At 34.2% G+C, this 72089-nt stretch overlaps 2 pseudogenes; one reads left to right on the top strand and one right to left on the bottom strand.

Moving 5' to 3' along the window:
- Window positions 1–14095: 14095 nt before the first annotated feature.
- Window positions 14096–21415, bottom strand: LOC148205918 (uncharacterized; annotated as a pseudogene).
- Window positions 21416–58868: 37453 nt separating this feature from the next.
- On the top strand, window positions 58869–62206 carry LOC148205917 (uncharacterized; annotated as a pseudogene).
- The last annotated feature ends 9883 nt before the right edge of the window (window positions 62207–72089 follow it).

Raw genomic sequence — 72089 nt, 5'->3', positions numbered from 1 at the left:
AAGGGAATCCACTATAATTGATTGAGTTTACAGAAATACAGAGACAACCCTCTCAATGCACTCCTCTCACCACCCAAAATCAATATAGCAATACAAGAGATGAATAATCTCTCTCTTACAACAATCGAGAACAATCACAACTCTCAACCCCTAGCAAACCCGCACAGGTACACAATCATAGATTGTTTATGATGAACCTGATCTCTAAGACACATTCCTCTAGTGTAGATTGAATCAGAACAACTTTTAGCACAATTCTGGAATAATTCTTAATGGGTGATCAACCAATGAAGCTTTGTTCTCCAAGAATGCTTCTTGAAAGCACCTGTAATCACAACTCAATGAAAATATTAGTATTTGAAAATGATAAAGTTTTCTTGTTTTGAAACTGGTCTCAAGACACATATATATAGGATTTTTCAAATCCTATCACATTATAATCGATTAGGATATTTATGTAATATGTTAAATTTTTTCTTCTATTTTAACAAATTATCCTAAGCATGTAATCGATTTTCTAAACTTTTAAGCCAATTATTGATTAATTTGACAATTATAACAAATCAGGCAATAAATGCAAAGGATTAAACTATATTATCTTATTTAATCGATTAGGAAACTTATGTAATCGCTTATTCCAATACTTAAGCATTTCTCTATCCAATTTCCATTCTTAACATATTATCTTGCTTATGAAACAGATTATGGCTTACTTTCTATTTTAATCAGTTATATACCAGGTATAATTGATTACCATAGAGCAGTTTGCCCCTGTTAAACATATCAAGCGCAAACAAAATTAATATAAAACATTTGTTATGCCATTTGTTGTGCAAAAAACCATTAAACCATTTTATTGTTTATCAGAAAAAACAAAGATATAAGGAAGTTAAAGTTCGCCCTATCAACATTCACCAATCACCATGCAAAAATAAACCAAGCCCTCTCTTGTTTTTTTCAAAACCCTTCCTTCCTAAAATCTTAGTACTCGTTTCTCCTTTCATCTTTTCTCTTCATATGCTTCCTACTACACTTATTCACCCATCAGACCCTAAACGAGAACATACTCTTTGATATCCATTTAAACCCCTAGAAAAACATGTACAACCCGTCATGTGCATGCATAATTGTCAAAGAGAATAAGACAAAGGAAGATGATTACACATATCTCAACAACGTGTAGCAATTTTCTTAAACTCAATTGTGTCTAAAAGCCCAAATACCAACTCATAATATGGAGGCACAAATCAATAGCAGACATTGACACTAAAATTTATTCAAGTTACTCCCATTACCTTGGTTTATCTATAAGATTGTTAGAGTTCCTTTGACTCCCAAAAGATAATGGGTTGTTTTTATTCCTTCGTGACAACAATGAAACTGGCCAACTTAGTGCCCCTCTCCCCATGATACACACCGTTACAGCGGTTGAAAATAGGATCATGGTTGCCCCTATATCATCGCACAACCTTTACTTATAAACAACGTTAGGTTATCCTAAAAACAGTTTATAGATATATTCACTTTATCCTCTAGTTTGGATCTGAAAAACTCCTCCCCAATATTCTGTTATAAACTCTTCTCATCCAAAACCTCCCTTTTATCTTTTATTTACATGTTTTTTTCTCCGCTTCCCTACGTACCCTGCATGCAAAGACGAAGAGATTAAATCTCAAATATTGGCCATGGTTGTGCTAGATCAACGTTGTGAATAGATCGCGACTTTAAGGTTATGCAAGTTTTGGGGTTTTTGCTTTTCACGATTATGGTTCTCTTTGAGCAAGCAGTAAATAGTGGAACCTTCTATGGATAGAGGAGACTCGGCGTAGCTTAGTTAGAGTAAACAAGTATAAAAATATTTGTGCAATTATTATTTAATTTTGTCTAAATGCTTATCTTCTTAAAACCTACAACTTCATTTTATTTCTACATACACGTGACTTTTGCATTGAACAATTCTCATTTATCTAAGGAAGTTCTTATAAACACTGAAATGTATATTCATAATAACATGTAAAAAGGAAACTATCTTTCACAATAATTTACAAGGTTAAGCGTTTAAATACTTATTTGACAAAACTAATACTCAACGAACATGCTATATTAGAAGGGTTGAGAAAAGATTTTTCCATTAACATTATTCAACCCACCCCCTTTCTAATGTTTTTCAGGTACTTCATAACCAAATCTTGGTTTGTTAAGACAAAATCGTCTATACATCCAAACACTCTCATGTTTTGAAGTTTAATCAAATAACATTAAACGAAATAAGAATTTAAAAATACCATAGGTAGAAACATAAGCATTAGGTCCGAAATTCCAAGCAACACAAAAGCTTTAGGAAAACACCTAGGATTGTAGAACACACAGAAATACCTAAGTTAAGTACCCAGACACAATGTTAAATGACTAATGAGTCAAAGCGTATAATATAGTTATGTTAAACGCATAAGCTATATTATACCCAAGGGGTATTTAGTTGATCTCTTGGGAAAATAGAAAAAAGTGTCAAGACTATGTCTTTGACAAAAACACTTTAAGAAGCTCAAACCTAAAATGTAAAAGAAAACACAAACTGTTAAACGTTCTTGCTCTAAAAAAATAAAAACCACAAAGAGCGATTACATCAGCTAGATGATACCATGAGCTAAAACTGTTACTTCGTCTAACCATGAAGATTCTTATTCACCTCAGGAATACAAACACTACAGTGTACGTTGTTAATAGCACGTAAAAGGACACTATCATTTATAATTATATACAAGGTCAAGCGTTTAAGTACTTATTTGAAAAATCTAATACTCAACAAATGTGTTATATCAGAAGGATTATGAAAAGAATCTTTCCATTAACATTATTCAACTCCCACTTCTAGTATTTTTCAGGTACTTTATGGTTGTCGTTTACACCAGTAATCACCTGCTACTGTCAGCTTGACTTAGTTTCACCCACTTCTGGTTATGAAGTATTCTTCACCACCTTGGGTATCCCTAGACAATCCAGGTATCCCCTGATACGCTACTTAGTTGTGTTTAACCCACTCCTAATTGTCCCAATCAACCCAGTAACCACCTTTTACTATGACCTCGACTGAATTTCACCCACTCTTGGTTATGCAGTATTCTTCACCCTTCCTGGTATCCCTGGACAATCCTAGTATCTCCTGATATGTTGTCTAGTTGAGTTTAACCCACCCTTAATTATCCCTATAAACCTAGTAACCACCTGTTACTGTGACCTCAACTAAGTTTCACCCACTTCTGGTTGTGCAGTATAAGTCACTATTCTTGGTATCCATAGTCAACGAATAACACCTATTACCCTAACTAATTAAGTTTCACCTACTTCTAGTTTCCACTAGACACTACGTAGGCATCCTTAACTCTCCTGAGTTAATCAACAAGTGTTTGAATTCTCTTCAGAATATACAATCAATATGATTGCTTACAAGTCAATAAATGATTACTTTAGTAGGGGGATATATGTTCAATACAATACAATCTACAAACTCTCTAACTATTTTTCCCTTTTCTCTCTCCTTACAAAAGCAAGCTTAAACATCAATAAACCTTGAGAGTGTTTCTTCTTTCATTTAGGTGTTTCTCTCTATCTCTTTTTTTCTCTTCTTCCCGTAGTGAGTATGTATAAAAATGAAGCTTAAGAGAAAATTTTCATTTGAACACTTCTCTTCTTCTCTTCTCTTATTTAAGAGGATTTGACTTTGATAATTCAGATAGAGATCTTGATTCTCCTTAGGGAATGATTTTTCTTTTTGTTCCTTAATTTCCATCATCCTTGTCTTCTTCTTCTTCACTCCTTTATTTATACACTTTTTGCAATATAGCCAATAGACGATGTTTTTCCTTCAGATTTGGTGATAGTGTAGCTATTGGACAAAGCTTGTCCTTATGATTTGACTTTTCGTAGCTTTTATTATAGATGGCAGTCATAGGTTGACGTCTTCTTGTCAAAGCTGACTTGTTCTTCATAACTTTATCAAAAGTAGATTAGAGTATTCATGTGGCATGACTTTTGATGAATGGAACATTCTGCTTATATCTTCTTCTTCTCTCTAACGTTCATTTCTGACTTTCCTTTGAATAGAACAGACAAATGCTTAAAGTAGATAACTTGCATAATGTAAAATGGATGTCTGCATAGTAGATATGTTCTTTCTTATTTACGTTGCTTCTTTTAAATGTTGAGCATTTAATGACATTTAATGGTTGTTTAGAATAGTCATGATTTTTGTGTTTTCTACGGTTTGGTTAGGATTTGACCTTTTAAGTTTCCTAATGAGAATGCTAGATGTTTCACGAGAGTTTAATTCCTTGAATGAAAGTGTGTTTGACATGTGGTACAGAGATGGAGAGAAAAGATGATGATGGCGACTCGTGACGAATCACGTTGTAAAGGATGACACCAGTGTGTCGAAGCAATCGATTAAATAGGAAGGAGACAATTGAATCATTTCATAGCTAAGCCCTTCAAAGTAGTGACGAATGCATTGAACATGACAACATTGTCAGATAATTACAAAATAACCTAAGTTATTAGATGACAACATGCCGATATCGGTCGATGGTGAAGGCCTTGCACTGCTTAGGAAGAGGGCTGTTAGTGATGCTGTCTATGAAGGGATATGAGTTCCTCCTACTGTGAAGAAGTGGTGTGTCTTAGGAGTAGGTTTGTACTCACTATTTTCATCATTTCCACGGACAAAAGCATTGAGGGGTGGAGTTTCCTGTAGCGAGTTTGCATTATCAAGGGTCTTCTTCCCCTTTCCTTTGTTAGTCATCACCTCAACATCAACTCTCCTTTTCAACCTTGCATTTTCCTCTCTAATAGGCATATATCTCATCATCACACTAGTACAAATTTTCCTTTTAAACTCGTACTATATACCCCATTTTAAACCTAACCGCTGCCTATCACAAGACGGTGGCAGTTTCGTAATAAACCGGACCTTATAGGCCTCGTTTGTATGTGAAACCGGTGCAGAACACAAATATGACCTCGGTTGCATGCAGAACCGAAGCCAAAATCGTGTCTAAAAAGCTGACAAATTTCTGAGCAGGTGATGCTACCTCGGTTTTGTATAGAACCGAGGCATAAAGCCTTCATTTTAAGCATCAGTCAGCACGGACCCGGTGTCCAAACACTCTTACGCTTCGATGCTTTCCTAACCGAAGCATATATTCTTCGCGTTGTGCTTCAAATTCCAGAGTTTACTCATTTCTTCTCGCTGCTTCTTATTTCTCTTCACGTCGTCGTTGTTCTCCCAAGGGCTGCCTCCACCAACGTCGCTGCTTCGCTTCGTCTGTCGCCGCTTCGCTTCGTCCGTCGCCGCTTCGCTTCTTTCGTCGTCGCTGCCGTCCATTGCTTCTTTGGTTCTTCTTCTTCGCGTTGCTGCCGTCCATTTCTTCTTCGCTGTTCTTCAGTTTAGATCCGAAAAGGGTTCGGCCCTTATTTCTTGTTTAGATCTGAAAAGGGGTGTTCATCCTTCTTCCCTGTTTAGATCTGCGCACAATGCGGCGAGATTGTCTTCTCACGGAGAGACCCAACTTTGGGGCAACACCACTAGCGGTCTCGCGCAAGCCAAAGACGGAGGCGCGGCGAAGGTGCGGCGAAGGCGCAAGGGCGCAGTGGTCGTTCCTTTTCTTGCGGCGGGGCGTGGGAGGGAGGCTTCCTTCCTCTTCTCTGTTCCGATTCGTCTAGGGTTCCGATTCGTCTAGGTTTTTTATTTCAATTTTTGGATTTTTGATTGAAGTTTCTGCTTGTTCCCTGTTGAATTTTTGGATTTTTGGTTTTCTACTTATGTTTCGGGAGAAGAAGGAATATCCGGGGGCGGAAGGGGTCGTGGGGTGAGTGGCGGCAGAGCTGAGACCTCCAGGAACAGAGGAACAGAGGCTGGTGGAGAATCCTTCTTGTTTCACTGAAAGCGTGGAATTGCATTGTTGTGTTAGTAGCTCTGAAAGTGGGAAGGTGAAATGATGTTGGTGGCAATGGAAGATGGTGTCTGCTTATTCATAAGAACATACATCAAGAACATCCTAAAGGTTAAAAAAATTAAAAAACAAACAAGTTACTGCCTCGGTTACGTAAAAACCGAGACATAAATCTTGTTCTTTTTAACTCAGTTCACAACCGAGGCATAAAACCTACCCCTTTTTACCTCGCCGGTATATGCTTCGGTTGTAGAACCGGTGCCTATAAGCAAAAGTAACCGGTGCAATATCCTACTAGTGTCATTTCTTTTCTTAAACTCATCGAATCTTTGTTGCATCTTCACCTCAACTTCTTCTGGATAGCTGCTATGTTAATTAAGGAAGGTCTTGCTTATCTCTCTTCACTTGTGGTGGACATCATATTGCTTTCTTCACTAAATACTAACACTCTTCACAAAATACTAATTGGTCCACGGTGACATCAATTTTTCTCAGAGCCAAAAATGTACCCTGGAAAGAATCTCAGATGCAACTAGAGCCATGTTTGCATGAAGGTTAATATATTCAGTTTCTTTTACCTAATCTAAAGAATCTCATCCTTTTACACGTAGTTTATGTTCGACACTAGCCCTGTTCTTTTGAGTGGATTTGAGGGAGTGGATTTGAGGGGATTTGAGAGGATTTGAAGATAATTTTTTTTATAGTTTATTTGAGTGGATTTGGAGGTAAATGAGAGTGAATTTGGAAATAAATTCTTTTAATTTGTCACGTCGATACAATTCTATACTAATTCTCACAAATTTTATTTCCAAATTCACTCTCATTTACCTCCAAATTGACTCAAATAAACGACAAAAAAATTTATCTTCAAATCCTCTCAAATCCCCTCAAATCCACTCCCTCAAATCCACTCAAAAGAACAGGGGGTTAATAAATGCGTGTAGACACAACCAAACAAATTTTATCTTAGCCTAAGCGAAACAAATTTAGTATTAAAGAGCAGATAACATTAAAAAAAATAAAATAAAATAAATAATAACATTCAAATTTGATCATAACTTATAAAGTATATCACTCAGTAATATTTTTATATTTAAAAATTCGTAAGTTATTCTAAATTTATATGATTTTTATTTTGTTAAAATTTAATGTTAATTATATAAAATATAGTTTATTATGAAAATAATTATTAAAATATGTACACTTTTTTATTAAAGATTTGATACATTTATTTTATTTATTTAAAATTAAAATAAATAATTTTAAAAAAAATTATTTAATATAAATTTATAATAAGAACGGAGTTCTTAAATTTAAAAAGAAATTATAATTTATTTTATTTTAAATTTTAATATATTTTAGTTTCTAAATGTAAAAGTTTATTATCAACTTAAGGCGTTGTTCACTTGAATGGATTTGAGGAGAGTAATTGAGGGGATTTGAGAGGATGTAAAGATACATTTTTTTGTTGTTTATTTGAGTGAATTTAGAGGTAAATGAGAGTGGATTTGGAAGTAAATTTTTTTAATTTGTCACGTCAATCAAATCGTACACTAATTCTCACAAACTTTACTTCCAAATTCATTTCCACTTACCTCTAAATTCACTCAAATAAACAACAAAAAAATTTATCTGCAAATCCCCTCAATTAGTCTCTCCCAAATCCATTCAAGTGAACAAGGAGGCCTAAATGTCTTAAAATAAATTTGACACATAAAAGAATTTAAAATAATAAAAAAAGATTATATATTTTTTTTAAAATTTAGAAAATAAATCATATAAAATTTAGAAATAAAAATAAACTGTCAGGACCATTAAATTCAGCTTGTAGTGGAAGCCAGGTGTAGGTATAAGGGTTTAGAAAATTCAAAAAGTGGAAGACATGTGTGTGTAGTTGGTTGGCCGATCGGTTTTTAACGGTAGTATATAAGCAAAATTTTCAAACGTTGAGCCAATTTTGCATGCACCTCTTTTCTCCAAAATACTGAGTTTCTCCTCCTTCTCTCTACAATCTCCTTCTTCTCTCTATAAATCCTCACTTTCTTCTTCTGCTGATCATCATCTAGGCTGTGTTTGAATTCTTCCTTGGTGGCAAGAGTTTTTTTCCATCAATCTAGCTGCTGTGTGAAGTGGGTAAGTAATTTCTCTCGTTCGATAGAGTTTTTGTAATTTTTGATACATGCAAGAACTGTTTAGCTTGCATGTGTTCTTCATCTATCTCTCTCTGAACCTGTTTCTGTTTTAATCCTCTAGTTGGTTCCTTTTCACCGAATGAAATTGTAGTGAGTTACTTTAGAAGTGATTGCTAGTTAGTCAAAGTGGTGGAGGCTTAGGAAGTTCCTAGTTTATTCAAGGTAAGGGAAGCTAGTGATTTAATTATATTTTTTCTGTGTTTGAAATTGATGTGTGAACGTTTGCATGCATGAATGATGGTATGTTTGATTGAATTGTATTCAAATTTTGTGTTTGGCCAAGACATGTGAACTGGGTTGGAGTTTCCTGTTGTAGAACGTTCGGTCATTTTCTGGTTTGAGAAAGAGAGTATGTGAAAATGTGATTGGTGAGCAGTGTATAAAAGGTTCAGTGGCATAGGTTTAAAATAACTTAGAAATTAAGTTTGGAGGTTTGGAAATTAAGAAAGATATCTTGTTTGGTTTAAGATGTGTTATTCAAAGCTTTGATTTGTTGACCGTTCGGCTGTGTTACGTACTCAATCATTAATTAGGTTCGGTCTATTAGTAGTATTATCTATTTATGACCGTTCGATCTAATCGCAGTGTTCTAATATTAAACTAGTGTTCGGTCTGGATAGAGTATCCAATAATCTCTAAGTACTCAGTCTAGTATAATTTTCGGTATAAGTTTTTAAGAGTTTCAGAGTAAGTTACGAGTGTGTGGTTTAAACTCTTTGGGTGGAGCTAAGTGCCTAGTGGTTGGTTTCTATGGTGGTCGGTCAATAATAGCGTTCGGTCAGTTTCTTCTGTTTTGTCTCTTATGAACCGTTCAGTTCTCTCGGTTGGGTAATTGTGAGGGAGTTTGGTCTCCAACGTTCACATGTTCTCTTTATTCTGTGAATGGAAATATAAATGATGAATGATAGATTATGGTAAATATGAGAATGTTGAACTTTTGAATACTGTGGAAGAGAATTCCAAGGTGGAATGTCTCGTGTATGGTTATTGATTTGTAAAGTATGAATATGGATATGCTAAGCTGGCGTTCATCCTGAAATTCTATGAGTATCATTCCCACATAGAGAGAGGTATAACATTTGTGAGAATAACAGGAGGTCCTACCACCTCAGGGTGCCGAGGTAGGTATTATGGGATTAACCTTAGGTAGTAGCTTGATTGGTGTCAGCTATTACACTACCACAAGTGCAAGGACGACTGTAGCTACATATTCATACAATCTGGATGGTCAAGTTATAGTGTTCGGTTTATATACATATATGAATGGTGGTGTTCGATCTGTCTGTGATTAATTGTATTCAGTGTTTGTATGATGTACCGTTCGGTTTCATACGTATTGAACTTGCATGAATTGTATTTATGTGTCTATAATTAAATTACATTAGCTTACCCTACTTTCTTGTTTTGTCTGGTTTTGTCCGTCCGGTTATCTTTTCTTTTGCAATGATCATCTTGTGGATGTGAGCAGAAGGCAATGAGTGTTCGGTGGAGCAAGTGTTGGAAGGTAAGGATCCTATTGCTTAAGTTAGGACCGCTCGGTCCTCTGTTGTGTATAGTTTTAGATTGGACCGTTCAGTCAATAGGTTTAGCCTATCTTTTGTAAACCGATCGGTTTATACAGGCTGTTGTATCACCGTTCGGTTTATGTCTATATTGTTGTATCAGACTTTTGTTACTTTGTAAAGTTTTTAGTTTTATGGTTATTTTGGATAATTGTAATGTTAATTACTTTACTAACTCATGATGAAGTGATCTATATTATTATTATATGTGATTAATCTATGATATAGTATTCTGCTATATTTTGAGATGTCACATAAACCATATAAATATTAGAAATATATATAAATAAATTTAAATTTCACGGTTATAAACTATATTTACTGAAATAATTTATATTTAATTAATTTAATAAATCAAGTAATTAAATATACATTCAAAATATTAAATTTAAATCATACTGAATGATACTGAATGATAGAAATTGAATCCTAAGTTTTCTGGCCCAAATATGCTTAAGAGGGAGGATGTGAAAAGCAAAGGGCTAAAATTTTATGCCGACAGAGTAATTAATATAGGTTACATAAAGCTGCATGAGCCTTGCTCATCATGCTTGGTCCAAATTTTGAATTATTGGATTCACATCTACTCTCAGTTTGTCATTGACGTACAGCACCAAATAAATCGTTCAGACATGATTTGATTATATTTACAGAATGATAAGATGGTAAACATTGTCAGCATTCTAATAAAGTGGTAAAAAAATAAAAAGTTAAAATAAAACAAAAATAAATAAATAAGAGATGGTAATGAAACCTCTATAATCAGTTTAATTTGAATTTTGAATTAAAAATTCAGAACATCGCTAAAGTGTTTATGTTATTTTAGAATTTTAGATTTTTTTATCATAATTTGTATAATTTATTTATAGATATAACGTAGAGTTAAAACTATAAAAATATCAATAATTATAAAAAAATACAATATATCTCCTCATTTGATTGTTTTTTCGATTTTTAAACATTTAACAATTTTAAATTACAACAAAATACCATCCGAACTAAATTATAAAACATTGATTTAATTTGATTCTAATTTATATTAAGCCAAATTTTGATTGTGTCTACTTTTATACTTAATTTGATTACTTTTATGATAAAAACTTATATTAAGCCAAATTTTTTTTCTTTCAACACGAAATTTTTTATAACTTTCACAATGTATAAAAGATCGTTAAACTACATTTATAAATAATATTAGTATTTTACTTAAATTACTTAAGTAATTTTGTTTGAAAGGATCTATTTTTTTATTGACACTACAATATGCAATTTTAGAGGTTATTTTTTTCGTTTCCGACGGTTTTAACCCCCGGAAAGTATATTATCCAGGGTTAGGAAAACTCCTGGAAAAGCGGTGGAAAACCACTGGAAGAAGCTGCATCACTATTAGTGGGGGTTTTGTCAAAACTGTCGGTATTGCGGGGGTTTTTCCAAAATCGTCGGTATTAGCGGGAGTTTTTCAAAACTATCGGTATTAGCGGGGATTTTGCCAAAACCGCTAGAAATGTGTACAGATTTTTTCCTTTTTTAACTTTTGATTGTAATAAAATGGAGTCATAATAAAACTAGTTTTATTAATCATATAGACAATTAAATAATATTAACTAAAACTGAATAATATTATATACAAAATAAACTACATTATTTAACATATTAATATCATATATTAAAAAAGAAAGATATTCAATTCTAAATTAAAATACTAAAAATATGACTAAGATGTTCATAAATAAACCAAAATTAAATAATATGAAACCAAAATTAAATATTATGAAACCAAAATTAAATGTAAACATTAAATATAAACCAAAATATTATTATATAAACTGTAAATATTAGAAATACAATTAATGTTTCCTAAAAATTAAAATAAACATGTTATGAATAATAATCATCACTTCTTCATTGTCTTCATCATTTGGTACTTCTTCTTTATTTCATCAGTTGATAAACTTTATTTTTCATATACCTACAATATAAAATAATAATTAGCTAATAATATATTAAAACAATTATAAGACAAATTTAAGAATTATTGATGTTTGAAAAATGTTAAAATGTGATATAATAGAAACTACACAGCCAACTTAGAAAACTTGTCAAATAACACTTTCAATATTAACCCAAATTTATAAAAAAAAAAATGAGAATCCAAGGTTTCAATTTATAAAAATAAGAGACAATTGCATTACATTTGTAAGGAGCTAATTATGAGAATGTTAAGTCCATTGAATTATTCATATAAAGCTTGCCAAATAAACCAAAGGAATATATTATGTTTATTTCATTTTCTTCTCTTCTTAACCTTCCAGATAATTGAGCAAACAAATGTTGAATCCTGGGAGATTTTCTTATCATTTCTCTAGCTTGATCACAACCCTTTCACATACTACCTGATAGAAAACGGATAGCGCCATATGCACGGACTAAAGGGAACCTCTGAGAAAGAAACCTTGAAAGTGAAATATTTTACAAAAATAAAAACCTAAGAGAAAATTATGAAAAGATTTTAAGGTTTTATACATCACAGATTTTACAAATATATGTGTGAAAACTTAAGTTTCCAACTAATGAAATCAATATATGTGTGAAGGCCAGTAAGTGGATTTAGTGCTTTGTCCCTCTTTTGATATCCATTGAATGCTTCTTTTTAACCTTCGATATGGATGATTACATTTTAGAAATCTCCAATGACGCAGATGCACCGTCTTTCTTCCGTGTTTCAATTAATGAGCTGCAATGTTTTCTTCACATATAGGACATGCTTTATGACCCTTGACACTATATCTTGACAAATTATCATAAGCTGGAAAGTCATTAATGGTGCAAAATAACATTGCACGTATCACAAAATTTTTAGAAGCGAATGCATCAAATATTTCAACCCCATCAACCCACAACAACTTCAAGTCTTCAACTAGTGGGCTTAGATAAACATCTGTCATTTCCAGGCTACTTTGGACCAGATATCATCATAGACAACATCATGTACTTCCTCTTCATGCACAATGCAGGAGATAAGTTATAAATTATCAATATAACTGGCCAACAACTGTGATTGGTACTTAGATTACCAAATAGGTTCATTCCATTAGTGGCTAAACCAAGCCTAAGATTTCTACATTCTTGACCAAATTGAGGGAATTGTTGATCAATATTTTTCCATTGCTTTGAATCAGCTGGATGACGAAGCAACCTGATGGAAGCAACCTCCACGTTCAATATTGGAGTAGCTTCTCGGACCAGAAGTGGCAGCGGAATGGAGATCACGGATGAAGTTGACGTTGCTTGCATGGTGTTTGTGAAAATGTGTTGTAGGGTTTGGATGTGTGTGAAATGAGTTTCTAACTCAGACGACCTTCCAACGGGGAAGGGAGCTAGAGGATAGAGTTGCTAAACTAGCACAAGATTGAACTCGAGAGTAAGAATGGTTGGATTCATTGCAGCAGCATTTATTTACATCACTCAAGTTGGTTTTTACAAAGGATGAAGCTCTCTTTTATAGGAGAAGAGAAGCTCGGCTATCAATCTACTTGCAACATTTTCAACGTGTATGAAGCTCCAATGGAGGTGTGCAGAAGAAGCCACATGGCTGGCTTGCATGTTTCACGTGGGAAACATTAAAAATGTGGCTGGTTGCATGTTTCACGTGGGCGATCTTATTGGCTGCATATTTCACATGGAAAATGTTGAAATCGTGCTTCAAAGAAGCTACACGGCTGGCTACACCATACATTCTTCTTTGCCTCCTTGATTGGCAACTCTCCTAAGAACTTTCCAACCTTTATCGTCCTACAAAACAATGTAAGTGGAATTAGTTAAAGAGAACATGCTAAGACTTAGAAAGAAAAGATCAAGTCCTTATTCAACTTCCCTTTCTTAGTCTTAGTGTTAAGTTGATACTTCTTTGGATGGGAAGTCCCTAAAGGGATTTTCATCATTCCCTCCCTCTTTAAAAACGATTTGCCCTCAAATCGGGAAGAAAGAAAGAAGCACAACTTTGGTTTTTGTTTTCCTCCTGGATAAAAAATATATCTACAAAAGATAGCAAAAATGAGTATGATGAAGAAGATGTAAACAAAGATAAGAAGACAGAAGAAAAGTCTTGTATTTTTGAAAAAGATTTTCTGAAAAGTAGTCTTAGAAAAATGGAGAATTCCATATTCCCAAGTTTTTTTATTTTTATCTTGAGTTACTGGTTTACACAAGGGTAACATTAACTCAAGTTTTGAATTGCCATATTTTGAAAATGATTGCACAGAATATGGAATGGCAATTGATTTAAAAGAAAAATTAATAATGGAAGAGTGCACAATAATTGAAAAAGAAGTAAAGAATGAAAACCCTTCCTTTTTAGGTTCCATGGTAATGGTAAGAGTAGGAGTTGCCATCATTAGCAAGAGCTCCTTCTCTTTACTTTCCGCTTCTTTCATCTTTTCTTCTTCTCTTTTCTTTTCCTCTTTCCTTCTCTCTCTCTTTCTTGTCTCTCTTTTTCCTTTCTCTCTCTTTCTTGTCTCTCTTCTTCCTTTCTCTCTTCTTCTTCTCTCTCTCTTTTTCGTCTCTCTTCTTCTCGTCTTTGTTCCTCCTTTTGTCTCTCAACATCTCTTTTTAGTTTTAGTTATATTTGCTTAGCTTGCATCTCCTTAAGGTTAATCTTAAATTCTAGTTCTCTAATAAGGAAACCATTGTCATTTAAGCTTTCAAGAAATGTTTTTCCTTCTTCAATGTAATCTCTCAGTAGTTGTAGGTTTCTCTTAATATGTGAAGGCACAAACTCTTTTCTCATTCAAGATTTTAATTCATACCAATCACGAATGGGGGACTTTCTACCTATCCTAACATGATATTTTCTTTCATCCCACTACTCTCTTGCATGCATTTCAAATCTAGATGTGTAGAGACTAAGGACATAAGATTCACTATTGCTAGAATGGAAATAGGATTCAGGTTTACTTTTCCTGGCAATAAATGAATGCATGTCATTAATTTCCCTTCCCAAGCTAGGTATGTTAATGCACCAATATCCGCACCAAAGTATGGAATATTTGCCCTAGCTTGATGATATAAATCATCCTCAATCCTCTCAAATTCATGAAATGAACAAGTCTTCCTTCTAGCTTTGTCATGTTCTTTTTTAATATCTTTGTAACTAAGTGGCTTATCAAAATTGGAAGACCGAGAGGACCTATATGAAGAAGAAGAACTATAGGAATCATAACAAGACATCAAACTCTTTAGATTTTGGTGAAGGATTTCTAAAGAGATTCTAGAGGTAAAATGAACCAAATAGCTCCCAAGAAGGAGAGGTGAGTCATAATGGACAGGCTTAAGAACCTTGCCCTTTCTTAGCCAGAGTTTCTTTGGTTGTTTCTTACCTTAGTGTCTAGGTAGAAATCTTTCAAAAACTTTTTGAATGCAAAGATGAGATGGGCCTAGAAACCAAAAGAAGGTTTATCTATATGAAATGCGCTCCTAAGTACCACGAAGACTTAAAACATAAAAGTCAACAAGCAATGTAAAGTAAAGCAAATGGAAATGAATGAGACACGACCCTAAGTGAAAGTGCAAGTGACACTTAGAGCCACTTGACACACTTTCACACTAAGATGTGTAGACTAGACTATTACAATGTCCAATGGTGCTCTTGGAATTGCATCAAAAGCATTTTCCCAAGTCACTTTAAGTTGAAAATGAGAAACAAAATTGAATGAAACTACAAAGGTTCCGTGATACCAAGCCAAAAGTAGAGGTGTCTCCATCCTTGTATTTCATCTTGGAATAATATGATGTTATTGATAACAGTAATTCTTACCATTATCTGAGGTTCATTTTAGAGACAAAATCAGCTCCCCTTTAGCTTATTACTTGCTTAAATCCTCTATTTTTTCTTGTTTTAATGTTATTTATATAGTTTGGGCTACATTGATATAAATCCATTGCCAATCCCCTTATTTTATAGCTAATATTGCGCTTGGAAGAACCTCCACCAATGTAGTGAATTGAACCATCCACAGAAGCAACAAAACAGCAAAAAGAGAGAATTCTGGAATGTTGTCGCTGAGATGCTGTGGGCTACAGCTGAGCTGCCGTTGGGCTACTGCTGAGCAGTGAAAATCCAGAAATTGCCAGAATTTTGCGCCCAAACGCCCCCCGAGGGGAGTTGAGCGCCATCTGCTTCCCAATATCGCTTGAGCGCTCCATCCAGGGCACTAAGTGCCATCCAATTCTGCAAATGTCACGCCCGGGCACCCCTCTAGGGACGTTGAGCGCCACTTTCGCTAATGTGGCAATTTAGCTTATTTAACCCTAAAAGCGAATGGATTTGGGTATTTGGTGGTTTGGAGGCGCAATTTCACTCAAAGAAGAGCTTCAAGGGATGCTAGGGTTTGTGGGAAAACTCTCTTCTTCCTCTTTGGGTTCTTCTTCTTCTTCCATGGCCATTTTGTAAGCTTAAAGGTTCTTCATGGAAATGGAGAACCATACCCATCTTATTGGGGTTAGTTGCCTTTGATTTCTTGTGTAATTGTTGGATGATTTGAATATATATATATATATATATATATATATATATATATATATATATATACATGTCATTTGCTATCAATTGTTAGTATTCTTGTTTCTAATCTTAAAGCTTTCATGTAATGGATACGTTCATGATTTGCTTTTGGGGTTTCATGGGTTATGGAGACGTAAGATGGAACCTGGAATTGAAACAAGAGTCCTTGTGGTCATTGATTCTAGGAATGGAAGACGATTAACATGTTGTCTTAAGATCCTAGCTCATTAATGCAGATTTTGCTTGTTAGGTTTTCCAAGAGATTAGAGTTTAATAAGAAAATCTAGGCTCTTTCACCTAAGGAATTAGGGCTAGAGTGTTTTTGTGGATTGACGTTAGTAAATTGATGAAGAGGAGATGAAATTGGGTATACACAACAGTGAATTGGTGAAAACTAATCTTAACATTGTCATTTCATACCATTTCTAATCTTTTCCATTTCTAAGTGCCTTCAATACCAAAGTCCAACCTTGTAATTATTTGTGAATTTATCTCTTTGCAATTGTTTGTCAATTGATATGTTGTTCTTGAGTCTAAATAAGTTGTTAATAGTGCAATTAAGTAGTGTTACACGAGTCTCTTGGAAAACGATACTTGGTCTTACCATTTTATATTACTTGAACAATTTGGTACACTTACCAATGAGTTAACAGTTATCTTGTCAAATTATGGTCATACGCTTCCTAAATCAAGAGTAGATCAACCTTAAAGGCCCCTCTAGTCACCTTCCTCTTTAAGTTTGCCTCACCTCTCTTGGAGTAACCAAACACTACACCACCACCACCATATCTTCTAAAGGACTTGAGTTTATACACCATCCACACCTTAGCTCATTATCGTTAGACCATTTACCACCATATTTTTGCATCATACCTCAAGGAAACACCCATCCATGCACATCTCCTAGCTTTGGCCCAACCTAGTTAAGGAGGTTGCCATCAAGAGATGTTTGTGAAGTTTTGAGGTTGTGTTTTGTCTTGCATTATGTTTTCTTCTGATAGGATCGAGTATCTTGAGAAAGCAAGGAAAAACTTTTTAGGTTAGATCATTCTTGTCTAGTTTTGTGTGTGTTTTTGTGGGTTTGGAAAGAGTCCAGGTTGCAACAAAGTGTTGCTGGAGTAGGTTGCTTCTTATAGGTTTTCAAGAAGTGTGTTTGATATTACAAGATTGTGTTTAATTATAATAGGTTTAATTGATTTGGAGGTCCCTATTTTTGCATATTCGCGTCAATTAGGTCCTCGTATTTTGAAGTAGCTCAATTGGGTCCCTATTTATGAAAAATTGAATCAATAAAGTCTCTACCGTTAAATTCTATGGATGGCGTTAAATGTGTTGTTTGGTGACATGGTGAGATGACTTTTTATAACTATGTGCCACATAAAGACGTACTTAAATGATTTTTAATTTAAAAAAAGAGCGTGAATAAAGCAATTACTCTTGAAAATTAGAGTGGAAAAAACGATGGAAAAGAAAACAGAGAGACAAATCGGAAGGGTAGCGTGGAAGAAGGGGATGGTGCAGTTTTGGTTAGGGTTCTAAGGAAAATTTGGAAAAGGAATAAACAGAGAGCTAAAAAGGAGGGAATGAGGTTTATAAGTGGGTTGAGAAACAACATACAATGGAGACACCATACAACCATTGCGTTTTATCTTTCCCTTTCTTTATTTTCTCTTGTTGGTTGGGTCGGTGCAGTATAGAAACTTTATCATAAAACATATTTCTTCTTCTTCTTTTTTTTTTCTGTTTATAAGGCATAACCCTTTCTTATTATCTATCAAAACCTTCAAATCCATTAGATTCAACCTCTAAATTCATCCTTCCAATTCCCTAATTTCTTTTTATGCAAGTCCTGACCCAACCATCAAAGCCTTGGTAGCCACCGCGTAGCACCTCCACAAAAACCTGCAAAACAGAAAAATCAAACCAGCCCCAATTCATTGCAACCATGGCAGAACATGAACCCTAATCACGGGCAATCCCAAATCGCCATTGTTAACACTTCGACAAGTGTACCGAATCGTATCAAGCAATAATAAATGGTAAGACCAAGTATCGTTTCCCAAAGAACTCACGGCCTAGACAGTTATGTGATTTCTTGATTAAATGAGACTTGTAAACAAAATCATTATGGTTGAATTGCGAAAAATAAACATGAATGCAAGTTTTGATCAATTGGATTGAAAGATGCAAAAGTGATTGATGTAAAATATGGAATGATGAAGTTCTTGGGGTTCCGAATTATCCTATTCACTCTCATGTATTCATGAATTCATCTTTCTTCATTAATGTTAATGTCACTTTCTAATTTACCTTAAACCCGATGTCTCGATGAAGAAAGCCTAACCATAATCACTAGTTCACAATGTCTTCTCTCCCTAACAATTAATCATGCATTATATGTGCACAGAAGCTTAAAGGCAATTGATCCTCCTATTCCTATGTCAAGGTAATATTGCTTCCGAGAGAATTTCCCCAGTTCTAGATTTCCCCGTATGTGTCCATATCGACAAAATCAATTATAATGCTATGAATGAGTTAAACAAGGAAATCATAAAGTATAGAGGAAAAACCCTAACAATTAATGAAGTAAAACATATATAATCAAGAATCAATTCAATACATGAGAGTTTCAAAGGATTACATCGTTTCCCCAATAACAATGGAAGTTTAGTTCACCATAGACATGGTGAAACTAGATGAAGATAATGAAAAGAATGAAAGATAGAACCCTAGAATTTGAAGAAAGGAGCTTCCGCATCCAAAATCCGCCTCCAAGGGGTGAAAGCAGTGTGATTTCGCCTCTTTCTGTCCAAAGATATCAACCCTAGGTCGACTAAACCCTTATATGGTTTATTAAAAATATAGAAAAATGGCCCAAGCCCAATTAAACAACGCTCAGCGGCAGTTTTGGCACTGAGCACTAAGTGCGGCACTTAGATTGACCCTCAGCGTTGACACTCAGGTGTGAAACAGTGTATTCAATAGCATAGTATGGCACTCAGCGGTAAAAATGCCGCTCAGTAGGTGCGATACTTGAATTGGCCCTCAGTGGTAGCACTTAAGCGTGAGACAGTGTACTCATCAGCCAGATTGGCGCTCAGCGGTGCAAATGGCGCTCAGCGGTGGCAACGGTTCTTCTTTTATGCACTTTTCCTTCCTTTCCTGAGTCCAACTCCTTGCTACTTCAACTTCTTTCATGCAATTCATCTTAATTCCTGTCAAAACAAGGAAAATCAAGCATAAAACCCATTCAACTCTCTTATTTCAAAAACATAAGCAAAAGCATGATTTCAAGCTAGTTTCTAAATCATAAAGGTTGTTTTTAAGGTCAAAATTAAGTATAAAAATAACAATTTTTAAACCGTTATCAGCCATCTTCCACCATCACCATTCATCTTCTGGGAAGTAGCCATCATCCACGAAGCAATCGTCGTCACTTACCACCATCAACAACCATCACCGTCGCTATTGGCCGAGGGGTCCTTTTCGGTCGCGACGCGCCATAGCTTCTGGCCTTAAGCTTTCCAACCTGGTCATCCAATGAACCATCCTCTGCTTGGATCGTGTTCAGTGCAAATGAGTGGTTCATCGGAGTTGTTCTTAACCCACGAACCCTATTTTACCCAATTTCGCACACACCCAATATCTGACCCTGATACCTTTTAATTTGATTTCCATAAATAACATTAACGTTATGTGTTTTTATTATATTTACCATATTTTAAACTTTTTTTAAATTAAAAATCATAGAAATTCACGAAATGACGTCTTTATGTGCCACGTGGTTATGAAATGTCACCTCACCATGCCACCAGGTAACACATTTAACGTCGTCCACATAATTTAATGGTAGGGGCTTTATTGATTCAATTTTTCATAAATAGGGACCCAATTGAGCTACTTCAAAATACGAGGACCTAATTGTCGCGAATCTACATAAATAAGGACCTCCAAATCAATTAAACCAATATAATATTATATTTCTTGTTAATGAAAAGTTATGTTCAGGTTGTATACACTAGTACACTAAGAGGACGATACTGCACCGGTTACTTTTGCTTATAGGCACCGGTTCTACAATCGAGGCATATACCGGCGAGGTAAAAATGGGTAGGTTTTATGCTTCGGTTGTGAACTAAGTTAAAAAGAACAGGATTTATGTCTCGATTTTTACGTAACCGAGGCAGTAACTTGTTTGTTTTTTAATTTTTTTAACCTTTAGGATGTTCTTGATGTATGTTCCTATGCATAACCAGACACCATCTTCCACTGCCACCAGCATCATTTCACCTTCCCACTTTCAGAGCTACCAACACAACAATGCAATTCCACGTTTTCAGTGAAACAAGAAGGATTCTCCACTAGCCTCTGTTCCTCTGTTCCTGGAGGTCTCAGCTCTGCCGCCACTCACCCCACGTCCCCTTCCGCCCCCGGATATTCCTTCTTCTCCCGAAACATAAGTAGAAAACCAAAAATCCAAAAATTCAACAGGAAACAAGCAGAAACTCCAATCAAAAATCCAAAAATTGAAATAAAAAACCTAGACGAATCGGAACCTAGACGAACCGGAACAGAGAAGAGGAAGGAAGCCTCCCTCCCGCGCCCCGCCGCAAAAAAAGGAACGACCACTACGCCCTTGCGCCTTCGCCGCACCTTTGCCGCGCCTCCGTCTTTGGCTTGCGCGAGATTGCTGGTGGTGCTGCCCCAAAGTTGGGTCTCTCCGTGAGAAGACAATCTCGCCCCATTGTGCGCAAATCTAAACAGGGAAGAAGGATGAACACCCCTTTTCAGATCTAAACAAGAAATAAGGGTCGAACCCTTTTCGGATATAAACTGAAGAACAACGAAGAAGAAATGGACGGCAGCAACGCGAAGAAGAAGAACCGAAGAAGCAATGGACGGCAGCGACAACGAAAGAAGCGAAGCGGCGACGCTGGTGGAGGCAGGCCTTGGGAGAACAGCGGCGACGCGAAGAGAAATAAGAAGCAGCGAGAAGAAATGAGTAAACTCTGGAATTTGAAGAGCAACGCGAAGAATATATGCTTCGGTTAGGAAAGCATCAAAGCGTAAGAGTGTTTGGACACCGGGTCCGTGCTGACTGATGCTTAAAATGAAGGCTTTATGCCTCGGTTCTGTACGAAACCGAGGTAGCATCACCTGCTCAGAAATTTGTCAGCTTTTTAGACACCATTTTGGCTTCGGTTCTGCATGCAACCAAGGTCATATATGTGTTCTGCACCGGTTTCACATACAACCGAGGCCTATAAGGTCCGGTTTATTACGAAACTGCCATCGTCTTGTGATAGGCAGCGGTTAGGTTTAAAATGGGGTATATAGTACGAGTTTAAAAGGAAATTTGTACTAGTGATATGATATAGCTCACAAGAGTAAACTAGTATAAAAATTCTCGTGTTTTTTGCTTGCTTATTTGTTCTTATTTGTTTTTAAAACAATATCTTTTGCTTACGGCATTCAAAGAAGAAGATTAGCGCAATGACCTTAACAAAAATCAATCTATTAGATTATATTATTTTTGTTTGGTGTCCATTGAATATGTAACTTGAATTACATTGGGTGTTAATTCTTCAGCATTTGAATAAACTAATTTCAATTTACAATCGATTAAAATGCTCATGTCAAGTAACAAGGTCTTTGAAATTCCATTGGTTACATAGATTTAATGAAAGTTTGTAAAAGTTTTTGAAATGCAATTGGTTTTATTAAGTCCAATGCAACCCTTATTGGCCTTAATGGTTTGAAGTCAACAATAAAAACATACGTGCCGTTACAACTAATAATTTTCCAACTTAATCAATCTTTACATTATTTAAATTATTTCTTTTAATTTTATATTTGCAAAAAATCATATGCATGTAGCATATTTCACAATATGTTATTTTTCTTAAATTAATGTAGTGTGTGGTTTAAATTAGAATTGAATGTACTTATTCACTTGAGCTAAAATTATAACTCGTTTAAATCACAATCTTATTACACACTTGAATGAAAAATTAACAAGCTTAAATGACTAAACAAAACTTAAGCTAACATGATACCACACTTAAGCAAGAAATCTTGTGAACATTGCTTCAAGCGTTGCATATTTGTCGTAAACAATGTTGCATAAATGTCGTAAACAACATTGTTTGATGCTCTTGCTCTAAGTATCATTTATTTGTCTCGGTCATTCACTTAGGTATACGAACTTTAAGCAAAAATACCCTGTGTTGTTTAAGCACATCAAGCGATAATGCATTACTACTATTTGTTTAAAGTGACTTGATTTCATCATGTGACATTGTCACACACGACTGTGTTCTAGCTTATGTTCGTTTAAGTAGATGGCATTATTCACACATATTAACAAAGACATAATTGTGACTTAATTCATGTTTGTTTGCGGTTATTTACAAGCAAATGAGATCGAAGATTTAAGAGATGGAAGGGGTTTTGAATCCTGGCACTTTGTTCATATGTGCAAGCATTTAGAAGGAAATGTCTAAATATCCTTGTTGTAGCTGGAATCGATTCCAATAAATATGCATCTGATTCAATTCAGGAACAAAACACAATGGAGTTTTATTCAATTCATAGACTTTATATTCGGTTCGAATGGATACGTAATTGGTTTCAAGATCGGTATTCCATTTCGGAAGAAAATGTATTTAATTCCGAGAAGTGTATTCGATTTCACTACGTTGTATTTGGTTCTACAAGTAGTTGTATTCGATTCTAATAGACTGTATTCAGTTCCTGGAATAGTTGTATTCGGTTTCACTTTATAAAAGCTCCTTCTTCGTTTCTTCCACCCTTCCAGGTAAGTCCAAATGATATCAACCTTATCTTTTTCCTTTTACTTTAAATATATTAAAAAGGTTATTTTACTTCCTTTCAATTGGCTTTATGATGATCCAAAAATGCAGGAAAGTTATTTATTTGGAGGGTAAGAAAATAATAGTATTACTATCGATGCCTGCTGGAAGAGGAAAAGGGAAGGAAACAATATGTTTTGTTACTTTGTAATAATGCAGAAGATGAACAACCAAATTCACAAAATGATAACCATATTTCTCCAAGTCAACACTTTTATGTGCAATAGAAAATAAAAAAAGAAGAAAAAGAGACTATATGAATATTAGTAAATGAAAACATGCACTTTAAAACACATGAAAGGAACTACATGTCTAAAGCTATTCGCATAATAATTTTGAAATTTCTGTCAATAATTTGCATAATAATTTTGAAATTTCTGCAATAAAAACATGTCCTTTTTATGTATGTAATATTATAGCTTCACTTCATTATTTCATTAATCATAAATATTTAATTTTAATTTAAAAACAAAAAAAATGCCAGTTGATAATAAATTAAATTTTTTTTAAAATTTAAACATAATTATTTAATTTTACTTAAATATAACTTTATTTTATGTTAAAAAGTAATTTTCATTTTTTTTCTTTATAATGTTTTAACAATAAATATATTATTAATAAATATTATTTTATATTATAAATTCATTTTTATAATCATTTTCTATCAATTAAAATATTATTTTATCTATCAAATCATATGCTAATTTCACAGATTTTAATTTAAAATTCAAATCATTCACCTTCAAGTCCTTTAAAAAAAATAACAGTATATTTCAAATTCGTTCATTTTCTCGTCTCAAATCAAGTAAACATATATTTAGAGGCAGCCCGTCATAATTATCAATGACACTTGGTTTTCTTTTTTATTATATTTACAAATAAAAAATGAAACTTCATAATAACATATATAATATTACATTTTTTGATGGAATTATGTTTCTCATCACTAAATTTTGTGATTCCTGCTTTTTGTAAAAAAAAAAAAAGTCATAACATTTTTCGTGATAAATTTTGTACATATCAGTTTTGTAGAAAAAAAAAACAGAAAATGGTAGTTTGTCTCACAAAAGTAATGTGTATTCATAAAGCAATCCAATCCTTACAGTATTGAAATGTTTTATATATGTGATTTTATTAAATAATTACAGTTGACAAAAGGATAGCATAAAATCAAATATACAAGAATATATTTATTGAAGAGTAATAATTAATTACCTTATACAGAATAACTCAGAGTAGGTACAGACATTAGATTACCTGCCAGATATGTATCGCTCATAGGAAAACGTGTGCTTGACTCCTCAAGCATCGCAGAGGAGAATCTCCATTTTTGTTCGGATATTATTATTTTAACATTTAACAAATTTTACACACGTTTATATATATTATTTTTTCTACAATTTTCTTTTTCTTTATAAATAAAAAACTAATCCTTAATAATCAAAATATTCTTATTGTTAGATAAACAAAACAGATTTTAGTTAATTTCACTTGTATAATGCTGTAAATCTATTATATTTGTGGTTAATGAAAATTAGAAGTATATTCAGTACCTGTTGTGTGATTCTCTCTCTGTAGTCTCATTTTTCTCTGGTGTGTGTGTGCTCCGGTGTGTGCTCCGGCGTGTGGTGGTGGTGCCTGGTGGAGGAGGGTGAAAACCCTAGCAGAGCAACCTCTCTACGTTTCCCTCTCATTCTCTCTGTTTCTGTTTTCTCTCTCTTGGCACGTGGGTATTACTCTTAAAAGAGTAAAGTGCATCTTTCTGGTGTTTTACGTTTCTGCCCTCAAAATCTAATATGGTATCAGAGCTACGACTATTTCTTGGTGAAAGTGTGAAGTGGGTGTGTAATCTTTGTCTGGAAGTGTGTGTATCCAGAAAAGAAAATCTTTGGCTGTGTGAAAAATCAAAGAAACCACAAGATTTCAGCAAGAAAGGATGGTAGGATTTGGAGGTATACAGGGACCATTACCAGTATTTGATGGAAAGCAGTTTGATGACTGGCGCATCAAGATGCAAGCCATTTTTGGGTTCCAGGACGTTTCAGAGGTGATACAAGAAGGGTTACCCGAGTTGAGTGACAAGGCCACTGAAGAAGAGAAAAGAATTTACAAACAGCAAGTAAAACTGGACAGCAAGGCACGGTTCTTGCTATACCAGTGTGTCAGCCCAAAGATCTTCAACAAGATCTCCAAGGCTGCCACTGCTAAGGAGGTATGGGATATCTTAGTGAAGTCCTATGGTGATGGAGACAGAAACACAAAGGTGAAATTGCAGGCATTGAGAAGACAGTTTGAGATCTTAGTCATGGATGAGAGTGAAACTGTGGCTGACTATTTTGATAAGGTACAAGAATTGGTGAACAAGATAAGGGCCTGTAAAGATGGGATTTCAGATGAATACATAGTTGATAAAATCTTGAGGACTCTATCATCCAGATTTGACAATGTAGTAGTTGCAATTGAAGAGACTCGAAGGAAAGAAACTATGGAAATGGAAGAGCTGTTGAACTCATTAGAGGCACATGAATTTCGCATCAATGAGCGAAAACAGTGTCATGAACAAGCCTTATAAGCCAGATCACAGTTGAAAGGCTGGAAAGGGCTCAAGAAAGGAGGAAAAGGGAAAGACTCACATGACCAGCAAGGAGTAGAGTCCAGTGGGTCAGGAAAAATGAAAAACTCAAAGAATTCTGAAGCTGAGTGGAAATTTGACAAGAAGAAGGTAAAATGTTACAATTGTCAGAAGCTGGGTCACTATGCTAAAGAATGCTGGAAAGGAGAAGGGGCGAAAAATAAACCCAAGAAACTGGCAAACTTGGCACAAGAGGAAGATTCAGATTCTGAACCAGTGATATTAATGGCTCAAGAAGATGAAAAACAACCAGAAAGCACTGTATGGTACTTAGACTCTGGATGCTCCACTCATATGACCGGAAGAAGGGACTGGTTTGTGAAAATGAAGGGGGTAGAACATGGGAAAATCAGATTTGCTGATAACAGCAGTTTGGAGGCTGAGGGGTCTGGCAGAGTTGTGCCAGAGGTGAAGATGGCAGAGAAGTTATCATAGAAGAGGTACTGTTTGTACCAGGTTTGAAGACCAATCTGTTAAGTCTGGGACAACTTTTACAGAAAGGCTACATGATGAAAATGGAGGATAATTGTCTTAGTATTTTCAATCAGAATGGGAGAGTGGTTGTGCAGGCTAAACTGTCACAGAATAGGACGTTTAAGGTTGTAATGGAAGCAGTAGATCACAACTGTTTTACTGCTACAGAGAGTAAGGATGAATGGATGTGGCACCTCAGATTTGGACATTTGAATTTCCAAGATCTGTTTCAGCTAAGCCAAAAGAAGATGGTGATGGGTTTACCTAAGGTTGATATACCAGAAACAGTTTGCAAAGAATGTGTACAATGCAAACAGACAAGGGGAAGTTTTAAAAGCATCTTACCCCAGAAATCAGCAGAAAAACTTGGGGTAGTGTACTCAGATGTATGTGGGCCTATGCAAATAGAAACACCTGGGGGCAGCAGGTATTTTCTATTATTCATAGATGACTGGACCAGGAAGTGTTGGGTTTACCTATTAAAAAGAAAAGGTGAAGTGCTGCAACAGTTTCAAAAATTTAAGAGTATGGTTGAAAGGCAAAGTGAAAAGAAGTTAAAAATTCTGAGAACAGATGGAGGAGGAGAGTATACCTCCATTGAATTCAGAAACTACTGTGAAAGAGAGGGAATAGTTCATGAAGTGACTCCTCCCTACACACCTCAACACAATGGGGCTGCAGAGAGGAAGAACAGAACTATTTTAAACATGGTGAGATGCATGTTGAAGAGCAAGGAGTTGCCTAATTTTCTATGGGGTGAGGCTGTGATGACAGCCACCTATATCCTGAATTTATCTCCAACAAAGAGATTAAATGAGGTTACACCAGAGGAGGCCTGGACAGGAGTTAAACCAGATGTAAAGCATCTGAAAATTTTTGGTTCACTATGTTATAAACATGTGCCAGAACAACTGAGAAAGAAACTGGATGATAGAGGAGTTCCCTTGATACTGGTGGGATATCATGCTACAGGAGGATATAAGCTGTATAATCCTACAACAGGGACAACTTCTATCAACAGAGATGTGGTAATTGATGAGACTGGTACATGGCAGTGGGAGTCAAAAGAAGATGGAGGACCAACTATTGAGTTGGAAGATGAATTTCCAGCAGAACCCGAGGTAGTCAAGAGGGAGGAGAGTGTGAGAAGGTCATCTAGAATGACTCAACTACCAGTATATCTGAGAGATTATGATCTAGCCTATGATGCAACTGTTTCAGCAGAAGGAAATTTTGTTCATTATGCCTTGATAGCAGAAGCCGAACCAGTGGAGTTTGAACAAGCTGTGAAAGATAAAAGGTGGTACAAGGCTATGCTAGAAGAGTTGGGTTCAATTGAGAAGAACCAGACCTGGGAATTAACTGAGTTGCCTCCCAACAAGAAACCAATTGCACTTAAGTGGATTTATAAGTCCAAAATAAATCCACAAGGGTGGTGACAAGGTACAAGGCTAGACTAGTGGCAAAAGGATTCTTGCAGCAGGCAGGAATAGACTATGGAGAAGTATTTGCACCAGTGGCTAGAATGGAAACTATTAGACTGGTGGTCTCTGTGGCTACAAAACTGAACTGGACATTACATCAATTAGATGTAAAATCTGCATTTCTAAATGGTAATTTAGAAGAAGAAGTGTATGTAGTTCAGCCGCAGGGATTTGAAGTAAAGAAGCATCCTGACAAAGTATACAGATTGAAGAAGGCTCTGTATGGGCTTAAGCAGGCTCCAAGGGCATGGAACCAGAGAATAGATGGGGTAATGAGTAACATCGGCTTTGAGAAGTGTGCTTCTGAACATGGAGTGTATGTTCAGTGTTATCAGCACAGTGGAAGAAGAGAGATGTTAATAGTATGCTTGTATGTGGATGATATGCTAATCACAGGGAGCAGTGTTGAGAGAATTGCTAATTTCAAATTCCAAATGTTACAGGAATTTGAAATGAGTGATTTGGGGCAACTAAACTACTTTCTTGGGATTGAATTCACTAAAACTGATGAGGGATTGGTAATGCATCAGTCCAGGTATACATTGGATATGTTAAACAAGTTTAACATGATTCATTGTAATTCTGCAAACACTCCAGCATAAGTGGGATTGAAACTTGAGAAGGATCCTGAAGAGGAAGGGGTTGATCCTACTGAATATAGGAAAATGGTTGGAAGCCTAAGATACTTGTGCAACACTAGACCAGACATCAGTTACAGTGTTGGTCTGGTTAGTAGATATATGCAGAATCCTAGAATCTCTCATCTGATGGCCATTAAACGGATTCTGAGATATCTAAAAGGTACACATAATTTTGGGATTCTACTACCAGGAGGAGAATCAGAAGGAGAACTAAGAATTAGTGCTTACTCTAACTCAGATTGGTGTGGAGACAAAAGTGATAGGAAGAGCACTGCAGGATATGTATTTTTCTTGAATGGAGCACCAATCTCCTGGAGCTCTATAAAAGAACCAGTAGTGGCTCTTTCCTCATGTGAGGCTGAATATATTGCAGCCTGTGAAGCTACTTGTCAGGCGGCTTGGCTAAGTTCCTTAATGAGTGAATTGAAGATTGAAGTGGAAGGGAAGGTGAGACTGCTTGTGGACAACAAGTCAGCCATAGACCTGACCAAACATCCTGCATCGCATGGCAGGAGTAAGCATATTGAAACTCGTTTCCACTACATCAGGGAACAAGTTAGTAAAGGGAAGCTTGAAGTTGTATATTGCAGATCCGAGGATCAGATTGCAGACTTACTCACTAAGGCACTGAAAGGAGAACGCTTTCTAATACTTAGAAAGCATATCGGAGTAAAGAAGGTGGAGATCAAGGCAGATCTACAGAACAGAGCTACGAAAACCTAGGGTTTTCATCTTTGGAAGGAGATTCGTCTGGAGGAAAGTGTTTTCACGAGTTTAATCGGTGAAAATCGTTTCCGAGTCCAAATGAAGCATTTGTACCGATTATTAATCGGTGAAAAACGCTTAGATTCATCAGATGCAAAGTTTTACCGATTTGATCGGTGAAAAGTTTTTTTGTTTCTCCAAAATCATGTTTTGTTTAGGAGGAGTGTTAGATAAACAAAACAGATTTCAGTTAATTTCACTTGTATAAATGTTGTAAACCTACTCTATTTGTGGTTGATGAAAATTAGAAGTATATTCAGTACCTGTTGTGTGATTCTCTCTCTGTAGTCTCATTTTTCTCTGGTGTGTGTGTGCTCCGGTGTGTGCTCCGGCGTGTGGTGGTGGTGCCTGGTGGAGGAGGGTGAAAACCCTAGCAGAGCAACCTCTCTACGTTTCCCTCTCATTCTCTCTGTTTCTGTTTTCTCTCTCTTGGCACGTGGGTATTACTCTTAAAAGAGTAAAGTGCATCTTTCTGGTGTTTTACGTTTCTGCCCTCAAAATCTAATACTTATAAATGAGTTGTTAGCTGTAAGTAGTGTCAAAATAATACTTCTTTTCCCCTTCCATCATTTCCAAGAAAATGTTTATCTCAGAAAGTATATGTTCATTCGGTAAAACCCTTTCTTTATCCCATTCCTTTGAACTACTACTCTTTATTAGCTATTAATAAGTTTATTTAGCATAAACTCCATTAGAAGCAGCATCAGCTATAAGCTATCCAGATTTCAGACTTGATTTTGTACTATTGTTTGCTTTTCATGTGAATTCATATGCTAACATGTAATATCGTAGAGGCTAAAAGCCACTGCGACAAGTTTCATTAGTATCATTGTGTTAAAGAAGATTGCTTAATTTAGAGACTTTTTCCATATAATAAATGAACTTTAAATTTAATTTAACCGTATAAAATTAATTTATAAATTTATTATTATAATTTTTAATATATTTTTTTCATATTAAGATATATATTTTAAATATAAAAAAATATTAATAAATGATATGATAATAAAATTGGATAATAAGTGATAATGAGATTTATATTTATTATTATATTATAAATGTTTTAACATTTTTTTTCTTTCATCAATCTTAACTTTAATAAAAACAAATTTAGCTTACTTGTTGATGTTGGATTGGTACAATGGACCATCAATCCAATTCGATGCGTCACCCGACTTAACATAGATTAGCTATTTAGTGAGTCAATCCAACTCAACTCATTTATTAACGAGTCGAAAAAATTTAAACCTGATCTGACTCATCATTGGTTGGTGGGTTAGATAGGTTGACTCACTAGCTCACTTAATTACAAGTTTTTAAATTTAAAAAAAAACTACAATTTATTTGTAATTCAAATTTAAATAATTTCACTTTAAGATGATGTTAAACTGTAAAAACAATTCAAAATAAAAAATTAACATAAAACTCAAATATAATCTAAAAGTAAACCAATGAATAAATAAATTTATAATATTGATAATTTTTTGGTCACTTATCAATTTATAATATTAAAGTCTTAAATAAATAAAGTTATATTATTTTGTTATCTTAAAACATCATTTTCTTTATTTTCATTCACAATACAATAAAAAATATTAACTAATAATACTAAAATATACAAAAACAAATAATTAAATTAAACTAAATTGATTATGAGGCTAATTCAGTGTAGATTTAATCTAAGTGAAACAAATTATAAGCCAACCACATTAAAAATTATCACATATAAAAAAATTATTTACTTTTAAATCCAATCGAAACCGTAATTGACCAAATTAACCTTGCAAATTCTAATAATTTTGACAACATTACTAATATTCATTCAAAAGGATATAATTACAATTTCACAGAGATAAAATTTCAAATCACATAATTAAAAGACTTAATTATACACGTTATATCACACCAAAACTGTAGTACTGCATATATTTTTCTATTAACTTTCCTTCTCTGTCAATCTAGGAAAGTGTGCAAACTTTAAAACAAGGAAACTATGATAAGAAGTTGAAGTGACGGCATCTGCTTGTGTAGCTAGCTAATTCAGCTGTAGTCCATTCTGAATTCTTGGTTTAGCCATACCCTCGTGTGTGTGTGTGTATATATATATATATATATATATATATATATATATATATATATATATATATATATATATATATATATTGAACAATCATCATTCAGCATCGAAATTTAAGGGAATCAATCTGAAAAGAAAGAATTTGCTAGGCAGTGGGTAAGTTCAAAGAGAAAAGAACAACTGTAGACAGTTCAAAGAGAGAAAAAAAAAACAGCTGTAGACTTAAATGACAAAGATATGTGACATTTTTTATTCCGCTCCTTATTAATAATAAAACATTATGGGCGATACTCTTTGCACGTTGATGGTCATTGGTCTATACCATGAATCTGAAAACATAAGAATGAGAAGACAAAAATGGTTTGTCATTTTTAGATTAAAAAAAAAAAGTGGAATCATTATTGTACAATAAAAGCAAGTACGAAGATGTTCTATCTTTAGGGGACGGCAGAATGAAAGACAGATGAAGTTGGCTTATAGACAAAGAAAAGAGACATGTTAGCTAATAGTGTTTAATATTATCCATCAGACACAAATTGGCAGCTACGTATCTATATCTATCTTTCTATGTATAGATATACAGATACACGTAGAGATATAGATATTTGTTAGGTGTAGAAACATAAGGTATTGCTTGCTGCAGTTGGCATGCATAAAAATAAAGAATCAACATTGTCGTGGATAAACGCACGATGGACACAAATGGAAAGAAAAAGAATATAACTTTTATATATATATATATATATATATATATATATATATATATATATATATATATATATATAAAAGAGTGTAGCGGAATAATTAACGTGTATATAATAAAAAAAAGAGGTAAATTAATTTAAATAATACATAAAAATCAAAGATAAATTAACTATACATAAATTTACTAAATTACAAAAACTATAACAGGTATTTGTAAAGATTTTTTTATAACAAAAACACTTCAACTTTACGTTAACAATACGGTCACATGAACTCCAAAACCAAATTATAAATCGAGTTAGGTTCTAAACAGCAGTTGCAATTGCAACAGTAATATACAGCAGTGAACCATTGTTGTGCATTGATCTTTTTGTTGTGTTTCTTTCACGAGTATTTGCAGAGATGGATTATAGCACTTTATAATTTGTGTTAATGAAATACACGTTGTATATGGTTATAGGACCAAATCTATAAATCATACAGTCAATTATAAATAAAAAGAAAGAAACATATATAATATTAATGAGCTTCCAATAAATGGAAAGCTCCTGCAGAAAGCTTTGGATTTGTAGGGTATGGGAAATTTGATTCCTTTCTTATTTTGGTGTGTGGTTGCATTTCTGACAGCTAAAGTTTCCTATTCTCAACCTTTAACACATTAATGGCAAACACTCCCATATGAACCTGTTTTGTTACATCTTTTCCTAGAAACAGAAAAAGTATTAAAACAGCATAGAAATGTGGTCCCTTTACGGTACTAGTGCACGTTGACATATATATATATATATATATATATATATATATATATATATATATATATATATATATATATATATATATATATATATATATATATATATATATATATATATATATATAAGAAATTAGACACCAATAAATATTCGAAAGTTAAATACAATCTATAATTTTATTTTAAAATTAATATAAAATAAAATAAATCTTTAAACAAAAAATAATCAATAATATATAATACATCATTTAACTATAATTTGCATTCACATAAATTGCCTATTCACCAATCCATACTTTATTGGAGCTCTTCACTTAATAAACGACGAATTAATATAAATTAAATGTTTCCCGACCACTTAAAAAAAAGTATATGAAAGTAGGAAACTGAAGATTTAGAATTTTAGAAAAAACAAATTAAAAAAATGGATCGCGATATTCCAACGCCAATTTGACAAAGATTTGACAACGCCACGTGTCAAGTTTTAATTGGTCGAATTTGAATGTTTTTTTTAATTTAAAATCTGATTTGGAATAGGTTGAAGTTTGGATTCCGAAACTGCCCTCTTCGTTTTCGAACTCTATCTTCTCTCCTTATCACTGTCTTCTCTCTCCATTTTAGGGATTTGAATTTCATTTCAACTTCTCTCTTCATAGCAGTGTTCTCCCTCCTCCATTTTTGCAGTTGTTTGTTCGTCATCATTGAAAGACCAAGTTAAGGTGTTTCTGGGTTGAGAGGTGAGTTCCTGCACCATTGACAAAGAACTCATGTTGTTGTAATCGATTACAGGGAGCTGGTAATCGCTTACCAGTAGAAAAATCTCCTTTTGTACCGAAAGTTGAAGAGTGCTACCCAGACGTGGCTTAAGCACTCCCCAGGAATATTTTGGATTCGTTATGACTATCTTTTGAAGGTTTTATGGATGGATCATTAATGGAACACTTCAAGTTGGAATACTTCAATATTAAACAAATATAAACGAAATAATGAAGGGTATTGAGTAATGAAAAATTATAACAATATTAAAAAGCACATACATTAATAAAAAAACGTAATGACATTTCACGAAACAACAAGTTTTGAAATGAAAAGATACATAACAGTATACAATGAAATGTAATCTAAGAAGATGGTTGTCGATCAAATTGATTGCAGAAGTTAATAACTTCTTCCTCTACGAGTTGTGCAAAAATTGTCATGAACTTGAACTACCTTGGTTCAAACACCTATAGGTGGTTTTCTCCAATTGAGGTGAGGTGCATAACCCATGCTGTCAACTTTGACCTTTGCTGACTATTTTAATCATAACTTTTTACACAGACCTCCAAATGATGTGATTCTTTTTTATTAGAAAGTAGACTCAAATATCTTTCCAATGACTACTAATTTATAATTTTTGGACACCTGAGTAGGTGCAGTTAATTCCTTAAAGTTAACGTTTTATATATTTCTACCACCTCTAACCTTTGCTGGTTGTTTTGCTCATAACTTTCTCCACCGAACTCCAAATGCGTTGATTCTTGTTTTGTTGGAAAGCTCTTTGAGTCTAGATTCCAACAAAACAAGAATCAAGTCATTTGGAGTTCGGTGGAGAAAGTTAAGAATAAAACAAGTAGCAAAGTTCAGAAAAACAGAGTTGGGGAGCAGTGTTCATCTAGATGGGGAGTACAGTTGAAGTTTTTTACAAATTACCCTTTTTCCTCTGGTAATCGATTACAAGACCCCTGTAATCGATTACCAGAGGAAAAAGGGTAATTTGTATCGAAACTTCAACTGTACTCCCCAGCTAGATGAACACTGCTCCCCATTCTCTATTTTTGTTGAATTTTTCCTTTTTTGAGATGGGTGAGTGAGTTCAATGTTATTCGGGGAGCTCTCTGCACCAATAATGAGGTTAGGTCATTGATTTCTTCAAAATAAAAATGTTCATTTAGGTGGTTTTCTCCAATTGAGGTGATGTGCATAACCCATGCTGTCAACTTTGACCTTTACTGACTATTTTAATCATAACTTTTTCCACAGACCTCCAAATGATGTGATTCTTTTTTTATTAGAAATTAGACTCAAATATCTTTCCAATGACTACTAATTTATAATTTTTGGACACCTGAGTAGGTACAGTTAATTCCTTAAAGTTAACGTTTTATATATTTCTACCACCTCTGACTTTTGCTGGTTGTTTTCCTCAAAACTTTCTCCACCGAACTCCAAATGAGTTGATTCTTGTTTTGTTGGAAAGATCTTTGAGTCTAGATTCCAACAAAACAAGAATCAAGTCATTTGGAGTTCGGTGGAGAAATTTAAGAACAAAACAAGTAGCAAAGGTCAGAAAAACAGAGTTGGGGAGCAATGTTCATCTAGCTCGGGAGTACAGTTGAAGTTTCTGTACAAATTACGCTTTTTCCTCTGCTAATCGATTACAAGACCCCTGTAATCGATTACCAAAAGAAAATGGGTATTTTGTACAGAAACTTCAACTGTACTCCCTAGCTAGATGAACACTACTCCCCATTCTCTATTTTTGTTGAATTTTTCATTTTTTGAGATGGGTGAGTGAGTTAAACGTTATTGGGTGTGCTCCCTGCACCAGTGGAAAAATCCCCTTTTGTACCAAAAGTTAAGGAGTGCTACCCAGACATGGCTGAAGCACTCCCCAACAGTCCTGACGACTGTGTTTTCAAGTTTTTATGGATTGATCCCCCTGTTGGCCATGGTTTAAGGTGTCCATAACAAGCAATTTCGAGTTTGGTGAGTCCTATGTGGATGGAAGACCCACGAAGGTTGTTTATAGGTTGAGAAGTGACGTTCTGCACCATTGTTTATAGGTTGTTTATACGAAAAAACAATACCTTTGGAGAAATGATGCCAACAAAACCACTCGCTAACCAAAGAGGAAGGAACAATGCACCTAAGCGACGAAGGAACAACGGTGTCAGCGGAAAAACGAGAGCTTTGGAGAAATGGCGCACAGAAAGCACTTCAATGGCGGAAAGAGAGAGAGACGACTTCCTCCAAAGACACTGGTGGACCCAAGCGACGGACGAACAACGGTGGACAAAGACACCACTTCAATGACGGAGAGAGTTTCAAAGACTTCAATGACGGAGATAGAATTTTGAAGGATCTTTCGGTGAAGGGGGAGAGAAAGTTTCGAAAAGATAGAGAGAGAGTTTCGAAAATGAAGAAAGAGACTTTTGCAGGGTTTCTGAAAAGCGCCAAAAAGTTTCTGAAAATTATTCCAAAAATGCCCTCCAAAACAAAATGAATCTTTAAACAAAATTTAATAAAAACAACCAATGACAGTGAGACACGTGTTGTTGTCAAATTGTTGTCAAAAATCTGTTGTTGAAGAAACGTTTTCCTAAAAAAATTAATAACTTTCAACTCATTTAGAATACCTTATTCTATGTTGTATAGACTAGAATTTGACCGGTCTCTTCAGTAGAGCTGGTTGAAATCACTTAAAACTTTGACGTGACATGTGTTCTCATTAATGTGAAAGAATAAAAGAAAAATGTTTTTCATCTCTAGTGTTTCTTTCTTTAACTGCTCTGTCTCAAGTTCTTATTAACGATGAAAGATAATATAATTAATAATTCATTAAACTAAGTAGGTTTTTCTTTTTAATTAAATTTTTAATTAAAACCTGGACTTATTATTTAAGAAAACTTTTATTAAATTTAAATAAGAGATTGGTCTCTTATAAATTTGGCCAAAACTACTTAAGGGTTTGAATTAACATATAGATTTATTTAAAGGTATATTCACACCAGTAAACCTAGTAATAAATTTGGCCAATTTATACTTCTTATTACCATAAAAGAAATTGATCAAATTGACCTATTAAACCTACTAAACCTACTAAGCTTTTTAAAATCTAAATAAACCTTGGTTTTTTATAAAAAAAATTAAAAACCTAAAATCTAGCTATTTCAATAAATGAAATTAGTCCAAGCTAAACTGAGACTAGTTAAATTATAGACTTACGGTATTTCACATATTTTTACTTGAACTACATTCTTTTTTACACCATTATACATATTAAATTATTTGGTTCTCGATGGATCATGCCTGAATAAAATATATGTTAAATATAAGAATTCACTCAAAAAGTAATGTCACCGTGGTGTAAGAACTAAACAATCGTAAGGGAGAATCATTACAAGGTGATTAACATTAAACATTATTAAAGCATGCTTCAACTGAAAGTCATGCATGAACAATATCAAGTCCACCAACTAGTCGTATAAACACATGTGTGAACAATATTAAGCCCATCAACTAGTCCTATAAACACATGCATGAACAACAAGCCTACCAATCAGTCCCATAAACACACATAGTAGTAACGACTAAAGGTGAGTTCGCTTAGTACTCTAATATACACTTATCTCACATTAAATACTCATTAAAACATTAGAGCACTTTTTGCAAGTACTTTCTGGTTACGTAATCAACCCAAAGACAAAAGTTAGACGAACAACAATAGTAGGAGTACATAGGATAAATCATGCTCTTATAGGACTACCTCAGTCTTGTAAGAATATTTTGACATCCATTGTGAGGTCGAGGATAGCCCTGTCAAACAACATGTAAACATAATAAACATGGCCAAATCAAAGTGACAAGGACTACATGAAGAACGTGAGAACCACGTGAAACATATGAATATGATATGAGAATTAAGAAGGGAATTTGAATCCATTAAGAGAAAAAAAAAACATACCCCAAGCCCCCTAAGAAACCTAAAGACGGGTCATTAAAGCCCAAGTTCAACAGTTATATATACCATCTTAAATGTGGATCGGGCTTGTATTATGGAAGAAGCCTTAAAAATAGATCTTCTTCCTCCAATGAGACACACTCCTTCACCCATAAATATAGACCAAAGTAGATACTATCAATACCACCACAACTTTGTCACATGACCAAGGATTGCTAGGAATTAAAAGGCAAGATCGAATAACTAGTGCAAATGGAACATTTAAGTCAATTTGTTAAGAAAAACCTTACCCAAGAAGAGTGAACCAACCACCAAGAATGACCACGATAAAGGAGGAACTAGAAGCAATGGAACCCACGGCGCTGGAACAGAGTTTCGACCGCAACGTAGTCCTTTACAGGGGGCAATTAATACCATATGAGGATGCTTTGCAGGAGGTGGCTCCTCTAAGGGTACTCACAAGAAATGTCTTCAAGCTATCAAACACTCTTATGTGGTCAGCATTAAAGGATGAAGCATGCTTGAGATAGATATCCTTCAGCGATGATGACTTCCACATTACAAACACCAACAAAGATGTCCTGATGGTCATTACTGTGGAAGTGTTTGACTTCATTATTGAGAAAACCTTAGTAAATCAGGGTAATTTAGTTGACATCCTATACTAAAGTAATTTCCGGTGGCTAAGCCTTCGAGAATAGTTCTTTCATCACAACATTGAGCAAATAGTAAACTTCTCATGAGAAAGGATCGACATTTGCAAATACAATGACATGGATACAAGGTTTGAAGGAACACATATCTAATACCTTATAATTGATACCAATAAATCGTACAACATCCTCTAGGGGAAACCCTCATTAAACTTGTTAGGGGCAATTGTGTCGACACCTCACCTAACGATGAAATTCCCAATTGATAGGGGGAAATAGTCATAACCTAAGTGGATAAAAAGGCAACCCAAGAAGGCTACACAACCAATTTGAAGTTAGTGTCTGCCTACCATAGGCTGGTAGAAGCAAACTAGGAGTTGATAGTAGTCATGACTAACTTAAACCCTAAAGTCAACGATGATGCTTGGATGGAGCCGAGGGTGGAAGTTATCCTCGTGAGGTTATGAGATAAGAACCAAAATATGATTCTCGAAGGAAATTTAAAACCGAAAGAAGCGTTTTGGCCTGTTAACCAAGAATAAGGACCTTTTTGCTTGAACTACAACTGATATGTTGGGCATTCACCTGTCAATCTTATCACACAAAAGAAGACAAAGTGGGGGAAGAAGAGGACAAAGGCAACAAAAGAATAGACCCAGAAACTCCTTCAAGAAAAATTCATCAGAGAGGTCCAATAATACACTATGTGGTGGCTAGTGTATTACAAGTGAAAAAGAACAAAGTGGCAGATGTGTACAAATTACACATACCTTGATAAAGCTTGCCCGAAATACATTTACCCATTGTCGAGCACCGATAGATACACATGTTTGCGCTCGATAAGGAGAAGGTCATCTTCATTAACAAAACAACAAAATATCGCTATGAAGCGATGTTGTTTGAATTAAGAAACTCAAGAGAAAGATTGATAGACCGGGTATTCCATAATCAAATAAGCTTAAACTTGGAAGTGTATATCGATAACATGGTGGTGAATTTAGATGACATATGCAAACATATAATAGACCTGGAAGAAGTATTCAACCAACTCCATAAGTATAACAAGAGGCTTAACCCTCTTAAATGTGTGTCAGGTATGCACGAAGGAAAATTTATGGGTTTATACTCATCAATAGGGGTATATCAACCAACCCCAATAAATGTCAAGCAATCACAACAATGAGGATTCCAAGGAGCTTGAAAGAAGTTCAACGATTAGAAGGTAAGTTAATGTCCTTCTCAAGATTCCTTCCTAGATTAGCCAACCACATCAGACTTATCCTAAAAGTCATTAAGAAGGCTGAAAAGTTTGTATGGGATGAAAACTTAGAGAAAGCCTTTGCTAGAATGAAGGATGCCCTGACCTCCCCTATGGTCTTAAGTAAGTTAGAACCATCTAAACCGTTGCAAGTCAACTTGTTGGTATCTTCAGAAGCGCTCAGTGCCATCTTCATCTAAAGAGATAGCCAACAAAAACCGATATACTTTATCAACAGAGTACTCCAAGAAGTGAAGACTTGATACTACCTTATTGAGAAAATGGCTTTAACATTGGTCCATAAGGCTAGGTGACTATGACCATACTTCAGACACTAGGTCATAGTTAGGAAGGATGACCCTATACATAGAATCATTAGAAAACTAGAATTGGTTAGACGAATGATATCATGTTTAATCAAGTTGTCAAAATACATATTGAGATACACACCAAGAGGACATAGCAAGGTTAAGTGTCTTGTTGATTTCATCTATGAATTGCATGAAGTAATAAGCCTTGTTAGTGTTGAGTGGACTCTTTATCTAGACAACTCGGGAAATTGCACAGGTAGTGGAGCAAGGATAGTACTAGAGGGTCCCAAAGGGATAAAAGTCGAGCAATCGTTACGTTTTTAGTTTAAGAGCTCCAACAACCAAGGCAAGTACAAAACAATGATAGTCAAAATATTGCTAGCACTAAACATGAACATACAAGAGGTGATGTGTCATAGTGACTCTCAATCTCATGATTGGTCACATAAAAGACTAGTTCTAATTAAAGTGATAATCGATTATCCTGAGTGATAATCGTTTATTTGCACGTCCTACACAATATTAAACAAACACTAGTGGAAAAACAGCGTATAATGTCACGCATTCAACGTCATAGCACTCAATATCCAACGTTAAAAATGACTGGTGGCATTTTCATAAATAAATTGAATCGCTCCACGCCAATTACTAAAATAGTGCGTTGTCTAAAATGTGTTATCGTCAAACAAGAAGCTTATCGACGTAATCTAAAATGTATTAACGTCAATGACCTTAGAATCACATAATGTCAACTTAAGAAACATCTGACGTTCAATTTATATTAAAAAAAATAACGAAATAGTGGTTTGCTTCCAGTAGTATTACTCATACCCCCACATTTGACGTCAACCATGACAAATATTAGACGTTTTATATGCCAGCATGAAGCCAAAGAGTAAATTCCTTTTTTATTCTTTATTTCTTTTCTTTTATAAACCAAACAAAACGTCCCACATCTTATGGGGTCGACGTTTAAAACAATACAGAACGTCGTACAAGTTGGGGTTGGACGTACTGGTCGTAATCACATAACGTCCCTAAGGAAGCAACCGACGTCCAATACAATATAAATAAATACTAAATATTGATTTAATTAATATGACGTCAACTGTAACAAAAGAAGGACGTTGTATATTACAACTAGCAGTTATTTGTTTATTTTTCGTTTAAATCAACCCATAAAATGTTAGCTTTATATTGTCTTAGACGTTTTGTTATTTAGTTCCTTTTTTATTATTTTTTCTTTTTCTTTTAAACCAATCACATAACGTTGAATTCTTCTTCGCGTTGGACGTTGTATTTTCCAGAAATTATGTTTTTAATTTTTTCTTCTAAACCAAACGGAAAAAACGTCCTTGTACTCGTGGCTTTGACGTTTTATTAAGCGGAGGAAGCGACATATCAAGTCAAATTATGTGGGGATTTGGCTTTGATGTGTACTCGCGTATAACGTCAAAGTTCAACGTCCCATAATAGAACAAACAACATTAACAAGAACCTCAGTCCCTCTTTTTTTTCTTTTTTCTTTTAAACCAACAAAAGAATGTCGAACTCTTTCACCAATTCGACGTTTTTTTGCCACAAATAATTTTTTTTCTTTTAAACCAACCAATACGTCAGATGCCCAAGGAATCTGACGTTTATTGTTCGATTAAAAGAAAAAAGAATTAAACCAAAAAGACACTTTGGAAGTCTGAAGAAATTGACGTCAACCTCTTCGTTTCTAGCAGCAAACTGCATTTTCCCATATATCATTTAAGTAGATTGTCTTTTATTATTGAAGCCCATATCAGGCCCATATCAGGCCTTTCCCAACAGTAATTATTTATGTAGACTTCCATTTACAAAATTTCTTGTAACAACTCTAAGGTTTCTTTGTGTTAACTTGCAACAACTCCTAGGCCTTTCAAAACGCTACAACTTCCATTCATAAAATTCATAAACTTTATCAAGGAATTTCAAAAACAAACCCTACAGAGGACGTCGAATATTTCCAAAATCGACGTGTTATTGGAGGTTAAAAAGGAAAAATAAAAATAATAAAAAGGAGAAACCTTTGTACTACATTTTATTATTGAAGCCAAAGGTCACCACCCCACATCAAGCCAAAGGAAATTATTCTTTTTTTCTATAAATACAATTTCGGAGCCTTAGATAACCCGTAGACATCCATTTATAAAATTTCTGCTATGAACTCCATCTGTTAATTTTTTTTCTTTGTGTTTTCTGTTATCTCCTTCAAGGACACAAAAAAGCTTCAAGGAGTATAGAAAACCAAAGGAAAAGGTTGATAGATTTGGATTTTGAATCCTTTCAAAACGTTACTCCTCCTTCACTAAACTACAAAACTTTCGTAAACAAATTCATGTTAACTTTTTTCGTTGGTTTGTTATCGATTCCTCTACTAAACAAAGAAATTTCTTTGTTAACGATGAACGCATGGTAGCAAACCAGAGGAAAATGTTAACTTATGAATTTAAAACAGACTCAATTCAAAAAAATTCTTCTATATTTTAACAGAGAAAAAGGTTGAAAGATTTGGATTTTGCACTCTTTCAAAACGCTACAACCTCCATTCACAAAAATCCTTCTACATTTTAACAATCCTACGAATCTTTTCGTGGTTTGATTTTCATTTTTTTCGTATGTTTAGTGTTATTATGTTTTTCTTTTGTTTCATTTCCATTTATAACCTACGTAATAATGGATTTCTTTTAGAAATCCTTCAAATAATTTTACATCAAATACTGAAGGAAATTGGCGTCCCTATGTATTTCCCAAATAACGTGGACGTCGAGTGGTGTCAATATTGGACGTGTATCCCTTTGTTTTAACGTAGCATTTATTATGCCCTGCCAACAGTCTTTTCCCATATACATGGACGTCTAGTGGTGCTAGTATATGACGTGGATCTCTTCGTTTCTAACACAACATTTATCAAGCCCAACCAACTGAGTTTTTCCATATAAAGCTGGACGTTCTATTTGAATTTAAAAAGGATAAATAAAAAAAGGGAGTGACCTTTGGGTTTTGGTTAACGAATAATGTCACATGCCCAAGAAATTGGACGATTATTGTTGGTTTAAAGGAAAAAGAAATAAAAAGGGAGTAATCTGGCTGACATAATACGTCGAAGTCTGAAGAATGACGTTAACCTCTTCGTTTCATAACTTTTCTATTAATATTATGTCGAGTAGCTTTAATCAATTACAATCATACAAGTGATTTAATCAAATTAAACAATTCAATCAGCATTGACTGATGTTATTGCCAAAAGAGAATTTTATTAGTATTCAAAAGATGATTACAAACAGCAAAACAAAAGATGGCTTAAGAAGCCACTGATTACAAAATTAAAATCAAACAACGAAAATCCATATTCTTCTGTTGTAGAATTATTGTTGATCCCTTTCTGGTTGTTCACATCACCTTCCTTTCCATTTTGTCGGTGATTTTTCAATCCTTAGAGTCTTTTGTCAATGACTGTGTCAACTTTCAATTTACTTGAGCCCCAAGAATCTTTTTAGCGATGCTGACATACAAAAGATGATTACAACCAACAAAACAAAAGATGGCTTAAGAAGTCACTGATTACAAAATTCAAATCAAAGAACGAAAATCCATATTCTTTTGTTGCAGTCAGCTTTGAATTTACTTGATCCCTAAGAATCTTTTTGAGCGATTCTGACATACAATCTATTTTCACCGCATAACCATCTAGCCCACTCATCTTCTTCAGTTTTTGTCGAATATGTTTTGTTTGCACTCCAAGAATCAGATATGGGATAGACTTGCTTATGATCATCATTTTTTATCTTGGTGAATCCAATAAGTCCTCATGACCAATCCAAATTTGAAAGAGAAAGCCTTCTTTGCTGATCGGTTGATAAACGACAATCCCAATCCAAACCTCTTTGATCAGCTTCATATCAACCCCCTTGACTTTGTTACAAAATGTTTCATCACTCATCTTTAAGTTGGAGTAGAACACGCTCACCAGTTTCAGATATCTGTGAGAAACCACGGTTTTAATCTTCCTTAGAATAAAAAGCTTCTGTCAAATGTCTTCATCACTAATCCAACCTGTAGGATTAACATTCCTTGCAATTCGGGCAACCTTCCATTTTGTTCTTGATGATGATGAAGAAGCCATTTCTGATCAGATTCTGGAACGTCTTTCACATTTGTAGGGTTTGTAACTCTTTAGTTTAGAAAACACTGAGTGTGTTTCTAAATCTAGTATTTATAAAGTTCTGCATCAAATCTTATCAATTTTAGGCCCAACTAAAATTTTCAATCTTATATATCCGGTTGAAGTTGAACTCTGACAATATAAGGATTGACTTGAAGGGCGACGAATTTCTAAAGGGTTCGACGTTTTATTATGCGGAACTCTGACAATATAATTTTCAATCTTATATATCCCAATAAAATAATTTCAGCAACGACGAATTTCTACAGGGTTCGACGTTTTATTCTCTGACAATATAAGGATTGAATTGATGGGCACTAGAGTAGTTGTGCGCATTAGTGGCTCCCATCATTTTCTTTAAATATAGTTTCGGATCCTTTGGAACTACACTTTGAAAACCTACACTACAGAGCTTCCATAACCAAATTCATGTTAACTTTTTCCTTAGGATCGCCATCAATTCCTCTACTAAACGATGACATTTCTTTGTTAACGATGAAGGCATGGTGGAAATCCTGGGGAAAATGTTAACACTTATGAATTTCAAAAACATTCTCCATTGTTTTTCTGTTTTTTTATTTAATTCCTATTTTTTTTAATGTAGTTTCTTATTCATGTAAAATCCTGAGGAAAATGTTAACACTTATGAATTTCAAAAACATTCTCCATTGTTTTTCTGGTTTTATTATTTAATTCCTGTGTTTTTTAATGTAGTTTCTTGTTCCTGTGTTTTCTTTATATACAGTTTCGAATCCATTGGAACTACCCTTTGAAAACCTACACTACAGATATAGGACGTTGAATAGAAATTGAATTCGACGACAAACTTTAACAGGGAAATTAAAAGTTAAGAAACTTCAAGGTTTAAAAATGAATACTTCTGCAGGCAAATAAACCGTCATATAGTTTTATTAAATCTATCATGTATCATTGTTAGAAACAAAATTCTTAAACCCTTCCTGTAAATGTCTAAATCATGTTCTCAGATGGCTTCTTCATTTTCACAGCGTGGAAAAAAGGTTGCACACCTTCTAAGAAATGCTAGTCCAAATGGGTGGATCAGTGACGACGAAGAACGATACAAATTTGGATGTTACAGAAAACTCTTCAAGGTGGTCCCTTACAAGTTCTTGGATGTGGAATTATTCAGAAGGGAGAGGTTTATCTTTCAAGAATGACTCATAGATGTTGGTCTTCTAAAATTTGTAGAAATGACTGGTGATTGCTATCTTGACCTGGTATAGCTCTTTTGCCACAATCTGAAGGTTGTCGATGGTGTTATATGCTCTCGGGTGAAAGGTGTCGATATTAAAATTGATGACGAAATATGGCTATCTTTTACTGGTCTCAAAGTAGAAGGCTTCATGTCTCATGAAAGAAATTCTGAACTCAACCAATGGACCAACAAGAAGAAAATTTATAAGGAATATCTGAGAAGTCCAATAAGGCTACCAACCAATCCAGATTTATTTTTGGTTCATGCCATAAAAACCCGGATACCAACCAACTGCGTTGCTGTCATGAGTGAGCACATGACTAAAATTGCAAGTAGTCATGGATATATTCTGCCATATGGTGTTTTTATCAGCCGTGTATTGAAGCATCATCAAGTTGATCTTATTGGTGAAAAAAAAATTTGGTGCACCGAATCAAATGAAATAGGAAAAGCAGCATTGAGACATAATGGTCTAAAGAAAACAAAAGATGGTTGGGTGTTCAAGGATGTTGACGAAACTCCTTCTACCTTCACTCCACAGGCTGAGTTTGAAAGATTTGTTGTGGATCAGTTTTGAATGCTTCCAACAAGAATTTCAAAAGTTGAAAAATCTTTGATCATGATTCACAAGAAATCATATGAAGACAATGTTCTCATAACTCCCCCAGCAAGTGAATCTGATGATGAAGACGACACAACAGAAGTTGAGTCTATGGAGACATCTGACTCAGATTAGAAAGAAGAGTCCATTTTAGTTTATTTTTCTGAAATTAATGTAATATTTTAATATATTTTAGTATATTTTCGTATGTTTGAACTCTATTTGAAATTTTAATATATACTTTTCATGGTTATATTTTCATATTTTCCTTTGTTTAATGTTATTATTTTTTTTTTAAAATCCTATAAGTTTTTTTACGTCCAATTCTTAAAAACATCGACATTTTAAAAGATAAAAATAGGAAAAAATGAATGTTACGTCGCATATTGTAAAAGTTGACGTCAAAGATCAAGTCCATTTTTATAAATACACTTGAGCATCCTTGATCTAGTCCTCCACTCATAAAATTTAGTCATAACTTGTCATCTGATATCATATTTTTTATGGTTCCTCATAGCTCTTCCAAGGTCACAAAAGTTAGGGTGACACATGAAAGAGCTATAGGAGACATAAAAAATAAGTTAACAGATTTGGATTTCGTTCCAAGTAGTTCAATTTCATTCATATTCATAGTGATTACAATCAGATTAGAAGCAAAATAGACACAGAACATAAACACAAAACCAACTCCACACTAAAATTCTAAGCCTCTATTCTAATTTAGAATATTTCCATTGAATCCTCCTCACTAGACTCTTCACTTGAATCTTCAATTAGAGAATCATTTTTATTCTTTTTCTCATGCAAAGCGTCTATCTTCTATTCAAGTCTCCTGAGTTTTTCAACAACAAATATTTCAAAATTGGTTTCAGGGACGAAGTTGGTGCGGTCTTCATTTAATGCAGGTGTGCTTCCAGAACTTTGAACCATATTCTCTTCATCCTTGAAGCACCATCCCTTTGTGGTCTTCACAAGGCCAATGGAAGTCAAGGTGTTTCGATTTATCACATTTGAGCAGTTACAAGAGCATTTCTTTTCACCACTAACATCCACACCTTGAAGGGTCAGGATTTTGCTTATAAACACAACATATGGTAGATGTCGTGCATGTTTGGTTCCTACATCAATCATATGATCTTCTATTACTTCCACCCAATTGGTAGGAACATCATTCTTGATGGCATACAATAGAAAAACATCTTCAGTTGTCATTCTGTCTTGTACTTGTACAGGTCGAGCAGGTAAAATCACTCAAGCAAGAATGTGTGCTATTATCTTTTCTTCTTTATTCAGTCCCTCATGCACATATAATCTTTCAATTGTGTATCTCCCAGGAAACCTTAACTAGTTATTGTACACGTCCTTTTTCTTCAGCCATCTGTTTGTTTCTGAGTACCGTAAGTGAGAGAATAACCCTTCGGCTTTTAATCCAACAAGTTGAAACCAGACATCATTGTCAATGTGAACAATTACTCCTTTTACTCCAGAATGAAGGACACCATCTATGTTTCTCATATTGTTGTAGAAGACCCTTACTTAGTCAGGGTACCAATCACCCTTCATCTAGACAAGTGTAGAGAGACCTTGAGTTTCAATCCATTCCTGGAAGTGAAATCCCTCCTTTTCAAATAAGTCGAGGTTCATATATTTGTGAGGAACAATAAGTTTAAAATTCATCTTCCTCAAAAACTCTAGACGAGTCTCCTCATCACTATTCCACCCGGAGAGATCAGCATTTCTTGCAGCCACAACAGCCTTTCCTCTGTCTGTTGAAGGATGTGATAAAGAAGCCATTTGAATTTGGATACCAGATAATTTTCCTCAGTATTAGGGTTTACCAATATAGGAACAACTCAGTGTACATAAGATTTTCAAATTCAGTGTATATAAGGCTGCGCAACGTCACGCGTTCAACGTCAAATAAAATAACAGCCAATGTAAACAATAATCGGTGGCATTGTTGTAAATAAATTCAGTGAAAAAGTAAAAAAAATCTATTGTGCTTTTGACCAAAAGAACGTCGAATATCTACAAAGATTGGACGTTAAAGTGAGAGTTTAAAAGGAAAAAGAAAAAGTAATAAAAAATGGAGCGAATTTTGGCTTTTGGATGAAGATTAAAATGTCAGTACCATCCGAACTTGACGTAACATTCTTGTCACACAATTAATCTTCCCAACCACTCCAATGCCCTTCACGTTGATAAATAAGTAGACCCATTGAAAACCTATCCCACATAACTTTGGTAATCAAATTCATGTTATCTTTTTTCTTGGGTTTTCCTTCTTTGTTAACCATGAAGGCATGGGGGAAAACACAGGAAAATGTTAACACTTATGAATTTCAAGTAGACCCTTTCAAAACCTATCCTACATTACTTCTGCAACCAAATTCATGTTAACTTTTTCCTTTGGTTTTTTTTTTACTTCCTGGTTTTGGTTATAATGTCTTCCATCATCTTTGGTCTTCCATTTAGATTAAGTGCTTTGTAAGAGAAGATTTCCTTTTGAAATCCTCTAAGTTATAGGACGTCGGTGATCCTAAAAAGAAGACGTCAATCACTAGGCCTTTGCATCTAATGCACCCAATATTCGACATCAACTTTATAAATTTAACTTGTCTTGGAGTTGTTTCCATCATAAGAAATCAAATAGCTCTGAAATATAATGGTAGAAGACAACTTCAAGACAATTTAAAAAACGATTCATACATTGTTGAATGATGAAGTTGAACATCTTCTTTATATAATTATTTTAGATCATAAAATTGTTTCAGCATTAAACATATTGTGAACCATTTTTCATTTCCTAAGCGCTTCCCTTTCAGTAAGATAACTTAATCATTTCTGTACTATAAAAAGAATTTTGTTGACTTGAATTTCAAAGGCCACCTTCATATGAACTGAGACCTGAATACGGCACTTTGAAATTCAAGTGAGCAAATTGCAATTTGAGGAACAGAAATGCTTCGAAATCTAAGGAAAAGAAAACACAAAGGGAATAAAAACCATGAATCCTAATATGTTGATAAGAGAAACGGGATGGTAGGGATTACACGAAATTTAAGCTATATTTATAGATGAAATGACGACGTTCAAACATCATTCAGTGGAAAGTAATACATCTCTTTTGATTCAGATAAGAACTAATTGGCGTCCAGCCCCCAACAAAAGACGTGAAAAACATCGTCGGACGTGCTATTGAATGATTAAAAATGAAAAAGAAAAAATATTAAAAATTAGATGATCCGTTAACGAAAATTAAATCATTATAAAAGCAGTATATTGTGTAATTATGATTAGAAATTGCCACATTGTATGAACGTCGAAGCCCCGCCAAATTCGACATTTAAACATCATTCATTGAAAAAGTAAAAAATCTCTTTGGATTCTGATATTATCTCCTTTGCTGACTAAACGAAGACATTTTTATGATAAATATTGATATAAGACGTCATTGATCACAAATATTTGACACAATCTCTAGACTTTTTGCATGTATTGCAGTCAACACTCGACGTGAATCGGATAAATTTAATTTGTATTGCAGTTGTTTCCACCATAAGAACTAATTGACGTCCAGCACCCAACAAAAGACATTAAAAATATCGTTGGAAAATGCACACCATTAATGCCCCACTACTCCACAGAGTCGGACGTGCCATTGAATGAATAAAAATTAAAAAGAAAAAAGTACTAAAAATTAGATGATCCGCGGAGCAAAATTAAATCATTTTAAAAGTAGTACACATGATTAATTTCCTGAACATCGAACCCCACAGAATTCGACGTTTAAACATCATTCACTGAAAAAGTAAAAAATCTCTTTGGATTCTTAAGAACTCCTTGCTGACTAAATGTAGACATTTCTATGATGAATAATGATATAGGATATCCTCGAGCACAAATATTTGACATTAACTTTCTAAACGTCGAAGCCCCGCCGAATTCAACGTTCAAACATCATTCACTGAAAAAGTAAAAAATCTCTTTGGATTCTTATTCCTTGCTGACTAAACGTAGACATGTCATTGAGCAGTCTTTCGCATCGAATGCACTCAACATTCGACGTTAACATTATAAATTTAATTTGTCTTGGAGTTGTTTCCAGCATAACAAATCAAATAGCTCTGAAATCTAATGGTAGAAGACAATTACAAGACAATTTAAAAAACGATTCATACATAGTTGAATGTTGAAGTTGAACATCTTCTTTATATAATTATTTTAGATCATAAAATTGTTTCAGCATTAAACATATTGTGAACCATATTTCTTTTTCCGAAGCACTTTCCTTTCAGTAAGATAACTTAATCATTTTTGTACTGTAAAAAGCATTTTGTTCACTTGAATATCAAAGGCCACCTTCATATGAACTGAGACATGAATGAGGCACTTTGACATTCAACCGAGCAAATTGCAATTTAAACACCAGACATGTTTTGAAATCTAAGGAAAGGAAAATGCCAAGGAGCTAAAAAACATGAATCATAATATGTCCAATACGGAAACAGGAAGCAAGGGATTACGTGATGGATGCAATATATATAGTTGAACCGATGACGTACATCGTGTAATTATGCTTACTGACTATCTTGTCTGAATGTCGAAGCCCCTCCGAATTCGACGTTCAAACATCATTCAGAAAAAAACAACTAATTTGAGTTTGATTCATATAAGAACAAATTGATGTCCCGCCCCACAAAAATTGTCTTCTTTTGAATCACCTGCGAAGAAGGTGAGATTTGGAGGGCTTGAAGTTAAAAATTTTGATTGTGCCCCTCTATGTTCATATAATTCCACTCTCAATTTTGCTAAGTTAATATAATCGATTCTAAGTAATAAAGAATCGATTCAAAGTTTTATAAATTAAGAAATGCAAATAATGTTATTCATAGTATTTTCCTAATAATGTTATTCATAGTATTTTTTTATATCATAATCATTTATACTAATAACTAATTACAATTATTAAATTATTCAAAATAATTTATCTCAATGTGGCCAATAAAAGTTGTTCCGAGAGTTCGTTTGATCTTTGATCGTCGTCGACCTTTTAAATTTGAGTTTTTTATAAATGCTTATGTGGTAGTCGTGATCACTCCATTTCAAATGTACAGACCAATAAAATAGTGATATAGTATATTGTCAAAAAAGTTTTTAACATATAGTTGGTTCCTAAAAAAATTTTTGTTGTTCCTAGAATTCGGACAAATCTCTTTCATGACCTTGCTCGTCCGTCTCGACTTTTTTAAATTTTACTTATGGTTCATAAGACAAAGATGGAAACGCCACAATATAGGCATAAATGTTTAAGGCACCTAATTAAGCAACCCTAAAAGAAATATTTGCCACAAAGATGTTAATCTTTGATAAGAATCAGAGAACCAAAAACCAAAAGAATCCTCTCTCAACATTGCAAATGCAAATTTATGACTTCCAAAATGTCTACATATGTATTTGGCGTCCCTATATATAGGTATAAATGTTAAAGGCACCTAACAAAACCCTAAAAGAAAGATTCACCACAAAGATATTAATCTTTGATAAGAAAAATACAATTTTTTTTTTAACATATCGTTGGTCCCTAAGAAAATTTTTGTTGTTCCTAGAATTCTGAAAAATCTCTTTGATGACCTTGCCCGTCCGTCTTGACTTTTTTAAATTTTACTTATGGTTCATAAGACAAATATGGAAACGCCACAGTATAGGTATAAATGTTTAAGGCACCTTAGAAACTCTAAATTAAATATTTGCCACAAAGATGTTAATCTTTGATAAGAATCAGAGAACCAAGAACCAAAAGAATCCTTTCTCAACATTGCCAAGTACCTAAGAAACCTTAAATGTTTAAGGAACCTTTAGTCTTAATCTCCAAACATTCATTTTGGGTCAACCAGTCTCCACCGTCAAACTTAATCTACCTTAATCTTCGACCCAACCCATTATGCTTAATTTTTGGTCTAGATTTGTCTAACTATTCCCCATACACACTGTCTCTTCTCGATATTTGACCTGGTATGATGCATCTCTATTGTTAACTTGTCTAAATATTTTTGGATAACTGTACTTTGACAACATTTTTTTCTAACTGACCTATCTTCATTTTTGTCCAAAATATTCTATCTTAACACCTTTAGTTTATCAGTCAACTTATTTTTTTCTCAAACTTAAGGTATTATAATTTAAAAATCAATCAAAGTCTTTTAGTATAATCATACTTATATTTAGCCTAAAACATTCGTTTCAAATTACTTTAAATAATATAATAATATTTATTACGATTTTAATTATTGTGATCTATAACTAAATTCAATTCTCATAAAATATTATTATTATTATTTTCCATATGAAATTAAATTAATATTTTAAACAAATAAAATTGTATTCTCTTTAAATTTCACCGACGAAAGCACAGAGAAAGAAGAAAACCTCGAATATCGATAACGTTGGATTTCTAATGGGAGGTTATCTTAAAATGTAAATATTATATTGAAATATAATGATAATGGGAGGTTATGAGCGATTTTATAAAGGAAAAAAGAAAAATAGGATGGCGGGAGGATGAAGAAGAAAACGTCGAATATCCCTAAACTTGGACGTCTTTTTCTAACTTTGTCTTCTGACTGACAATTAGTACGTCGATGCCCTCTATAATTCGACATCTCCTTTCTATTTTTTAAGCAGAGAAGTTATGCAGTTAAGAAGTCGAGATTGTGAAAGACGTTCCTAGAATTCTATTCAGAAATGGCTTCTCCATCGTCATCATCTAGAGGAAAAGAGAAGGTTGCCCGGGTTACAAGAAACGCAAGCCCATCTAGATGGATAAGTGATCGAGACACGCAAGCAAAGTTTTTATACTAGTCACATATCAAAAATGCAGTTCCTCACACTATCTGGACCTGCAATTGTTCAAGAACGAAGGGTTCCTTTTTCAAGAATGGATTGCATATCAAGGGCTTACTGATTTTGTGCAGATGAAAGGGCACTGTTATCCAGATTTGGTAAAGGTTTTCTACACAAACCTGAGGGTTGTAAATGAGGTCATTCACTCAAGGGTCAAAGGTGTTAACATTACTATTGACGATAATGTTTGGTCAGATACTGCTAGACTGAAAACTGAAGGTTTGGATTCTCATATCCGTGATTTTGAGTCAAACATATTTTTAACAAAGAGAGCTATATATATAAACTACTTAAGATATCCACGAAGGTACACGGTTGATAAGCAGTACCTACATGATGGCTTAAACAAGGAGGAGAAAATGATTGCTTATGTCCTGACTCGGCTACTACTGCCTGGAAGATTGAACGAGGACAGAATGTCAACAGAAGATGTATTTCTGTTGAATGCTATCAAGACTAGAATCCCAACCAACTGGGTTGCGGTACTAAAACATCACATGATGGCTACAGGAGATGATTATGCACGCAAATTGCCATATGGAGTATTTATCAGCAAGGTGTTGGAACTCCAAGGAGTATATGTATATGAAGAAGAAAGAATTGTGTGCAAAAGGTCAGAAGAAATTGGTATACCAAGTCTGTCATCTATTGGATTGAAAAATACTGTGAATGGATGGTTCTTCATTGATGAGTAAACTGTTGGAAGTCCACCTACTCTTGATCAAGATCATACTGAAGATTCTAATGAGGAAGATTCAATGAAATCTTCTTGATAATTATTTTAGACCGTACTTTTCCATGTTTTTTGTTTTTTATTTTGTAATCATGCTAGTAAGCCACCTATGGTTTCTGTATTTCTTTCGGTTTTATATTGAAATGAAATGAATATTTTAATTTAGTAAACGATCTTTGAATTGTGAATGTTAATTGTGATGTATGTGGACTAACCCTTCATGTCATTAATTTGAAGTTAAGAGCTCCCCATTAATGCTCCCATCATATTTCAATTCCCTTCACGTCATTGCCCCGCTGCCTTCGACGTTCTATGAGAGGGGAAAAACAAAATATATCCAAATGTACGGTACATTTTGATCCAGTGAAATGTACTTCATCGAAATGTACAGTTTGATCCAAATGTACGTCAATTCCCAGCCGCATTTGACGTTAAACCATCATTCAGTGAAAAAGTAATAAATATATTTAGATTCATTTTAGATGCTGTGTTTTAAGGGGGTATAGGACGTCGTTTATCACATAAAATGGATGTGAACAATGAATAAACTCCAGGTCTTTGCAACTTATGGACAATTTAAAAAGATAGCTCTGAAATCTAATAGAGGAGTGCAACTTATGGACAATTTAAAAAAGAATCATACAATTTTAAATGATGGAGTTGAATAACATTTTTATATAATTATTTCATATCTCAAAATTGTTTCAGCATTAAACATATTGTGAATCATATTTCTTTTTCCTAAGCACTTCCCTTTCAATAACATATGTTAACCATTTTTGTACTACAAAAACATTTTGTTAACTTGAACTTGAAAGGGCTCCTTCATATGAAATGACGATGAATGAACCACTTTCAAGTTAAGTTATCAAATTGCAATATGAAGAACAAAAATGCTTAGATATCTAAGAAAAAGAAAATGCAAAGGAGATAAAAAAACATGAATCCTAATATGTTCAATACAGAAAAAGGAGGCAGGGATTATGTGAAATGAAAGTTATATTTATAGATGAACTGATGACGTACCTCGTGTAATTGTGCTTAGTAACTGCCACACTCCGCATTCGACGTTCAAACATCACTTAGAAAAGGATCAATAAATTTCATTTGATTCATTTAAAAACAAAATGACGTCCCGCTCCCCAGAAATTGTCTACTTTTCAATCACCCGCGAAGAAGGGGATATTTGGAGGGCTTGAAGTTAAAAAGTTTGATGTGCCACTCTATATTCATATAATTTCACTCTCAATTTTGCTAAGTTAATATAATCGATTCTAAGTAATAAAGAATCGATTCAAAGCGTTATAAATTAAGAAATGCAAATGAGTTTTTAATGATTATTTATGGTCATATTAATGACAATGTGACTTGATATTGATCATATGTTTGTTAAAATACTAAAAAGCGAAAAAATAATGCATGAGAGAGGTCAAATTTGTTTTTCTAATAATGTTAATCATAGTATTTTTTTATATCATAATCATTTATACTAATAACTAATTATAATTATTAAATTATTCAAAATAATTTATTTCAATGTGGCCAATAAAAGTTTTTCTAAGAGTTCGTTTGATCTTTGATCGTCGTCGACTTTTTAAAATTCGAGTTTTTTATAAACGCTTATGTGGTAGTCGTGATCAGTCCATTTCAAATATACAGATCCATTTCTTTCATGTCCTGGCCCGTCTGTGTCGACTTTTTTAAATTTTTTCAGGAGGTTCATAAGACAAAGATGGAAACACCACAATATAGGTATAAATGTTTAAGGCAACCTAAGAAACCTATAAGAAATATTTACCACAAATATGTTAATCTTTGATAAGAATCAGAGTTGTAAACAAAGAACCAAAAGAATCCTCCCTCAACGTTGCAAATGCATATTTATGACTTCCAAAATGTCTACATATGTATTTGGTGTCCCTATATATAGGTATAAATGTTTAAGGCACCTAAGAAACCCTAAAAGAAATATTTTCCACAAAGATGTTAATCTTTGATAAGAAAAATACAATTTATTTTATTTCCTATACTAATTATTATTCTGGAGATCGTCCTCTATCCTACCTTTGGCTCGGGTCAGCCCATCCCTACCTTTGGCTCAGGCCGACCCGTTTCGACCTTCAACTTATGTTAGTTTGTCTGGACCTTAAGTCTTAATCTCCGAACATTCATTTTGGGTCAACCAGTCTCCACCGTCAAACTTAACCTGCCTTAATCTTCGACCCAACCCATTATGTCTTACTTTTTGGTCTAGATCTGTTTGACTATTCTCCATACACGCTGTCTCTTCTCGATCTTTGACTTGGTGTGATGCATCTCTATTGTTAACTTGTCTAAATATTTTTTTTCTAACTGAGCTATCTCAATTTTTGTCCACGACATTTTATCTTAATCTTTAGTTTATCAGTCAACTTAATTTTTTTCTCAAACTTAAAGTATTATAATTTAAAAATCAATCAAAGTCTTTTAGTATAATCATACCTTTCTTTAGCCTAAAACATTCATTTCAAATTACTTTTAATAATATAAAAATATTTATTATGATTTTAATTATTGTGATCTATAACTAAAACACAATTCTCATAAAATATTATTATTATTATTTTCCATAATAAAATTAATATTTTAAAGAAACAAAATTTTATTCTCTTTAAATTTCACCGACAAATCGTTCTTATGTTTTATAATATCTAAATATTACAAGATAAATTTAAACAAATTTATATAATATATAAAAAAATTGTAAATCTTATCTTAAAATATAAAGGTAATGGTGGGTTATGGGAGGTTTATAAAGGAAAAAAGCATAGAAAAGGGCGGGAGGCTGAAGAAGAAAACCTCGAATATCCATAACGTTGCATTTTTAATGGGAGGTTATCATAAAATGTAAATCTTATATTAAAATATAATGGTACTGGGAGGTTATGAGAGTTTTAAAAAGGAAAAAAGAGATGCGAGGATGAAGAAGAAAACGTCGTATATCCGCAAAATATGACATATCCTTTGTCTTTTGTCAAACTCTTTGTCTTCTGGCTGACAATTAGTACGTCAAAGCCTAGAAAAATTCGACGTAACCATTATATATTTTAAGCTTCGAAGTTGAGAAGTTAAAAACTACTAGATTGTGAAAGACGTTCCAAGACTTCTATCCAGACATGGCTTCTTCATCATCATCACCTAGAAGAAAAAAGAAGGTTTCCCAGGTTACAAGAAATGCAAACTCATCTGGATGGATAAGTGATCAAGAGATCCGAGGAAAGTTTTTATTCTGGAGAGTTATGAAATATGTAGGTCCTCACAAGTATCTAGACCTGCAATTATTCAAGAAATAAGGGTTCATTTTTCAAGAATGGATTGCATATCAAGGGCTTACTGAGAGTTGTAAATGGGGTCATTCACTCAAGGGTCAAAGGTGTTAACATTACTATTGACGATAATGTTTGGTCACATATTGCTGGACTGAAAGCTGAAGGTTTGGATTCTCATATCCGTGATTCTGAGTCAAACAGATGGCTAACAAAGACAGCTATATATATAAACTCCTTAAGATATCCACGAAGATACATGGTGGATAAGTAGTACCTACATGATGGCTTAAACAAGGAGGAGAAACTGATTGCTTATGTCCTGACTTGGCTACTGCTGCTTGGAAGATTTATCGAGGACAGAATGTCAACAGAAGATGTATTTCTATTGAATGCTATCAAGACTAGAATCCCAACCAATTGGGTTGCGGTACTAAAAGACCATATGATTGATGCATGTCATAAATATGCACACTAGTTGCCATATGGAGTATTTATCAATCAGGTGTTGATACTCCAAGGAGTAGATGTATCTCAAGAAGTCAGACTTGTGCGCAACAAGTCACAAGAAATTGGTATACTAAGTCTGTTTTCTATTGGGCTGGAAAGGACTGTGAATGGATGGTTCTTCAAAGATGAGCTAACTGTTGGAAGTACACCTACTCCTGCTGTAGATCATAGTGCCTTCATTCCAAAAATTGATTTTGAGAAATATGTTGTTTATCAATTTGGGAAGAAGTCTGAAAGGGATGAGAGAGTTGAAGATACTTTTTTCAGATGGGAGAAGAAGGGAAACAAGAATGGCATTGCCTTTGAAACTGAAGATTCTGATGATGAGTCAACTGATGAAGATTGAATGGAATCTTCTTCGTAAGAATAGGGACTACCTTTTTATGTGGATTTTTTTTATATTTTGTAATCATGGCATTAAGTCACCTCTGGTTTTATGTATTGCTTCGGTTTTATTTTGAAATGAAATGAAGATTTATTTTAGTAAACAATATGTGAATTGTGAATGTTGATTGCATTGTTATGTGGACTAACCCTCAATCTAGTTGAGAAGAGAAGATTATGTTGTTCTGATATTGATCAAAAACTGATCACTGGTTTAAAAGTGCAAATTTCAGTACACTGCTAACTTGAATCGATTAAGGAAGAAGTAAAAAGAAAAAATTTCATGTCTGATTTTAAAGAAAAAAGAATCATAAGAGCGCCACATTTTGCTATTGTCAGAAGAAAAAACGTCGAAGCCCCATCGAATACGATGTTCTATTAAGCACACAATTAATACTCCCAAGTACTTCAATTCTCTTCAAGTCCTAGCCCAGCAGCCTACGACGTTCTATGGGAGGGCAGAAAAGAAAAAAGATCTGAAAGTATGGTACCTTTTGGCGAAAGAACAAAATGTTGAATACCAACAGAACTCGACGTTGTATTAAGGTTCTCGTGTTTAAAAGAAAAAACTAAAAATAAATAAAAAGGTAGAAACTTTTGGCTTCCAATACTACGTCTAAGCCCCTTCAAATTCGACGTAACCTTTGCAATTTATAAGAAAAAATTAATAAAAAAGGTGCGCTATTTTAAGAGAAAATGTTGAATGGTTTGGGACTTCGACGTTGTTTTTAAACATAACGTCAAATTTTTGTTGTATGCGACATGAAAGTTTTTTATTGAATGTAAAAACAAAACACAGTCTCACTTGTTCGCGGTTTCATTTCTGCTTGAACTTTCTTCTTGGTGGACGATTGGGATAAAGAAAGAAGGTTATTTTTAAGTCGTTTCTATCTTTGTAATGTCATTTGGTTCTCATTTCTATGTTTGACCGATTGTTTTTCGTTTATCTTTAGGCTGTTTTTCGTACGGGGTCAGCGAACTTCATCATCTTCTCTAGTGACACCATTTGAAGTATGTTTTTTTTTCTTAAAATACTCTTACGTATGATGTATGTGCTCGTGTTTGTGTTGTGTTTGTCGATTCTGGACGTATGATATCTATATGTATAACGATACTATGATAGTTTTTTTTCCTTCAACGTATGATATTTGTGTTCGTTCGTTGTCAGCGAACTTCGTCATCTTCTCCAGTGACACCATTTCCAATTTTGTTTTTTTGTCCTTCAATATCTCTTACGTATGATATATGTGTTCGTGTTTGTCGATTCTGGACGTATGATATACGTATAACGATAGATATTTTTGTTCGTGTACGTATACTATGATAGTTTATTTTTTTCCTTCAACGTATGATAGGTATTTATTTATGTTTCTCTACGTTTTTTTTTTCGTGGATTCTTTTCGTTTAGTGTAGTAGTATGGATCAAAGCTGGATTCATCAGTGTCGTATTAGTGAAGAGTATGAGCGAGGGGTTTCTGAGTTCATACAATATGTTAAAGAGCACGCAAAACCAGTGAACGGGGCATATTTTTGCCCTTGTGTTCGTTGTCTCAATCAAGTATATGAAGACTTGGACAACATCCGTGATCATCTATTCATCTATGGAATAATGAGAAGTTATACAGTTTGGACTTGGCATGGGGAAGTATTATATAAGCCAACAACTTTAAGAGGTTCGGATTACGTTGACGAATGGATGAGTGATCATTTAGACGAAATGGTGCGTGACGTTGGCTAAGAAAATTTTGGAAGAGCTCATTTATACGATAGTATTAAGAACAATTCAGAGCAAGAGTTGTATCCAGGATGCATCAATTTTACAAGGTTATCGGCTACTTTGAAATTTTTTTGTTTAAAAGCAAGAAACGGATGGACTGATAAAAGTTTCACAAAATTGTAGGAGTTGTTGAAAGAGATGCTACCAAAAAATAACATGTTACCTATCCATAATTACAACGCGAAGAAAATTCTATGTCCAATGGGTTTGGAATACCAAAAGATACATGCATGTCCCAATGACTGTGTATTGTATAGAGATCAGTATGCTTCAATGAAGGTGTGTTTGACGTGTGGTTCGTCACGATTTAAGAAGAAACTTGATGGAAATAACGATGAACACAATGAAGGTCCATCGGCTAAGGTCATGTGGTATTTACCTATAGTACCTAGGTTGAAATGATTGTTTTTTGTTAAAGAAGATGCGAATAATCTTATGTGGCACGTTGATGGAAGAAAATGTGATCATCTTCTTCGACACCCAGCTGATTCCCCAATATGGATGAACATTGATGGCACATTTCCCGAATTTAGTGCAGAGCCGAGAAACTCAAGACTTGCACTTGCTATCGATGGTATGAATCCTTATGGAAACTTCAGTAGCAAACATAGTTCATGGCCAGTTATTTTGATGATTTACAATCTATCTCCTATGTTGTGCATAAAGAGAAAATACATGATGTTGTCTATGATGATATCGAGTCCTAGACAACCTGGAAATGACATTGATGTTTATCTAAAACCATTAATTGACGATTTAAAAATGTCGTGGGAAGAGGGCGTCTAGGTCTTCAATTCATATTCAGAAGAAAACTTTCGTTTGTGTGCAATATTTTTTTGCACCATAAATGATTTCCCAGCATATGGGAACTTGAGTGGTTACAGTGTTAAAGGTCATTTTGCATGTCTGATTTGTGAAGAAAATACTAGTTATCTTCAACTGTAGAATGGGCAGAAAACTGTATACACAAGACACCAAAGATTCCTTCCTCAAAAACACCCCTACCGTAGATTGAAAAAAGTGTTTAATGGAAGTTTTGAGGATGATGTAGTGTGCAGACCACGTAATGGGGAAGAAGTATACAACCAGGTGAGGAACATTGATGTTGTCTTAGGTACTTGATGTGCGACATTGCATAGACGTGATGCATGTTGAAAAAAATGTATGTGATAGTGTTTTTGGGACTTTACTAAACGTTAAAGGAAAGACAAAAGATGGAGTGAAAGCACGACAAGACTGGGTTGACATGGGAATCCGTTCTGAGTTACATCCGCAATCCATAGGAAGACGCATCTATCTTCCTCCAACTTGTCACACTCTTTCTAAAAAGAAAAACATTTTTTTGTCAATGTTTACATAATGTGAAGGTTCCACAAGGTTATTCGTCGAATATTAGTAGCCCTGTTTCTATGAAAGATTTGAAGTTGGTTGGTTTAAAGTCTCACGATTGTCATGTCTTAATGCAACAACTTTTACCAGTAGCTATTCGAGCCATACCTACCTCTGTTGGAGGTATTCTCACACGTTTGAGTTTGTTTTTCAATGTCATTTCCAAGAAAGTTGTTGATCCTCGACAGTTAGATGATTTAAAAATGAGGCCATCAAACTATTGTGCCAATTGGAAATGTATTTTCCACCCTTATTTTTTGATATCATGGTTCATTTGATTATCCATCTAGTGAGATAGATTCGAATATGTGGGCCGGTTTTCTTGAGGTGGATGTACCCGGTTGAAGGATACATGAAGATCTTAAAGGGATATGTTAAGAATCAATTGAGACCGGAAGCTTTGATTATAGAGCGCTACATTGCAGAGGAAACCATTGAATTCTGCTCAAGTTATATGTCAAGTTGTGACCCAATAGGACTTCCAAAGAAAAGACATGAAAACATACGTGTAGGAAAGGGAGTTCGAGGAGTAAGGATTGAAAGTGTTATGGAAAAGAAGTTAATCAAGCACATTTAACATTTTAAACAACACAAAGGATGTTATTCCTTACATTTCACAACACATTGATGAAATTAAGTCAGCACATCCACGTATGAATGAAAAGTGGACACTTAATGAACATAACAAATCCTTTTTAGCTTGGTTTAAGAAAAAGATTTATGCGACTCCGAATATTTCTGAAAATCTATTGAGACTAGCTTGTGGACCTAACACTGATGTGACCACTTTCGGCGACTATTACATAAACAATTACTTGTTCTATTCAAATGAGGAAGATGATAAAAGTAGAGTTCAAAAAAGTGGAGTTACCCTACAAGCTGAGGTTGTACACTTTTCCAGTTCCAAGGATAAGAATCCAATTACAGCAACAATCAGTTATTTTGGAATAATACAAGAAATTTGGGAAATTGAGTATGTCACTTTTAGAGTTCCAGTTTTCAAGTGTAAATGGGTTGACAGTAAATCTAGAGTGGTGACAGAAGACCTCGGATTCACTTTGGTGGATCTTAACAAAATGAGTTACACGAATGAACCATTTATTATGGCTAGTCAAGCAAGACAAATATTTTATGTCACTGACCTAGTGAATCATAAATGGTCAGTGGTATTGGAAGGCAGAGTCATGCACATAACTGATGATGAAGACTCTCTAGATATACTTGAGACAAGCTCCTTCTCATCAAGAACCATTGAAAATAAGGTTGATGATGTACCCAATCAAATACATGCAACTCGATGTGATCACAACGTAGGCATATGGGATAAATAGGTGTCTTAACATTGTTTTAATTACTTGTACAATTTATTTATTTTGTCTATTCCAACTATAATTTACTATCACTTTGTAAACAAGTATGACGAGCTCTGGATCAGATCCGTGGGAGGAGGGGGTAGATCTGTGACTCAGATGCCTGATGTCACATCCTGTCGAGTTAATGAGAAACCAGTGATGGTGGAGTTTGATCCCCGAACATTTTTGCCTATTGGGGCACATGCAGCATCGTTCAGGAGAGTTACTTGGGCGTGATGGAAAAAGCACATGTCCCTATTGTTGCTACCTGTTGGGATGATGTCCCACAGGTTGACAAAAATCTACTATGGCAAGATATTTTGGTATGTTTAAGATGTTTTACTTCCATCATTGACTTATTTTTGTTGATCATGCTTTAACATTAATTTTGTTTTTAACAGGAAAATTGGGATATCCCTAATGATGAGAGGATAAGGAAGAAGATTTTATCCCACATTGCAGTCCGGTGGAGGGACTTCAAGACGAGAATGACATGTCAATACGTCTTTGACTCTAAACAGAACGACACTCCTTGTACAAAATATAAAATAACTGAGGAGGAGTGGGTGCAGTTTAAAGAATCTAGACTTACTCTTGAGTGGCAGGTATGTATTTTAATATTTTGCTCTAGTCACACAAGATGTTAATTTGTGATTTATGCTTAATGATTTTCATTTTTTCATAGGTGAAAAGGATAACCGCCCAGCAGAGGCAAAAGCTTAATGATACACCACACGTACTGTCACATGGTGGTTATGCGTTATTAGAGAAAAACATGAGAAAATGTCGCGCTAAGGAGCTAGGTCTTGAGTCACCTGATCTAGCACCTCCACCAGCCAGACATGAATTGTGGAAGGCTGCACGAACAAAGTCCAATGGCCAGTTTACATCCCAGTCTGCTTAGGAGATATCCCAGAGAATTGTAAGTGGAAACTTTTAACTGATTACCATAGTTCACAAAAAAATTATGTAACAAACTTTTTAATGTGTCTAGCTTCATTATGATATGCATGATGACTTGGTTGACCAATAGAGTCAAGGCACATTTGTGGCACAAGGTAGGGAGGACCTCCTAGTAGCAGCCACAGGCGGCTAGACCGTCCAGGTCATGTGCGTGCTGTTGGAGGAGCTATTGGATTGAGGGACTACTTTGGCCCTAAACCAAGAAGCACAGAAGTTGTGACTCAGGAAATGGTGGTAGCATCAGGCAACAGGTGCAAGTCGAATTAGAGGAAAGCATGGGTGAACGCTTCAGAATGCTCGAAGAAAAACTTGCGATGATCACCCAACAACAGCAACAGCAACAACAAGAGCAACAACAACAGTCACAGGAGGAGGACGCCCCTATAGATGATCGTACTGCACCTCGTGTGAGCACCAAAGGCTCATGCTCTACTGCAGATCGTACTGATTACAATATTCAATATGAGTTTTTGGTTGATGAGGATCTTGCGCCCGTAGTGGTGTTGGGACGATAGATTGTAGGAGGCCAGACCATTCATGGTGCTCCTTTATTGCCCACTCACATGCGGGTAATGATTGATGATCTAAGAGACCCCCAGGCTCGAGTGTCAGTGCCTACATCTGAAATCCAAATCGTGAGGGAGGTCTTAGGCACATTTATAGCTTGGCCTAAGGCTATGATCATGCCATATTTTGGCCCACCAGCGGTATTATATTCTTCTTTTTATTATCTTAAATCTTCAAGTTATAATTAAACGATTCCTAACTTTTGTAAATGTGAGTTACAGGTCTACCGTCCTGAGAAACAACAAATTGCTCAACTTGTGAACAAGGCTCGAGAGGAAGCAGAAGACCATGATGCTATATCCATATTGACTCCAGATTAAATAAGTTGAGAAAAGGATCGGTAGAGATGTTATGGGAGTTAAGAACATTTGGCCTCGAGTACCATGTTCCATTGTAATTTCAATGATGCATATGAGATCATTGGTGGAGAAAAAATGCTCAACATTTCATGCATACAACTATGGTGCATGTAAGTTTTTTATTTGTTATTTTCCAATTTGTATATTAGTATTATTACTTTTTAATAAATATACTTAACTTTATTCTTACAAGTACATGGACACCATCGTAGTTGAATCAGGTCGGGCATCAGTTTATATCTTTCTTGAACCTCAGACCATTCAACCATCTGGAAACACATTAGATTTCAGAAAACCATATATTCAAACATGGATGACTGAGTCTAATAGAGAGATATATATCGCGCCATACATTGATGCGTATGTGTTTCCCAATATTGTCAACTTTTATCAAATTTTAATCAATAAACTAACTCACTAGTTGTTGGTACATGACAGGGGCCATTGGCAACACATGGTGATCATTCCAAAAAAAGGACAAGTTGTATGGTTTTGTTCTCTTCATAGGAAGATTAAAGTAGAGTTGAAGTCCTTGCTACAAACGTAAGTATTACATTCATTCTTATCAATTCATTATGATATTAATATATTAACTTATGTTTCAAATGTTTCAAATTTGTTTAGAGTTGTGACTAGGACCAGAGGACAACAACTTGAAATTATATATCCTAAGGTTGGAATTCGTTGATCTTTAACCTTTAATTTTCGTAGTCAAATTTAAACCATTACATGTGACTAAGTTCTTTCACATGTTTAGTGTAATAAGCAGAATGATTCATGGGCATGTGGCTACTACATCATGTCATGGATGAAGGCAATCATCCGAGCATAAATCAGAGGGAAATGGACTGAGGTAAAAATTTACATTTGAAAATCTTAGAAATATCAATAAACTTTTGACATTAAAATGAATATAATAGTAAAGTTTCCTTGATTTTGCAGCGGTTCAACACTACCTCTCCATTGTCCACTTTAGTAATAAAGACGATAAGAGAGGATTGGGCACGATATTTGAATAAACATTTTAAATAGCTATAGCTTTAGGTTTTTCCTTTCATGATAGTAGCATTTGCTTACTTGTGCAGCTTTTAAACTGTTAATAGATTATTGTGAATAGATGAATAATGTGAATAGATAAATACTGTGAATAGATGAATGGAAAATTGGGTTCTTTAAAGTTTTGATATAGCATTAGTGTCTTTTAGTTTTACTATTTAATTGCAATTGATCAATTGATGATAACATGGTTTCAATTAATTAATTCTGTGAATATATATGAATTGGAAAACCGGTTTCTATATTTCAGGTTTGGTTGAATGAGCTAAACCGAATCAAATCTAAAAAAAACACTGAAGGTAACATCAAAGTATACACCATTCGACGTTCAAACATCAACAGTAATGTCCAATATCGACAAGTTCGACGTTAACCTTACGCCCATCCCCTTATACTTGACGTCAAATATTCCTTTAGATATAAATATTTATTCAAATATTACTCAAAAATTGACGTCCTCTTTGAACTTCAATGTGAACATTACGTCTGTTATCTTCAGTAAGGACGTTAACTTTACGTCACTTCCTCGTACATAAGACGACAAATCTAACTATAAATATAAATATTTATTCAAATATTGAACGCCATTCTCTTTACTAACTGATGTAACCTCACGTCGTTGCACAATATCGATGTTAGGTTTACGTCAATTCTCGATCGACTCGACGTCAAATTGTCCTATTAACGTCGCCTCGTAATATTCGACGTCAAATTTACATCACCTGTTATGACATCGGTCGGGAATTCGTCGTTAAAAGCCAAAAATAACCGACGTAATACGTTGTTTTTGCACTAGTGAAAGTAGTGATAATCGATTATCCTGAGTGATAATCGATTATCCTGAGTGATAATCGATTATCCTGAGTGATAATCGATTATTTGCGCGAGCAATCTATTTCTACTTTGGCTCGTGATAATCTATTATCACCCTTGATAATCGATTATTTGCGCAAAGATTCACCAAATACAAATATTTTTAAGTTTACATCATTACAATTAATCCTATACAATTGTTTCTACAAAATGCTTTTAACATAGATGCACCAAGAGTCTTCAATTCTTTAGCTTTTAAAATCATCAAAATTTCATAGTAGTTTCAAGATACCAATGTTCCTCATTGGTAACAGATATATCTTATTCCTTGTTTTCCTCATTTATAGAGGTAGAAAGGTTTTCTCCATAGTAGTTAATTTCTTATTCCATGGGAGAGGTTCTTTGACTTCTTTCCTAGTGAGTTATTTTTCTTCTATGTTCATCCATCTTTGTTGCTAGTTGTCATTACAAGATTTAGTCATATTAGTATGACAATGGGTGTTGTCAGTTCTAAACAAATTGTTCTAATTAGTTTTAAGAACAATTTTAAAATTGTTGTAATAAAAGGCATGTTTAGCTTTGAGAATGTTTTATCATATAGGAAACATTTCTAGAAATTCCATTCTTTTTGGTATGTTTAAGAGAATGGTTGTTTATATTTTAAAAGAAATATTTTTCCTATAATAATCTAGTGAAACATGAAAAACATCATAGTATATTATTGGCATGAACACATTATTTCTACTTGAAAGCATAATAGCCCAAGTGTCATGATATAAATAGGTTTGGGAGAATAATTTAATCAAGAATTAGAAAATTATATTCAGTAATAAATATAAGAAGCATGGGAAAAATAAAAGGAGATAAAGAATAAAATTCTAAGGGAGATGCCAAGGAAGATTCACTTAGCTTGAGATTCTATGAGATTTATGAATCAACATTTTCTACTATTCACTTAGCTTTTTGTACTATATTTGATTAGGGAATTGTTCTTAATTGTCCAATGTTTCCTCAGTTTTGATATTTGGGGTTTATTTTGACCAATAATTCTTATTGTAATTAATTTGAATTATCTGAGACTATTTATGACCATGTAAAACATTCAGTTCCAGCAAGAGACCAAAGCATCAATTCAAAGCTTGACTAATCAGATGGAGCAGATGGCCACTCAGTTGACTCAGGAACAATCTCAAGATTCAGAGCAATTACCATTTCAGATTGTTCAGATTCCAGAAGATGTCAGTGCCATCAACATAAGAGATGGGAAGCATAGTCATGTGCTCATTATGCCACCTACTTTCCCATCTTCATATGTCCCTAGTCTTGCACCTGAGGATTTTGAGCTTGTCCCATCAACAGTCCTTCCTTCCTTGATCCAGTTGTGGAAGACACTTCTCTGCTAAATCAAGTTTGGCATCTTCCACCCTAACTTAGGGAAGTTCTCTTTTCTCCTTCCTTTCTCACTTTTATTGCACTTTGTCCACATCTTTTGATTGTTTTGATTATTGATCTTATGTTTGTGACACATTGAGGACACTATGTAGTTTAAGTGTGGTCTATTGGGAGAGATTTTCATTTTTCTTTGTTTAACTTTTTCTTTGTTTAGGCTTTTCAAGTTCTAGGTTGTTTTTGTTGTTTTTGTTTCTTGATAGGGGGAGCACTGTGATAGCTGAACCCAATCCCTGTGATAGTGGTTTTTGATGATGACAACACATTGATAACAAAAACACATGAATATGTACTGTGGTATATGTCATATGTTGTATGTGTTTATGATTATTGTGAAATATGCACATATTGTGATTGTCACATGTGTTGAATGTATAATATGTTGATTGTGGCCTATTGTTTTAGTAAAGTGATCATTGCATATTGTGTTACTAAAGTGATCATGTTTGTGTATGCATACTGTATGTTTTGGTGATAAGGTAATCATATGCACAAAAGCATATCTGAATGACTAAATCGATTACATAGGTGTGATAATCAATTCAGGTCATCAGACAGCTTATGTTTTTAAACTGAGGCAAAACAACTTGTTTTGAATCGATTACATTAATCGGTGAATCGATTCAAACACGTGTGTTTGCACATATCTTTTTCAAACGTGCAGTGTTGTGAATTAGAAAGAAAAAGTTTTCAAAAATGTGCTAAGTGTTGAAACTTAATCGATTACATGGATTATGTATTCAATTAACTATAATATTGATTTGAAAATTGTTTCATGCTTGTCATAACTGTTTCAACAGTCATATTTTTAAATGTGTTTACTAAGCATTAAATGGAAATCGATTGCATTAATTGTGTATTCAGTTAAGGAGCTTAATTAGTTATAAATATGTTACAAGTATTTAATGTAACCGATTAGATTAAAAGAGTAATTGATTAAACTCCGTCTGAATTGACTAAAACTATATATAGACACATTGATTGGATTTCTGTAAGACAATTGAGATTAACATTTTCACATCTGATTTAGATTGTGCTAAAAAGTTTTACAGAGGTGATCAAATGCTCCAAGAAACAAGAAATTGAAGTGGTGGACTATTCTTGACTGATTTGAAGAACCTGATCTTTCTGCACAACTGAGGTGTTTGCTGCGTGATCAGGAGAAGTTTCGCAATTTGTATGTTGTTGTTCCCTGTGCGTATTGCCAGGAAGAAGAACGAGGAATTCTTGTACTTTGAGAGGGTTCTCAAAGGGGTGACTATAGGAGAGGATTGTTCTTGCTGTAGGGTTTTTGTATTTGGCTATATTAGATTAGTGAGTTAGAGAGGTGATTTACATTTTGATAGTGTGGTCGTTGTAAAGCCCTTGTTGTAAAAACTCATATCTCTATAGTGCAAATTGGCTTTCAATCTCAGGTTGATTGAAAGGACACTAGATGTAGGCATTGAGGTCGAACCAGTATAAAACTCAGAGTTTAATTTTTCTTCTCTCTATCTCTCTGCATTAATTGATTACATATTGTCATCATTCGAATACGCATTCTGTTATATTGCATACACATTGCTTGTTGTTCAAGAAAGTTTTAAAGATTTATCCTATTTGCAAAAAAGATTTGAAAAGCGAGTATTTTTTATAAAACACCAATTCACCCACTCCCCCCCCCCCCTCCCCCTCCTTGGTGTTGAGAAACAAAGTTCATCATTTCTAACATTGTTGTTTCAAGCTTGAGTCTTGTGTACAATTTTCCATGTTTCTCTTGTTTTCTGGATTTTCTTTAGGTTCTAGCCTCTTCCTTCACTTGATTAATACTTATGGTTTTAAATCCTTGCTTTTCTCTAATTGGAAAGATGATTACGATATTTCAAAGGTTGATTGATTGTGACAGAAATACCATGTGTGAGGATTTTAGTCGCTTGATGTTCTTTCTTGTATGTGATATATCTCTTGATTGCTTAGACATATGCCTTGGCTTGACTCTTGTTGATAATTCTTGATTGATATGCATGTTTGGAAGTGATAAAAGCAAATTTTCTTCTTAAGCCTCTTTAGCGAAATGAGCCTACCTTGTGTTAATCCTTTGATAACCCCTTTGAGCCTATGCTTTCCCCTTTTCTTTGTTTTGAAGCTCATACATTAGCCTTAAGTGAAAAACCATGATTACCTTAACCTTAGGGAATTTTGGAGCTTTGGAATTGTTTTGGGAATAAGTGTGGTCTTCCTAGGATTCTTATAAATTGGCTAGTCAATTTTCTTGGCTCTGTTAGTGCTTGTTGTATAAATATGTTTTGTATCTTGTCTCTTAAAGTAGTGTTCTATAAAAAAATAGAGAAAAGAAGAGAGACAAGACAAGAAAAGAAAGAAAAATAAAATAGAAAACATTAGAAAAATATTTTTTTTATTGTGAATAGTGGAGTCAAGTAGAAGATTGAATTAGAGGTTTTGGGTGTGATTTTATTGAACTTTCACTTGTTCCCCATTGCTCCTCTCTTCTTTTTGGTTTGTAGCTTCTCATCCATATCTTATCCTCCCTTGTCCTTGGCCTCATTACAACCATAAAAAGACCTTTTGATTTGAACATGCATATGTTTTGAGTGTTGATATTAGAAACTTGCCAAGTTTGTTTGTTGTTTGCTTTCTTGAGTGCATATATTTGAAATTGTTTACCCTAGACACTTGAGAGATACAACGATAGTCCGTTTGTGAGGTTCTGTTGCTTTTGATTCACCTCTTGAGCTGATTGATTATTTTGTCATGTTTAGAATTGCTTGAATGATTTCCATAAGTAGTTGCTTCCTTTGAATATTTGTGTGTTGAATGTTGTCTACTCCTTTTCTTTTTCCAAAATTCATTGAGGACCATGTAAATCTGTTTGTTTGCTTGTGTTTCTTTTTGTTTCTGTGTCCGGATGTTGTGTCATTCTCTTGGTGTCTTTTGAATTGTTCCTTGTTATGCATCTTGATTTTGCTTATGAGTGCAAAAGACTAAGTATGGTCTATTTTGATGAATCATTATTTTGTACTATTCACTTAGCTTTCTGCACCGAATTTAACTAGTTAATTATGCTTAATTGTCTATTATTTTCTCAATTTTGGTCATTGGGCTTAATTTGATCATAACTCATATTTTTAATTAATTTGGATTATTTGAATCTAACTATTCTCATTATTAATTACAGGACAATTTTGGAATTATAATTAGGACTTTAAGAGGGTTACCACATCATTTAATTTCGTTTGTAATTTTAATTATTTCCATTTTGGACTAGATTTGACTTTTGGGCCTATTTTTGGTCAAATTTAGGAGAAGCCCATTTAGAGGGCATTTTCGTCTTTTGAGGTTATTAATACCCCCGCCCACCCCACCTCCCCCTCCCCTTTGGAGGTTTTAGGTTTTGTTCTCTTTCTTATGTATTGAATAATTTTCGTTTAATTCCAATTTCATTTTGCGTTGCTGCTTTAATTCCATTTTCCTTTCTTAATTGCGTTTTATTTCTCTAGATTACATTTTGAATTTTCGTTTCTCGATGCATTGCATTTTCCAATTTCGTTTTTGGGTCAAGTTGCGTTTTCTGAGCTTAGTTTTGTTCTCTATTTTGTGCTTTATTGTTGATTCCAGCTTTGCATTTTGTTTGCTCTTTAATTTCATTCTAATGGTAGGTTAAGTGTGCTTGGTTGGTCATTAGTGAAATTGTGTTGTTTCCATGAGAATTGCGGACAGTGAATTGTCATTGTGCTACTCTGACCTTGCTCAATGTTTAATTATGTTTTGTGCTTGCAATTGGGTACACACTTAGTTGCCTAATTGTATTTAATCTTTGCTTAGTTGATTAAACCGCATTTGCTTAATCTGTGGTAGCGTGGATATGATTGAATGTGAGCATTGCATTTGCTTAATTCACTTTTATGAAAACATGGTTAGTTTTCGCTTAGTTAGTTAACTTGTGTTGGATTAGGGGTTAGAGGAGTGGGTATTTTTTGCTAATCTGTTATTGGAATAATGCAATTGAGCTAGTGAACAATCATTTTCAATTAGTGTTTCATTTCGTGTTTTAGTTGTTTAATTTTACTACACAAAAATGTCCAAAAACCATCCCCACCACGTGTTTGATCTAATGATTGAACCAAATGTGAGTCCTTGAGAGACGACTTAGGAGTCACTTCCTAGTTTATACTGCACTTTAATTGCATATTAATTTGATTTGGGTACGGCCCCAATCATATAGCCCAAGGGTCAGAAACTGAAAAAGCTACTCCCAACTACCAGTGATAATCAATTATTTACGACCGTTATGGGGGTTTAAAAAAAAGTGATAATCGATTATCCTGAGTGATAATCGATTATCCTAAGTGATAATCGATTATTTGTGCGCCCTGAACAATATTAAACCAAGCAGTGATAATCGATTATCCCTTATGATAATCGATTATTTGCGCGAGCAACTCTTTTCTAATTTAGCCAGTGATAATCGATTATTTTCTGTGATAATCGATTATTTGCGCAATGAATCACTAAATAGGAAAACTTCTAAGTACTTTTACAAATGCAAAATTAATCTTATACAATTGTTTCTATAAAATGCTTTTAACATTGATACAACAAGAGTCTTCCAGCATTAACATTATTAAAAACTTCAACAGTAGCTTTAAGACACCAATACTCCTCGTTGGTAATACTTCTCCAAAACACCTCTTGATTTGATCAAGATCCTATCAACCTCTTAAGCTCCACATCATATCATAATACGACTATGACTTGACTCATTTGTTCTTTACAATTGACGTCACCTACAACAATCACTCCCCTCATTTATTAATATAAGAGAACACAAAAAAAAATCATAGCGTATTTCCTTTTTCTACTTAAACATCTAGTACTGTTGGTTTATAATTAGACAAGCAAACAAAAACATAATT

This window comes from Vigna umbellata, chromosome 1, assembly GCF_029865625.1.
Source record: "Vigna umbellata cultivar VRB3 chromosome 1, Vumbellata_1.0, whole genome shotgun sequence".
In the NCBI taxonomy this organism is placed as follows: domain Eukaryota; kingdom Viridiplantae; phylum Streptophyta; class Magnoliopsida; order Fabales; family Fabaceae; genus Vigna; species Vigna umbellata.
This window is presented reverse-complemented; position numbering and strand designations above follow the sequence as displayed.